General features: G+C 37.9%; 3 protein-coding genes and 1 long non-coding RNA gene across 4 annotated transcripts; 1 reads left to right on the top strand and 3 right to left on the bottom strand.

The window, feature by feature from the left end:
• Positions 1-18,744: 18,744 nt before the first annotated feature.
• LOC110944679 (interaptin-like) lies at positions 18,745-20,699 on the bottom strand. The gene is made up of 3 exons (XM_022186331.1): positions 20,462-20,699; positions 19,878-20,018; positions 18,745-19,787 (listed from the first exon to the last, which is right to left on the bottom strand). The coding sequence occupies exons 1-3, from the start codon at positions 20,697-20,699 to the stop codon at positions 18,745-18,747; spliced, it is 1,422 nt and encodes a 473-aa protein (XP_022042023.1).
• Positions 20,700-57,283: 36,584 nt separating this feature from the next.
• Positions 57,284-58,359, top strand: LOC110865344. Its single transcript, XR_002550568.2, has 2 exons — positions 57,284-57,870; positions 57,964-58,359. It is a non-coding gene; the product is annotated as an uncharacterized LOC110865344 (long non-coding RNA).
• Positions 58,360-58,500: 141 nt separating this feature from the next.
• On the bottom strand, positions 58,501-62,019 carry LOC110865343 (WD repeat-containing protein 44). Its single transcript, XM_022114584.2, has 7 exons — positions 60,309-62,019; positions 60,136-60,226; positions 59,882-60,039; positions 59,739-59,790; positions 59,579-59,658; positions 59,408-59,501; positions 58,501-59,310 (listed from the first exon to the last, which is right to left on the bottom strand). The coding sequence occupies exons 1-7, from the start codon at positions 61,842-61,844 to the stop codon at positions 58,670-58,672; spliced, it is 2,652 nt and encodes an 883-aa protein (XP_021970276.1). The 5' UTR covers positions 61,845-62,019; the 3' UTR covers positions 58,501-58,669.
• A 471-nt stretch (positions 62,020-62,490) lies between these two features.
• Positions 62,491-65,637, bottom strand: LOC110865345 (beta-glucuronosyltransferase GlcAT14C). Its single transcript, XM_022114585.2, has 4 exons — positions 65,072-65,637; positions 63,398-63,473; positions 63,190-63,305; positions 62,491-63,079 (listed from the first exon to the last, which is right to left on the bottom strand). The coding sequence occupies exons 1-4, from the start codon at positions 65,577-65,579 to the stop codon at positions 62,613-62,615; spliced, it is 1,167 nt and encodes a 388-aa protein (XP_021970277.1). The 5' UTR covers positions 65,580-65,637; the 3' UTR covers positions 62,491-62,612.
• Between the last annotated feature and the right edge of the window lie 6,452 nt (positions 65,638-72,089).

Below are 72,089 nucleotides of genomic sequence, written 5' to 3'. Positions count from 1 at the left end.
TATGTTTTGTATCTGAAGTTGCCGATCGTGGTGTCAGCTCAAGCTCCAACATTCTACGGTTCATATCCTTAAACTGTAGTTGATGTTACAGGAGCACTCATCAGGTGTGCGGCCTCCATAGTGAGAGGGATGGCAAGGGTCTAAAGTCAGTACAGGGTGTTTTAAGATCCATTAAAGTGGCTCGTCCGGCATTGTAGCGGAGAATGTAGCAAATGGTGCAACCTGTGCAGTTGGGAAAATGCTCTTGTATCGGATGAATCGTTATGCGGGTGCTGGCCTGAAGTATTTTCCCGGGGTGCGGTTATATTCTGAAAGAAAGCTATAGGCACCTTGACGCACTGGAAGTCGGTCTTCATAGGGGGAAAGGAGTAGTGTCGTCGGTTGCGGGTGCAAAAACAAACATTTCAACCAGTAGGGAAATCGTCAGGTGCTGGTGCTGGGTTAGATAGCAGGGTGCACTGTCTGGTCGGTCTAAAAGAAGCAGGATCGTGACCACGTAAAGGTGTAGGTTCGGCAGACGTAGCATCAGGCTGACCCAAAAGGTGTAGAAGTTAGCTCAAGAGCAGGCTCTGAGTTGTGTGACGGTGTGGTGTCTCGAGCAGGTGATAGAGCAGTAGCGATGTCATCGTCGTCTTAGTAGTAGTGTGCTGTATTCCGGCTGTTTGTAAGATTGCAGGTATCACAGTCACAAAGGAGTCTGAATGCATGCAAGAATCAGAGGATGGCTTGTTGCCAGGGGTCTTAAGAAGTGAAGTTGGTGACGGTGTTCTCGTCTGATTTTCTATCATTATGGGCGTCGGCAGAAGGACCATTGATAAGCATGCCAACGTAGTCATCATTATCATCTATCCACCCATTTCGGGTGTGCGCGTATCGAGGGTCAATATGGGTCGCAAAGAGTGCATGATCGGGCTCTATAGGCACAGGATCAGGAAGAGGGGCAACAACAACAGGATTAGCGGTTATATCAGCAACAACGTGATCATCCTCCAACAGTGGAGCAACAATAGGATGATCATCGACAGGTAAATCGGCAATCCAAGGATCAACAGGGTCAACAGGGTCCTCCATGGGCTGACCTAGGTGTATAAACTCAATGTCCTGGTCTGGATCGAAACCAGGTGGGGAGACGGGGCCTATATCATGCGAATAGGGCTGCGCGCCCTGCGCGTGTGATGGTGCAGATGCCTCAGACTCAAAGGAATCTGGGACAGGTGAATGGATGGGTGCCTCCTCCGCAAGAGCATCAGCAAGAAGTAAGAGATCACCGGCAGCAATGTGGGCCTCGCCCTCAAAATCGTCCTCTGGTGGGTCCTTATCAAGCAAGTCGGCGTCGTCGTCAGCGACTACGTCAAGGGGCATGTCAACAACAGGGTACGCGGCATGGGGTACAGGGGCAGGGATCACCGCGAGCGGCAAATCCCCAGCGATAGGGCCATCAGCAGGCTCCGCAACAACATCGGGCAGCGCAAATGACTGGAAATCATCGTCGTTCGTGCTGGTAATATCTGAAGTATGCACCTCGTGCTCTGATGACACTATGTCGTCCGATACTATGGGTACAGGGTCCGTGGCGTCCGACTCTCCGGTGCCGGATGAAGACATATCGTCCGTGACGCAAACACACGTATTCACAAATAATCAATCATATAGTCAAATAAGCACATTAGCCACCAAAAAGCAATCAAATAGTTCTCCTAGTCCCACTAGCCTCCCAGCCTCCCAGACAGATCTTCCTAGTCCCACTAGCCTCCCAGCCTCCCAGACTGCTCTTCCTAGTCCCACTAGCCTTCCAGCCTCCCAGACTGCTCTTCCTAGTCCCACTAGCCTTCCAGCCTCCCAGACTGCTCTTCCTAGTCCCACTAGCCTTCCAGCCTCCCAGACTGCTCTTCCTAGTCCCACTACCCAACTACCTCAGCCTCCCAGACCGAGCCTCAACCTCCCAGACCGAGCCTCAGCCTCCCAGACTGAGCCATAACTAATAAATAAAATGTGCTCAACTTTTGTTTGTAAAAATGTTTTGGATCTGGACTTAAGTGGTATGCAGTGTAAAAAATGTTTTCATGAGAGCCCTGATGATCATAGTCTAGAATCGAGAAAGAATCCTAGTTCGCTATGATCGAGGCTCTGATACCAAGCTGTCACACCCTGGCTTTTGCGGAAGCGTGGGTTAATTGGTATGACTTCTTATACCATAGCAACAATCATAAAAATGCTATATGATAAAAACATGTGATATTCATCCAATAATAAAGTTCAGAAAATCCCATTTTCAACAATCACAAAATAAGTTACAAACCTTGACTTGATTTAAATGAGTTCATAAAAACTTATCAAAAGACTTTAAAACAATACTAGGTTTAGGGATATGTAACCCGTCCAGGAAGGGGTCACACCTTCTAAACCCTGGATGACTTCTTTATTCGAACGCAGCTTGAAAATATGTGCATACCGTGCCAGATCCCTTAGTTTCCTAAAATACATGTAGTTTGAAAAGTCAACATAAAGTTGAGCGAGTTCATGTGTAGTGAGTGTGTGTAAAACCTTTGTAAGTATAAAAATCCTGGTATGTAGCAAATAAGAAAAAAGAGATCACCAATGGTTTGCAAGGCCATTGATATGTGTGAAATGCAAGTAGGAAGACTCAAACCTAGCAGATTTCGCGATGGGTACAAAGTCACCACCTGGTCCATTAGGCGGGCTCAGGGGTTGGGCTCGCTACACCCAGATAGATCTACCGCCACTGTCCCTCGGTCCTACCCTGAGGATTAATGGCCTCAAGTTTCCGCCTACCCACTCACATGATCTTAAGTAGTAAACCTCCTTATGCTAACCATACCATGTATAAAGTATTCGTAATCAAGTAACATGTATTTCACCCCCGCAGTTTAGAAAACTGAAAACAGTTAAGAGAAAAGGGGGACATGAACTCACTGAAGTGCGTCTCTAAAAGTATCTCTCTGTCAACCTGCGGTGCGACGACCTACACGTACTAACTTCTATTAGACGGACGGCCGTGCCTTAGTTTAAGGTTTAAGTTTTTGGGAAATAGTTAGACAACTATTTCATTTTTGCACTTGGTATTTATTTGGTAAATATATTCCTTCCCAATGATGGGGCTTTAATACATGCGTGTTCGTATATCTTCGAAATATATTATTAAGTCTCACTTAATAAAATACATTTTATTTCATTTGCCCAAAATACTTTATTTCCAAAATATAAATATTTTTCCCAAAAATATTATATTTTATTCCACATAATTTTCCAACATAATATCCTTGTCAAAATATACACTTATGAGTATTTCCTAAAAATACGTAAGTTACGTTGTAAGGTTCGGGTGGTATTAATAATACCGGTGTAACTTAAATATTCATTGTGAAGACGTTCGTATTATTTTGGAATCGTTAATATTCGGTATATTCCAGTAATATTATTTTTACTTAGAAATAATATTTGTATAGTTCACAAAATAATCATGGAAATCTCACAAGTGTTGTTATGAAAAATATATATATCCCAAATATTTATTTTAACAAATTTTATTTTGTGAAAATCCCACCTCTGACACTTGGAAGTTTTGTAATAAAAATCGTGGCGAAAGTTATTTGGGAAAACAAGTTAAAAAATATACTCATAACACTTGGGGTAAAAATATTTTCCAAGTGTTATATTTCTGTAAAAATTTCGCCAGAGTTTCCTCACGCTTTCTAGCGTATCATTTTCTTTTAAAAATCCAATCAACAATGTTCCCAACATCAACCAAGTTTCATCATCAAAATAGTCAAAATAGATATAAATCGCAAAACACATGAACTTGTGGTTTATGTAGTAACTTTCCATTATTATATATATATATTTTTTTAATAGATCTTTTTATAAATAACTTGGTTTCTTAAGGATCTAGTTTTTAAAGAAGATACATTTCTACAACTTCTTGTCAAAAATCACAAAAATAATTCTTTGTTAAAACTTGTTGTTACACAAGTGTCTACACACTTGTGTGTTCATAAAAATCACCTTTGTTTAGGAAAGATCCGGCTTTAAAAAAAAATATGATTTCTTTTGACACTTGGTTCTTTGAAAATACCACTTGTAGATCCGTAGATCTACTAGTTTAGAACTCCATTTTACAAGACAAATCACTTTTACACAAGTTCATGGTTATAAGTAGTAGAGTTCATCATCTAATCACTTTCACACTTTAACATACACTAGTTCATGTTCCATGAACACGACTTAGCCGGGTTAGATGACGATCCGAACTACTACTAGCATCAAACAACATAAAATAATCATCACAAAACAAGATCCAAAAGTTTTACACTAATATTTACTTATTAACCACCAAGTTCATCACTTTTAGTAAACTTTTAATTTTGTTCTTACATGTTCATGATTTTTATCCGACGAATCTCTTATTAACCACTTTAGACAAGATCAAGAAGGTGATTAGAAACACTTACAACTAGCTCAAGGCTAGGGAAGAAACTAGACGAAAAATGGGTGGTTAATAGCGTTGTGGTGAGGTCTTTGTGAATCCGTAAGCACCGGGTCTCCTTGTATGAACTCTAACACACTTGAGTGTATGTAGAATGACTTGATCAAGGTTGAAAGATGTTGGTGGATGTGTTGTGAAAGCTCTCGGCCGTAAGTAAGGCAAGAGAGAAAGAAATGCAAAATTTTTTTTGTTAAGTGTTAGAATGAATGTAGTGGACCCTTGTTCTTATTTATTAACCAATCCATCCTAAATAAACCACTAGGTAATATGCTTAGTGGATATTAGACACCCATCAATATAATAATCGAAAATGTGTGGTGTGTCCCTCATGGGGGAAACGTTCGTTGGAGGGGGGTGGGCACATGGTTGGATTTCAACTAGCTTAAGTAAGTTACATTTAGTTTAGTTAATTAGGAACTTTAAATAGTTTACTAGTGTGTAGTTTAATATAACGGGTGTTAGCGTATTCGGGGATCCTAACTGGCTCGGAAAAAGAAAAACAGTGTCAATGACAATATTTTTAGTTTCCGGGTAAAGTCCGGTTGTACGGTTGGATATTACTCCGTTAAAGTGCTAAATAAGTCTCTAAAGTGTCTTTATTATTATTTTTAGTGACACAAGGAATTCCCGACACTTGGAAAGTGTCTAGCATTGTTTTCCCATGTTTTTGCACTTTACTAGTTAGCTAGAATGCTGAATTTTGGGTTAGAGTGCAGAATTTTATGTTTAAATCATGTTTTAGGCACATCCGATCACTATAACCATTACCTAGTGACGCAGTTCTACAACCATTATTTCCCTACACTCTCTACTAGTGTAGTAAACTATTCATGGCTCATACAGGCCTTAGAGGCAGTGTCTGCCTGGTGCTGGCTATGTCAGCACGTTTACTGGGTTATCCGTTCATTGTGCTACTATGCTTTTATGCATCAAGTTTGTCACTAAAGTTCCTATGTAAGTAAATGGAGTGACAGTTAATAAAGTATGATGCAAGCATGTGTATTTATCAAAATTCAAGTAGCAGTTTAACCATAATGGCAAGTAAGTACAGTAATTAAGCAGTAATTAAATATTAATTAATTCGTACGGATACCTGGTTTGGTGAGGGTTGTCACAGTAGTAGCCATTAACTCCTCGATACAGGGTAAAGCATTTCAAATCACCCCACAATCAATCTCAGAGGTCTTCAAACTCAATGATCTGAAAGGTAAAACTTCTTTTGATAAACACGAGTTAAAAGCTGATTTTCTGAAAAGAGGGTATGCAGAACAATCAAAGGTAGATACCTTACAAAAAAGTTATTTTCCATCTGCACCCAGATTTTTATTCCACACACTTTTAAGTTGTGTTTCTAATAAAACAACAGCGTTTAATGAAATACCATTGAAGATTCAATGCCTGGGATATGCTATTCTAAACAATAAAGATTACAACTATTCCCAGGAGATCTTCAATGACATGGTAAAGAATGTTGACAGCAAATCATTTCTCCTTTTTCCAAGATTTCTGAGCTATTACTTTAAACAAAAATTTGAAAAAGAAGATAAAAATCTGCCCAAACAAGGTGTCCATTTTCAAATAAAAAGTTTAACGATTGAAACATTTTCAAGAATGATGGCACCAATAAAATTAAAAGCAAAGGTGCCTGAGCAGACTTTAGAAACTGTCACTGATCCTCAGGCAACTTCTGCTGAGCCCACTGCTCCAGGTGATCAGAGCAGCACAACCACTGCTCTGAAACCCACACCTGACATTACCAAAAAGACCAAAAGAAAAACATCCAGAAAACCCACCAAACCCAAAACAAAGGCAACTCTGGAAGATGAGATCCCAGAGCAACTGCCAGTGACAAAACAAATGTCACCACAAACCACTGCTGCTACTTCCTCACAGCATTTGGAAGAAAGATCTCAACCTATGCCTAGAACTCCTCCTGTATCCTCACAAAAGGATCAGGTTGTAATCACAGGGACACCAAATTATGAAGCTCTGGATCCACTCGGATCTATCTTCCACATTCCTGATCCCAAGGACATGTCTCTTTCAACACCCATACCCTCACCAATCATAATGCCACAATCAATAATACCTCTGTTGCATGCAGTTGTTATTGCAGAGACACAAACCAGTTCCTCTCTATCACCCATTACTGAGAGTATACCTACACAAGTAACTGGGTCTGATGCTTATACCTCTGCTATCCCAGCAACAACTGAGGAGGTTACACCCCCCGAGTTACAAGTAACTCTCGGTGGTAGTTCAAGTGGAGCAGCAACTACAACTGATGGATCAACAGATCTTCAGTTGGACAGTTGTTTCATTAATAAGACTCCCTTGAAGGCAATTTCTTCCATGGCAACATCGGTAACCACCAGTGAGTTGATTTTAACCACCGGTACCATCAAAGGTTTATCGAGTGCTGAAGAAATAAGTCCCCAGTACCAAGAACAAGGGGCATCAATGGATGATTTTTGGGACTCAGTTCCTAAGTCACACATTGATACAACCACTACTCAGATGATCCTACTAATGTAGGTGATGATTTAAAATATTAGGAATTGACGGAAAGAGTTGAAAAACTTGAAGATTCAGTTGCTGAAATTAAAGATATGGTGCAAGAGATTTTAAAAGCTCAAAAAGCACAAGCTACTGTTGTTCTTGCTCAAGCACCTGCACAACATGCATTTGCTGCAAATGAGCTTTGGAATATTTTTCAACCCATGCTTGAAAAACAACAACATATGGCTGATCAAAAGCATGCTATTCAAGTACAAATGCTGACCAACATGGTGGAATCAAGGTTTAAAGACACTCAAGCAGATATCAAGGCTATAAAGGCTAGCATACAAAAGACTGCCCATAATGGAAAAGTTCCATCTTCCATCCTCTTCATGGATACACCCCTTGCAGATAATGCCAAAAAGGGGGAGAAAATCAAGTTGAGAAAGAAAGGAATAGAAGATGGGCTGTATATTGAACCAGAAGAAGAAAAACGGTCATCTAAATCACCTCAAACCACAAAATCCAAAACTTCAATTCAAACAGCTGATACATCAGTAGTTACAAAAACTGCTGTCAGTAGCCAAACAGCTGCCATGTCATCAACACACACACCTCCAACACACACCACTCTATCACACACCATCACAACCACTGTTCCACCACTATCATCATCTACAATCATATCACCACTGCCTCCTGCCATAAAGTAGAAGACAGCAGATGTTACAACATCTGATGTAATGACAACAGTGATTGAAACACCAGTTGTTTCAACCACTGTCAGTCAATCACAATCACAAACCACTGCTATCCAATCTCAAACCACTGATCCACCCAAAACATCATTAGCCTCTTCTACATCAAAAAGGAGAAGGGTTTTCATTCTTGATGATGAGTCACATCTTCCATCCGCTGCTCAAAAGCAGAAGACATCTGCTGATATATCAGCAGTTGTAATGACAACAGCGGTTGAAACACCAGTTGTTTCAACCACTGTTAGTCAAACATCCACCACTGATCTCATCATTCCGACACCACAACCTCCAAAGCCTCACAAAAGAAAAAGAGAAACAACACAGGCTATTGATGAAAAGTATGATCCTGTTGCTGCTAAATATCCATTGGAATTAGAAGCTGTGAAAAATGAGATGAAACAGTTTTACACTGAAGATGATCCTACAAAAAGGAAATTTCCTTCTCTCATAGGTTTCATAATTCCAGAAAACATGGATGAATATCTCGAAATAAAAGCAAGACAAGCAAGGATAAGAGCCAAAGTTGAATGCAAGGATCAAGGTGATGAAGCCGTTTTGGAAAGAAGGGAATTCCTGCTCAACAAAGTCAAACAAATAGAAGAATATGCAAGTAATCTGAACAAAGAAATGTCAAGTTTATTCCCTGAAGAACAACGAAATGAATTGAGAAAAGAATATCTTGCATACATAATGAAAGAAAAGTTCTATCCTGCTGAAGAAACAGAATTCAAAGACTGGCCAATCGTTGCACTAAAGCATGAGGCTAACAGATTTGAAAAGATTAAACTTGATCCACGGAAGAAAAAGACAGCTCCAAATTGGAACAAATACAACAAATTCATAGCTAATCTTATTTCCGAGCATAAAAGAAAGAAGCAGGAGTTGGTGGATGGAAAGGCGGATACTGCGGATGCCATAGCAAAATGGTCAAAGCAGCAAACTGATGAAGCTTATGAAAGGCTTGAGAAGCAGAGGTTGAAAGTCTCTGACATTCCTAAAAAGTCTAACTACAAAAAGCTACAGGAGCAAGTCAAGACCTTTGAAACACAGATCCGCACAGCAGAAGCCTTTGTCACAAAATTGAGAAAAGAAAGGAAGGAAATGTTGTCTGCTGGAGAAGAAAAGAATAAAGAAGCTGATCAGATTGAAGAAGCTATCAAGAAAATAGCTTCAGATGAAGAAAGATTAGCAAAACTACAAGACCTTGCCAAAAGGGTCAAAGTAGTAAGCCAAAAGTCATCAGCAGATGTCACAAACAGTGAGCTGTCTGAGAAAGAAGTTGAAGTAGACATAGCTGCAGCTAATGAGATTATCGAAAAAGCATTCACACGAGTGTCTGAAGCTCATGATACTGCTCTATACTTCTTCTCTAGGCCAAACACTTTAAGTTCATCAGTCAATAAACCTCTCCCAAGAAACCCATTTGGTTTAAAAATACTAAAGTCGCTCTCTGATCAAAAGACCCACGTATTGACTCTGATCAGAACCAATGGAGAAGTGAGGCATATATCAAGGAATCAAGCACTAGGCCTAAGTGTTGAAGATCTACAAGATCTCCTTGAGCTTACACTGTGCAGGGATGAGGCTGATTTAAGTTCCAAAGAGTTTGAAGAAGAATTTAAAAGAAAAGCAAAGAAACTTCTGATGAAGAATAAAAATCCAGAATAATGACAGGTTTTGGCATTATCTGTTCCAGAGGGAGATTGTTGGGATTGAACCCTACCAGAGGAACAGATAATGTAAAGCCAAAACCTGATCACAACAGTGGATTCACAATAAGCAGATGTTTACACTAAGCTCTCCCCTTGACAGTGGTTACCTATTTGCTGATACACTCTAAACACTGCTCAGAAGAACAACTGATGAACCAAACACTGATAAACAACTAAAGACTGCTAAAAGGCAAACGCTGAGCTCTATCTACTGCTGTCTCTTAAGTACTGCTGAAGATCCAAGCACTGCTCTTTCAAAGACTGATCACCTTTTGAAGAAAGCACTGATGTTCAAGTAATCAGTGCTTAGGCTACAACAGTGGAACGTGAACAGTGTTAGACTTGTTTTGTATTGTATTATCAATCAGTTGTTAGACATCAGTAGTTTTGTATAGATCAGTGTTTATAGGTTGTTAGGCTGTTAGATGTCACTATCATGGTGACGTCAGCTGAGGTACATCAGTAGTTTGGTTTGCCTATAAATATGACAGTACTCTATACTGTTATATTCGATTTGTTTTGAGTGAGTTCTTCTCCTCAATTCAATCCTTTCATCTTGTGCAGCCAACCCTGGAGTATCAGGCTGAGGGGGAGTTTTAGTCTGTAAGCTTGCATTGTAACCTTTTGCTTTTAATGTAATCTTTCGACTCTATGAAAAAGCAATTGTTTATCAAACTATATTCTCCTTTGATTGTCTTTACAAAGTTTGTTATCCATTTCCGCTGAACTTAAAACTGCTCATATCTATTTGATTTGTTCAAACATCACAAACAAGCACAATCATGAGAGCCTCGGATCCTAACAGGTTACCTATATATCCAAGCAGTTTTGTTAACCCACAGAATAAGCAAGTTTGATTTTAGGTTTATATCTCGTTACAGCTTACTGAATGTGTGAAAAACTACTGACAAATCCACAGTAAGATTGTTTAACACATTTTAACTTTACAATTCTTTAGCATGTCGTGATAGTCCACTGATGTACTATCATTTCCTCTTATATGCAACAAAACTCATTTTCAGTTTTATCATGTTTTTGTCTTTTTCAAATTTTCTAATGTTTTTGGATTTTCTAAAATTTCTTACTCCCCCTAAAATTCAAATACATCTAAAGAAAATTGAAAATAAACTGTACAGAACATGACAACTGATATCGAATCACTTCAATTCTCCATCCGTTTGGCATAAACAATCAGAACTCCCCCTCACAACAAACTATTTTCCCATAATGATTTCAAAACACTCAAGTTTGTTTTAATCAGAATGGTTTTTTCGGAAAATAAGTTTTGTTGATTTTACCACTTGTAAGTTTGTTAATTAACAAATTCGGGGATGTGGTTCATCATATTGTCTTTCAACCACTTGTAGGAAAAATTCAAGTACAAATTAATGTCCTTGATTTACCATATGCAGATAAGCACAAACAACTCTTCAAACCTGTTTTTCAACCAATTACCATCTGTTGGTTGAATTCTCAAGATGTCGTTTCCTACTCCTCGCTTACAAACCTGGGAGTTCCGGCATGTCCTGCAAAACTTTCAAACACATTATACAAACATGATAAAGAATGATGCTGATTCATGATCCACTATTACCAACTTGGGATCTCCGGCAAGTCAGGTTTTTACTCTTTAAAAAATATATCCACCCAAGCCTGACCTTCCTTGGGTGTAACAACAACTTCTCCATCATTACTTTTAACGAAATTGTGAACACGTCTTTTAGAAGCATAAAAGTCTTTGACACTTTTGGCCTTACCATTGACCATTTGTCCAAAGATACGTTTCACATTTCCGTTGAAAATCTTTTCAACATCAAATTTCTTCTTGTCGGAATAAAATTGATTTGAAATTTCTACCTTTCCAACTTTCTTCATAAAATTTTCAGCACGCAACGGTGGAAAATTTTCATCGTTCATAGTTGGAACTTTTCTTTCAACCTTTTTCTCAACACGTGGCTCCTCTGATTTTGTGGAATCAGATTCATCACCAGAATTGTTACCTGAACCTTTCACAACCCATTTTTTATTTATTAAATTTTCTTTTCTTTTCGAAGCACTCTTTGAACATTCTCCTTTTTCAAAGGTTGAATTTTCAAAGCCAGTAAACTTTCGGGTTGACAGTTTAGTCTTCTCAACAACTTTTTCTTTCATTTTACCAGAGACTTCCTGTTTTGGCTTGAATGTCTTTGGACAATTCTTCGCAACATGACCAACAATTTTACACTGAAAACAGGTTCTCTTTTCAATCTTCTTTGAAACATCATTCTTCGTCAACTCTTCTTACTTCTTGGCAAGGAATTCTTGATTTGTCTGCTTTCTGAATGATTGTTCTTTTTCAGCCTCTGACGTTTTCCCTGAAACAAACATAGTTTTTGGTTTATACTTTTTTTTCATTTTTATAATTTTTCGGTGGAACAAAACCTAATCCTTTCTTTTTGAAATTACGATTATGGTTTGGTTTCTTTTGGAAACTATAACCACAATTGTAACCCATTTTCTTGTTGATTCTTTGTTGATCTCTTGAAGTGTATTGTTTAGGTTTTCCGATAAGATTTAAATCTTTTATTTCAGAAATATTAATTTCTGTTATTTGAAAACCTTTTGAATCATTTCAAATCTGACACTTCTTATTGGAAAAGCATCATCAGAATATAATTTGTCAGAATCTTTCAAAGTATATGCCACTTTGAATGATTCATCATTCAAATTAGATTTTGATAGCAAAAATTGTTTGTCACAAACCCGTTTGTCCTTTTTGATTGTTGACTTTGACGCATCACACTCAGACTTTGACTTGGGTTTGGACTCCATGTTTGACTCCTCACTGTCATCTTTATCTAACACCTGATCGACCACACTTTTTATCAACTTTGACTCATGATCAGTGTCGGATGACGTGTATGTGACATCAATATTTTCCGACAAGTTATCCGATGGCCCAGACTCCCATTCTAAGTTTATCGCTTATTCGACTCTCTCGGAATTTGGATTTCAAGGTGAATATCCATTTTCGACCGGGGGCGAACATCTATTGTAGACCGCACTTGATTTCTTACCAGAACTCTTCACCTTTTCTTCATCTTTTGTCACAAATTTCTTTTCTTCGGACGTCTTCTCTTCTTCAAACGTCTTCAAATTCTCCACAACCGGATAAATCCTGTCAACAACAAAAGTAGAACATGAGTAACTTTCTAATAACTTTTTAACTTTCTCAGTTTCTATCTTTTGTGTTGCTAATTTCAACTCCAGATCAGCACATTTCTTTATATGAAAATTGGCATCATCAAGCTGTCTCGGGTACGCTATCTTTAGTGTATTCATTGCCACAGCTTGTTCACCATTTGAATCAGTATACTTGTTGATTTCTCTGTTCATTGTATCATATGATTCTTTCAATCTGTTTATATTATGCAGCAATTCATTGTTCTGCTTGATTAAAGAATCACAATTCATGCACTTTTCATGAACTTTGATAGGTTCAGCATCAACTTTGACTTCAAATTCAGGAACCTCTTTGACTGTTCTGTTTGATCGTAAAAATTCAGCTCTTCTCTTTTTCTCAGCTTCAGCTTCAGCTTTTAATCTCTCTTCCTCTTCTTCCTCTTCTTCAAGCTTTCTCCGTCTTGCTTCAGCAGCTTCCATGACTTTCCTGCATTTTTCAGCACATTTCAAATCGTAAGCATTTGCAATGAAAGCATTAACATTTGAAGTGTTTTTGGACATCTCTTTGGCCATGAGTTCTTGATCTGGGCAAAAATTGTCCCAACTAAAACCTTCAGCCAATTTTTCATCATCTTGTTCTGCTAAACACACTTTGCTATTTGTTGGAAGATACTTATCCCAGGTAAAGTTATCATATTTTCCTAGACATGCTCTTTTTGACCCGTCAATCACATCTCTCCTGTGTGCAGTTTGTGCCTGATGCTGTGCTGGTGGTGTGACTTGATGATAAATCGCCTTTTTGTGATAATCGTTGTTTCCAAAAGGATTCTAGGCACCAGTAGCTTCACGATTTTTGCACTCCCTCTTGAAATGCCCCTTTTCCCTGCAACGAAAACACGTAACTTTAGATTTATCAAAGCCTAAAGTTGAAACATTTGCATCACGAAAATCATCTCGGCCTGTAATCTGTTTAAACTTCTCAGCTCGTCTCATCACACTAGCTATGCACCATTTAATGTCCATCAATTCCATTTCCTCAGCATCAATTTGATCGTAATCTTCTTTCGTGAGCATTGGATTACCGATCTTTCCGGCCACAAAACAACTATAAGATTCCAATATCATTCCCAACAAAGACATTTGATTTTTAGCAATCTCTTCAGTGTAATCTTGATCATTTTCAAGACTTAGAACAATTGCACTGAAGTTTTCTTCCATTCTTTGTTACAGAAATGTTTGGATCGAATGATGAAAATCTTGTGCTGCTTGATCCCTGGGATGATTTTTTTCAGACGAATCTTTAACACTGAAAGCAGTTTCAATTTTTGGAGAAATATTTGTCGTTCCAGTAACACCACTCTTGTAGTATAAGCTGATGTCCTGTTCTCCATCATAATTCTTCATCCTGGCGATTTTTCTCTGCTCCATCTCTTGAGCTTCCAAATGTTTGATGAAATCTCCCAGTGTCATATTTTTGTAATCTTTTCTGTTGGATCTCAGCATCATCAGAAACGTTCCCCATGTTTCATATGGTAGCGCATCTGCAAGTTTTTCAATCAATTCGTCAGTATCTTTCTTAATTCCAAGTTTTGTCATATTTCTCACTAAATTACAATATCTATCAATTATTTGCTTGGTGTTTTCCGATTTCAAACCACGGAATAAATAGAATTCTTTCTTCATGAGAGACATTTTGTTTTTGAGCATATCATCACTTCCAACAAATTTTGCTTCCAATTCTGTCCAGATTGAATAAGCAGTTCCATCATGTTGAAGCAGTATCAAAATATCTTCTTTTATCGCTTGCTGAAGCAGACTCACCATCAGTTTCTCATCCCTGTATTTCTTTTTATCCTCCGTACTCATTTCTCTAAGTGTTAACTGAGTATTATTTCTTGTGCGCCTAACATATGGTTCTTCAGTGTGTTCCCACGCGTCTAAGTGATAAGCCTCAACCCATTTTCCAAACCGTTCAGACCACGCATTATAATCATCAATATCCATAAGTTTAGGCGGTTTCTGAGACGTTCCGGTTTCGTTCTCAAGCAAAGCATTCTGAGTCATTGTGATCGGACTAGCAAAGGCGTTATAGAATTCGTTGTCCATTGTTCGATTGTCCAAAGTTCACAAATTTGTAAGTTTAGGCAAATTGTTCCTTTGAGCGAAACCTTATATGTCACAATAAGCGAAACACCAAAGTGACTCAATAAGCGAAACCTGCTTGTTGTCACTAGAAGCGAAGCCTTGGTTGGTTACAAAAGCGGAACTTCAAGGTTGTCAAATGAACGAAACCTTTAAGTGCCTCTGGAGCGAAACTACAAGTGTCACAATGAGCGGAACTACTCTTGATGATCACAAGAGCGAAACTAGCTTGATCCTTGGAGCGAAACCAACTGAAAACTAAGTCCACAAAAGCGAAACTACTGAGTTCACAGGAGCGAAACCACCTATGACGTCACTTTTTGCACGAATCCATAAAAGCGGAACCTCTAAAATCTTAAGTTCTAGATCGATTTTAGATTTGAAACTTTCAAGGGTTTATTAATACATGATTCCGAGTGCTGTGTGTGAATTTGAGCTGGTTTTACCGTGAAAAATTTTGAAATTTTGAAGAAAGTGTAGAAAATCAGAATGAATGCAGCTGAAATGGCAAGAACTCTCCCTCCTGAGCTCTGATACCACTTGTAGGATCGTTTTCGGCCCTGATTGAGTCGATCAGAAGAATTCCGATCCAAATCAAGAGGCGGAAACTAATGATTTGGTGCGATTTCTGCCGGATTCACTATTAATTGCTGTTCTATTGATCTTGATAACGTTTACAGACTCTGACAGCACTTCGGCAGCACTTCGTGGCTCACCGGAAGAAAACACATAAAACTTCTCTACCTAGTTTCGCTTGAATGACCACATATATATAGTTCAACAGGTTTCGCTCATACTGACATGACACAAGAGCGAAACCTCACATTTGACATATGAGCGAAACTAGGCTGGAACACATAAGCGAAACTATGACACTGACACATAAGCGAAACCTATACAATCACATATTTCTAGTATTTCGTGCCATGTTCTAACCTATACGACCCTAGACTCGATATAAGACGTAGTCGACAGACGTAGTGCACCAACATACTAGGATCGACACATGTTCTACAAGCTCTTTAAGTTCTTCCAGGATAGTAACCTGGCTCTTGATTGCACGCTTATCTTCAGACTCCCCCTTAAGTTCTGCTCTCGGGATCGTAGCCTAGCTCTAAATATATAACAATGAATAAGCTGGAGCATTTCAAATATGTGACAGTGAAAGCTTCTAGGTATTTCCAGGAATGATAACCAGGCTCTATGCATCAGATATAACAGAGAAAGTTCTTAATATTTCCCAAAACCGATAGCCTGGCCCTACTCCCCCTATCAAAAGATTTAATAAAATTTGACAATTTAAAGAATCTAAAACTTTTATCAAGTAATCATCCAAGTCCAAATTAATGACCTTGGAGATTTCACAAACTGTTTTTGATTTTTCGATTTAAAACTTCAAGTTTCAAATTAATGAACTTGTTTATTTTCAGAAACATGATCAGCATACTCAGATTTTGAAACTTAGCCTTCAGACATCGATTGTCGAAAATAAAGCAGAAACAAAATCCTTTTGTATTTTTCTGGAATATAAAGCAGTAAAGAAATATTTACAGACAATATTTTTGTTTTAGTTCGTGTCAGAGGATTATATCAGTTTATGACAAATCACTAGCACCGTTGAGCTATAAACACTTTAAGTTCTAAACTATTCACTTAGATTGTCAGTATACTGATCCACTTAAATTTTCACACAAAGTTCAACTGATTCGAGATACGAGATTTAGTGTTTTAAGCACTTAACTTATTCGCGTGTCCCACCTCAGATATACTACCTTATCAAGATTCCCTAGATTCAGTCTTACAGGTGAATATACCATATTGATATCTGTTCTCTAGGTTAGTGCGAGACCTTGAGAGCTCAGGTATGAACTACCGTTCAGTCAAAACGATGAAGGCTCCACTTTGAGGTGTGTCCCACTTAGGGATCTTCTTTACAACTGCAATTGATTTATATCTTTCGATATTTTCTCAATTTTTATGCAGGGGGTAAGCTTTAAGCGCATAAAGTATTATACCAGGTCTAGGCCATTGCTTCCGCAATATCAGAAGACCAGGTATAATACCCCAGATATCAAACAGTATAAAGACCTAGTATCTCAGAATCCGGCAATCTCTCAAACAAGATTTCGGGGGTTACCCATATATCCGAGAGATGTTCCCCACGAGATAAGTATTGATATTTAGGTTTATATCTCGAAATCAATCTACTAAATGTGTAAAAAACCTACTGGCATATCATCAGTGAGACCGTTTATCACATTTGACTTTCCATTTCTTTAGCGTACTGTGATCGTCTACTGATGTACTATCATTTCCTCTTTTTACACAAAAACTCATTTTGAATTTTCTATTGTTTTTGGCTTTTTCAAATTTTTTATATGTTTTTGTAATTTCTGAAATTTTTACTCCACCTAAAATTCAAAACATTTAAGAAAATTTGATAAACCGATGTAGATAACTTTGTCTCGCCATCAACTTTCTACGTCACATGCTCTGTTTCGCATAAAGTACCCCCATGATTTACAATACATTGATTTTTAACAATGTTAAAACCATTTTCAATTATGAAATAATCATGTTTGTTCCGCCGTGAGGGTTTCGGCATATTCAGTCAACATATTTTTGAAAATTTTTTATTTTTGACAAAATTTAAAAACAAACATATTTTTTTCATTTTTCAATTTTTGACAAAATAAAAACATATTTTTGGTTTTTAAATTTTTCAATTTTTAAGGTTTTTGAAATATAGTTTATTTATATTGAAATGAACAAACTCCCTGTATTCAGACGCAGGGACCAGCAGCCTTCTCTCGTGCCAGGATGCTCCTCTCCTCAATCTGACATTCACCCATCTTTAGGAGCAACTACACATTCACTCAATTCAACCACTTGAACAAATCAACCCAAGCCTACTTTGAATCAGGTAATTGAACATAAATCATTCCTGGTAGAACTGGATAGTTTTGTTCATTCTTCTCAAAAACATTTTTATTTTGATTATCACTCACAAAAGTTTGTTTCTTGACCACCCAAGTTGGTCCTTTTGAAACATTCCTTTTATAAAATCGTGATTCATTTTGAATGTTTTGATTTTGAACAACAACTTTTGATTTCCAAAACTGGTGTGGTTTTGTTGCATCAACCGTTGTTTTCCAACTTTGTGTTGTTCTAAATCTGGGTGTCACTGGTTTCCAAGATTGTTGTGATTCAGCCTTTGACATTTTCGGCTTCCAAGTTTGTTTTGATTCAAACTTGGTTGATTTATGATTCACAACATCAAACTTTCTTTTCTCAACATCAACAGGTTTAAGATTTAGACATTTTCGACTGAGATGTCCAATTTGATCACACTTAAAGCATGTTCTCTTGGAAACATCTTTAACATGTTGTTTTTGTTTCTTTTAAGCATAGAACTCTTTATTAGACTGTCGTCTAAATTAGAGTTCTTTCTCTTCTTCAGAACTTGTTCCGTGAACAAAATTCATCTTTTTATGAAGATTTGTCTTTTCAACTTGTTTCTTTTGATTTTGTTTCTTTTTATAACCCAACCCAGCCTTCATATTTTTCTTTTTGTAACTAGGTTTGTTATAAAAAGTTTTGTTATTCTTTCCAGCAAACTTTGCAATTTCTGGTTTTTCAATTTCTACCAATTTAAAAACTTTGTCAATCTTAGCCGAAATCACATTTTGAATCGGGAATTCAATATCTGAGAACAATTTGTCCGATCCAATCATGGTATAAGCCAATCCTTTTGAATCATCATTCGTAATTTTCTCAGATTTTGAATTTTTCATATAACCTTCATGAAACCTTCCCTCGTTTTCATCTTGTGATTCAGACTTATCTGTTTTGGTAGATTCCTCTGACAAGACACTTTCAGCAACCTTACCAACCACTTATGAATCACCGAGATCATCAGATTTGGTGTAAGTCACATTAATGTTGTCGGGTAATTGGTCAACCATGTTTATTGCTTTTCCACCTTTTCGCCATCATAGAATGTGTAATTATCCTCCAACGATGGTGGAACCTGATGGTATTCTGACCCAATTCCCTTTTTGTTCTTTTCAGAATCTTTCCCATCGGGTGTGATGTTGAAAATCCGTTCAAGAATATATGAAGACGCATGATAACTTTGAAGTTTATTAACCAACTTTTCTTTCTCAGCCAGTTCTTGTTTAAGTTTAGTAACTTCATCAATGTAGTTATTTACAACTAATTGCTTTCCTTTATATCTGGCTTCAAGAAAACTATTTGTTTCTTGACAAGCTGACAATCTATTATCCAAACTTGTAACTTTACTTTTCAAAACTTCATATGCTTCTTTTACCGTGTGATATGACAATTTCATTACATCATATTCTTTTTGCAAATCTTGAATAGTTTTATCTTTTGGAACACATTCATTGCAAACTTCTGAATATTGTTCTTTCAAAATGTTGTTTTCTTTTTCAAAATCATCACATTTTTGTTTCAGCTTTTCATTCTCTTGTTTCAAAAACTTCTCGTTTTCAATCATATCATTACATTTATCTTTGAAAATCTTTTCAATTTTAATAAATTCTATATTTCTGAATCTTAGACTGTTATCTTTTTCAGTACAAGCTTTGCACATTTCCATGCACTTCTTGTACTGTTCATCAGTTTTAAGTACCGATTTATCTAACATTTTAGATGATTCAGATTGAATGTTTACCTCAGCACTAGACACTGTGGTCTTTTCTGCCTTCTGGTCTTCCTCTACCTTTTCTTGTTTTTCTTCAACAACTTCTTCTGATTTCTCTTCACCAGCTTTCTCTTTCATGACTTCTTTTACTAAGTTCTCACTCTCAACCACAATCTCCTCAACTGTCTTCTTCTTCTTTTTCTCCAGGCTTGCATTCATAACTTTGTAAATTTCTTCTTTAACTTTTTCTCTGTAATTTCGAATTTCTCTAAGTCCTCGACACCAAACATCCACAGTTGGAATTATAGCTACTAAGGCTTCAAAATTAACCTCATCTGGATCCACTGTAGGATTACCTTTTGGGTCAACATAACATTCATATTCAGAATCCCATCTTTTAGCCCGCCTTGCTTCTTTGTGAGTATCTTACATACTGTCCAAATAACTTTGAGATTCGATTTCTTCTCGACTCTTCATAATCTTAGCAACCATTGCCTTGACTTCTCCATCTTCATTGTCATATGCACTCCAATCATATCCTTCATCATCACGAATTATACATCTGTTATCATCAACTTTAATATAATCATCCCAATTAAACTTTTTATCTTGAAGAATACTGGATTCACTACGATCACGAATCGTTAATACAGCATGTTTCTTTTCTTTAGAAGATCATTCATCAAGCTGCTTTCTTCTTGGTTGCTCGTTATTCTGATGATAGATAGCCTTTTGTAGTAATCCTCATGAAAAGGATTCACACTATCATCAGCTTTGTTATTCGAGCACTCCCTCTTGAAGTGCCCCTTTTGTTTACACTTGAAGCAAGTGACTTTGTTCTAATCAAAACCTATCTTCATGTCTGGGTCTTCCAAGCACTTTCTTCCAGTTATCTCCATGAACCTTTGAGCTCTTCGTATCACACTAGCCATGGACCATCGAATGTCCATGAGCTCCATCTCTTCTGGATCAACTTGATCGTAATCCTCCTTTGTCATGTTCGGATTCCCGATCTTACCTGCAATTAAACCTTCATAAGATACCAGAATAGAAGCTAAGAAACTCATGTGATGTTGAGCAAACTCATTGTTCAAATGTGGAGAATTTTTCCAGTCTTGACTTGAACCAGACTTCGATGATGTAGATGAAGAATGATATCCTGGATCATAGCTTGAAGACTTGTTGTTTGAAGAATCACCAGTCTTATCTGCACTAAAAGCCATTTTAATCTTTGCAGATTCGTTGTTTTGTGGCATTCCTCTGCGACAGTACAGATCAACATTCTATTTATAACTAGAGCTAGACATCTTGTTTTGTTTTTGCAATAATAGATCATGTCCTTCTAGTTTCTCAATCAAACTCTCTAACGTCATCTCATCGAATTTAGCATCATTTTTTCAACACAATCACATAGGTTTTCCAATCTTCCTCATGTGGCAATGCTTCGACGAGTTTATCAACCATCTCTTCTCTTTCTTTGTAGATTCCAAAACGCTCTAATTCAATTTTCAAATGACAAAACCTCTCAATCATTTGTCGAACACTTTCTCCTTTCATACAATCAAACAAATCAAACTCTTTTTTTAGTAACGCAATTTTGTTTTTCTTAATATCTTTCCCTGCTTCAGCTTTCAACTTTAACGCTTCACACATTGACTTGGACGTTTCACCATGCTGAAGCAGAGTAAAAATATCCGCTCTTACTGCCTGTTGTAACAATGTTACCATTCTTAGTTCTTCAAAATGTTTTTCTTTCTAAATTTTTGAATATTCTGGAACTGGGAGTAAAACATGTTGATCATTTTCCGATTTTTCATATCCATAAATCATTGAAACCCGACTTTCATAAGCATAACCCTTCACCCTGTTTTCAAATCTTCAACTCCACCAATGATAATCTTCAATGTTCATTAGTTTAGGTGGTCTTTGGTGATTTTCGTATAAATTGTCATGATTTATGTTATCGGTTATAGTTTTGGAAATGCTTTTAGGTGTGACATTTGTTTATTCAGATGTTTCGGACGTGAAAGCATTATAGAACGTGTTGTAAAACTCTTCAGCCATGATTCTGATCTTTGTATAACCTGCAAACAGACAAACACTTGATTAAATCTGAAAAACAACCACAATATATCTCCGTCCGTACGAAGCCAGACGACAAATAGATTAAACTCTGTTGTGGGTTCGAATGAAGATATGTTCGTACGAAGGCACTAAAATTTATTCTGAAAATGTGAGTTCGAACGAGGCTACAACAGTGGCTTCGCACAACTCTTGGATTTAACAGCTTTGAACAGAACTTTCTTCAAACAACAGTGTCTTCGTTTGAAGGTGTAGCTTCGAACCAAACATAATCAGCAAACATGTTCATTTTTTATCAGTTTTTCAATCAAATGAATGTATAAATCTTTGAATTTTGATTTGAAACTTTGTAGGATTAGTTAAAACTGTTTTTCACACGTTATGTCTAAAAATTTAGATGATTTTAACCATGAGAACATCGTAAATCTGTGTTTAAAGTTCAAAGAAAATGATATGAAGATGAGAAGAAGTAGAAGTGTAAAGAAAATGATCAAATTAACTTTGAATCTGATGTAGAAACATGATTCTCTGTGTCTTCAGTCCTAGCAATCAAGCACCCGCTCTGATACCACTTGTGAATTCAGGATCATGATGAATTCGTTGACCTTGAATGCGTACCAACACGTGTAATGTGCGGAATCCAAACACGTGTATGGAATGAACACAGAGATGTAAATACTAATGTTTTCTTTACTGATCTGACAAAGTTTATACCGTGAAAACAAACTGACAGAGCTTCGCATCAAAATACTCAAAATTCTATTTCGTTAGAACCCAAGACTCCTATATATAGAGATGTAGGTTCGAACCAATCAACATATGGGTGGCTTCGTATGAAGCTACCTTTGCTTCATTACTTGATTTCTTCAATGTTGCACCAGTCTTGTTTCACTCATTACAGCTACGTTCCGTGATTGAAGCAAGTGATAGACATACTGCATTCACACATCTCATTCTTTATATCTATCCCTTTTCAATTAAAGAAGACTTTTTTCTTTTATTTTTCTTCCACTCATCTACTAACAAAAAAATATAAGAAATACAGGGAATGGTTTGTGAATATGTATATCTGGTTATTTAATGCGTAAAATGTAATCATACGTAAATATTAAACCAGTAACTGTTAACAACATCATTTAATACATACATTTTATAAATTATTTATTATACAACAAACATAAATTTTGTATCCTCTACATGCTATAATGTAACCTTTAATTTGTTTAAATGAATATCCTTCAAAATGGTTAAGTAAAAAATATAATATAAAATTTTGATCTTAAATCCTCAAGAGGTCATTATGATGGTTACGGTGTATGTGACATTTGTGCCTTTACGACCATTATACAATTCCGAGCAATTTCAAATCTAATGAAATCTTGTGTTTCATATCCGGGATTGTATAATTACATGTGACAATTATACATATCAAATCGTGTACGATTTCGAACTCTCGAGAAGCTTTTCTGGAAGTTTTACGTAAACTGTTACGCAAACGTAATCAGTTTAATGCAACGTACACTCCGGAATAGTGACATAAGATAAACATACCCTAAATATCCTTTACATAACTTAGAAATAAGTTTTGAAGGGTTCGGTATGTCAAAAACAAGTTATTCGATCACAGGGACTATTTACGACAAACTACGAAAGTCTGCCAATTCTCATAGCGACGTACACTCCGGAACAAGAACATAAGTTAAACATACCCTAAATACCCTTAATATAACTTAGAAATAAGTTTCGGAGGGTTCGGTATGTCAAAATCATGTTTATTCGATCACAGGGACTAAAAGCGTCAAGACTGCAAAAGTATGCAAATTCGCGTATTTCTGCATACAGACCATATACGCACTTCAAAAAAATTTGTAATCATTAAAATATTATATTTTAGTGAAGCTAATGCAAAAATGTCCTTCGTTGCGTAATTTGAATCGTTTTCGCGTCCGTTCGAGCTTTTGTCGTAATTAACCGAAAAACGTAACCGTACAGCCGAACGAACTGACATCCATGATATTTCCAAGCGTATTTCAAGTCCCTTATGCTTTAACTTCCTTGTAAAGACTTAAAATTGGGTTAACGGGGGTTAAATGCGTCGAAAACAAGTTTAATAGGCTGCGGGGACCATTTCTACCAAAAACTGAAACTGCCTTATTCTGGCTCGCGGGGCGCGAGAGCCTGGACTCCCTGGGTTGCAGGGCGAGAGAGAGTGATCTGGGCATATTCATTGCTTGTTGCATCAGCAGCTATGTGGCAGCCCCATGTTTCATGTTTTGGAGCCCAAGTAAACGAAATTGCCACCATTTAACCTTCTATTAACAAGTATCCAAGCCACCCTAAGATCATGACAACAAATGGGACACTCGTGATGATCTTAAGGCTTCAAGAACACTATAAATAGCACCTCCATTTGCTTCAATCTTTGCTCATTTCTTTCTTTCTTCTTCATCTGCTCTAGAGGAGTTGCTACCATCTTATTGGAGGCCTCCCACCTGAGTCTTCTTCATCCTAGAACACAAGTAAGTGTTCTTCCTAGTCTTGTTCATTTATTTTAGCTATTTAAAGCTAAAAGTCAAACAGTTTGACTATCGTTTGACTTTCGGTTTTGACCATGAATTGGTCAAGTCAAAGTTCAATCGAACTTTGCAACGTGATCGTAATCACGATGGTTATAATCCCTTGCGATTATACCTACTGATTACCACATTTCCTAGTCGAAGTGACGAGTCAAAGTTTCGGTCAAAATGCACGTTTATGTGCATTTTACGACGGAACTATTTTCGTGGTATCAAAACACTTCGTTTTGATACCAAATCAGTTTTTCAACTTTGTTTTGACATGTTTAACTCGTCACTTCTAGTTTACTGCTTATTTAGGGTCGTAAGTCGAGCTGTTTGACCACCGCTTTGACTTTCGAATCTGACTCGTTTGGTCGATCTTAGGATCCGACCAAACTCATGTAGGTGACCATAGTTGTATAGAGAATAACCTCCTGAGGTTGTACCTTATGGTCAGTTCTTTTGGTTAGTTATATGATAAGTCGTTATTATGCCCTTAGAAAATGACCAAAATGCCCTTTTTGTGCATAAATTCATTTTAAGCATATGTGACCAAAATTTTGACACCTAAACTGATATTATAACATTTTCAAACATGTTTGGGCATTTAAGACTTATCATAGGACTTGTTTAACCATCCGAATGCGTAGTTACGCAAATGACAGTAGCGTAAACTACCTTAACGGGTCATAATGGGTCAAAAGCACTTAGGATTCATTTCAAATCAGAATATAGACTTTATTAAACCATTTCATATAAGTTCCAACACTCATTTGGTTTACAAGACCTCATTCTATCCGATTTCCCCGATTATGTGTCGTTACTTTAACATAGTTACCCGATGTTAGGACACATTAGGACACGTTCGAAGCTTTGTTATTTCACTTGATTCAAGGATACTTTGCAATCCCAAGTGAGTACATAGCTCCCCTCTTTTATGCTTTCAATTGTTTTGGGGTGACTCATATGTGCTAAATGGTTTTCAAGTTTTCAAAACAAAGACGATGTTTATATTAAACACGGCGATTTCAATAATGTGAACGAACTTGTTGGTGCGTTAGTTCATCACACGTATGACATTCATTATCTTTGATCAAGCCGACCAGTAGTATGTTATGGTGCCATAGGACTGACAATCCCGTTATCGGGTTATCCATTGGATTTGGTGGATAGTTTGGGGTAACGACACAATCTGTTATTTTAACAAATCATGTGTTGATTTGTTAGTCGAGTTAAAGAGGCCTTTCAGGGTCTATTAAAGATACCCCATGGGTGATATAGTCGAGTCACACAGGTTTGAATGTGTTCATTAAAGAACGACCAAAAGTTTTCACAAATAAAACAAGGACGATTGACGATGTGTTTATAACACGGATGAATGACGACTGGTTTATAACAAGGACGATTGACAATTTGTTTATAAGACGGACGAATGACAATTTGGTTTATAACATGGACAAATAATAATTTTGTTTATAACAAGGACGACTAAGACGATTGGTTTATGGTAAGTGATTAGATAACGAGACGGGTGTAATGTGATAAAAGCATGGTGGATACGCAGACAGTACTTCCTATATATAAGTGCTTTTATCACATTACATGTCGTAGCGTTATCTAGATCACTTGAACGAATGTTTTCAAAGGATATCACGCAACGATGTTTACTTAAAGATATAAACCATACAATGTTTACTTTCAAGACGATTTACTACTTGGTTTATAACAAAGACAAATGTTTTCAGTCAAGATTCATGGCTACAAGGTTTTGTTTTACTTATATCAACTTGTAAAGTTGATAAAATATATTGCAATATCAAACACTTTTCGATTTCAAGACTTATACTCGTCGACTCTCGAGGTCGGACGAGGTATTGCAATATAAATTCAAAGCCATGAATTTGACATACAAAACCTATGTACTCGCCAGCTTTCTGTGCTGACTGTTTTTCACATATGTTTCAGGTTCTATTACGTGATGATTGTTGATTGCTTACTTCACATAGGATGGATGCGGGCCTTAGTGACTTTAAAACTTGGAAGACAATTACTTGTATTTATTTGATTTGTATCAAAACAATAAGTCTATTAACGAAACAAAACAAAACTTCAAATACCATGTGTTGTGAAACAATGATTCTGTGACATGACTCCCCGACGTTTCCGCTGCGGTTTGTTGTATTACGCGGTCAGGGGGTTACGGTGTATGCCTTGCAACCAATAGACTATGGGTTCAGATCCTGGAAAATGCAGGTTGTGGTGTAATTATCATGGAAAATCTAGAAATTGTTCGTCATATAAAAGTTTGATCTTAAATATACTTATGAAAGTTATGGATGAAATTATAGATCATTAGTAAATACATGGTATAGCTCATGAACAATGAATACAAATAAAAGGCTCCGACCACACGAGTTTAGCATTTATATTTTACTTCTTAAAACAAGTATTCAACTTTAGTACACCTGAAAGTATGATACATTTAGTGATCCTAAGTGAGTACATAGGGGTTAAAACCCGAAAAACATTTGAAAACATTAAAAAACTTACTAAGATGACAACTATGTGACCCACTTACACATAGCAATGTGATTCTAATCAGCTAATGATTGGTTCTTACTTCTCGGCACACACACATATACCTTGATTGTCACACCCCAATAATATCAGAGTTGGCGTGACTGGACTAGTATCTTCATTGCACAACGGAAGCAGTTAAAGCTAAGACTTCTAGAAGGTGAACGCCCGCTAAGTACTCGAATCCACATGGTTCTCCTATTCTAACCGTGCCATAATTTTGAAAAGCAACCTGAGAAAGAAGCATGTGAAAAATCAACATAAAGTTGAGCGAGTTCATAGTTTGTTTGTAAAAGATTTGAAATAAATATTTTGAATAACCGGTTTTTAGAATAATGTTGAGAAAACGAAATAAAAATCATTTTCTTTAGCATGTTATACGAAAACTTTTATCTGGGAAACTTCGTATGTGTAATGCGTTATGTTCGTAAAACTTTGTATTAGTAAAATGGTGTGTCTGTAAAACTTATGTAATCGTCAATGTTCTCACCTGACAATGACCACATGCATGCATTAACTTATGAGTTGTATTCGTATGAAACATGGTATGTAATTGTAAATTGTATTTGTAAAATATAAGCTTGTGAGTTGTAAATGCAAGGAATTTGAGATCGCTAATGTTTAGCTACGACATTAACATGTGTGACGACATAGGAAGCATCCAAACCATAGGCATTTTTATGTCGATTCACGACTCGAGACACAAAAGCACTCTAGGTAAAATGAGGCCAAGAGTGAGGCTGCCTGAAACCCATTAGATCTAACCTTTCCCTCCCCAGACGAGGTATATAGTTGATTAATGGTGCTTAAGTTTCACCTTATTCGTGACATGATCTATGTACCATTCCATAGTTTTCTACATACCATTGTACGTGTATTTCCCGAAGTTTAGAAAACTAGAAAACGTTTGTATGCACGTTTCGAAAATACGCTTGTTTGAAAAACCGGTATAGTTAACATAAACTTTTCGTAAACCATTTGTGTTTATTGAAATTCACAACCATTTGTGATAGTTAAAACTTGTTTGTAACATGGTTTAGAAATACGTAATTTATGTTTATCGAAAACCTTGTATGCTTTGCAAAACTTGCATATCTTTCCACCCCGAAAACATTTATAAAAATGTAAAACTGTAAAAAGGTGGGGTTATGAACTCACCTTGATATCCTCGTGCAAAGCTAACTAAATGTGACTTCGTGATGTCGTTTCCAAGACGTGACTCGCTAGCGTGCATTCTATAATATCCCTAACACGGAATATCTTATAAGTTTCTAAACAAATGTGGTAACTAAACTACGTATCACTGAGCTCTACCGAAGCAGCTTGGCCCGAATAAAAAACACGCACCCGAACTAATCTGATGTAAGTTGACTTGAACCTGTAACTTGAACCAAGACCCGATTACTGATCCTGAAAACCTGAGACAAGACTTGACCCGAACTGAAATATGAGTTGAACCTGAACTGAGCATGTTGTCGTCGACGGCCGGGCTAGAGCTCCTGCGTCCACCACAGCTACCGCCACTCGAATCACCATTGTCAACATCATCTCTTCATCGTTAACAACATCTGCATCATCTCCGGAGTTTAACGTCGCCGGCCGGTGATCTTAAAAAAATCAAAAAGGGGAAAAGGGTACTGACAGGTTCACCTGAAACCGTGTTCGCCGGAAAACGATCAGAGCCGTTGCCGCAGACGGCGGTGTTGCTGCCGGATCTCCCTCTCTCCATCTTCGATCTCCGACGCTCGCCCTCTCCTTCTTTATCATCTCTCCGATTTAGACGCCTCCTACGTCACTGCCGCTAACCACCACTAAAACATCATCGTTCACTGCTACCAGAGCACCACCGAATCGCCCGGGGTGCCACCCTGTACCGCCGCCGGCTCCGCCGGTCGGCTGTGCTTGTCCGCATGAGCAGGTGTCGAGATGGAGAGAGTCCAGGAGAGAAAGGGAAAGTAATTATGTGCGGCTAGTAAGTTTGGGTGGGTATTAGGGTTTGAAAGCTTGATGAAGATGATGAGGTCTCAAAAGAATCAGTCATATAATCGAGTGGGAGAGAGAAGGCAGGTGAGGTTTCTGTGTTTTTGTTAAAGGATTAGGGTTTGCAGAGAATTTTGGGAGGGAAAGAAGAAAGAGCAGTGTTGTGTGCGTGTGTTGTTGGTCTGAGGTTTCAAATGAAGATAAGGTTATGGCTACTCATTTATATCTAGGGTTTTTAGGGAGTGGGTTAGGCCTCAGGCCCATTAGCGCATATCCAAAATCTCTATGGCCCAATAGCGTTTCTAAAGCCCGTATTCGCACCCGAGCTCCATGTAATGTCGTAAAATACAAATTTTAGGATCACAAATATGAAAAATAGTGTCGTACATCGTTATTAGACGCGTATTTTGTCGGTTGCCTTTTAACGCGTGAAAGGCGTCGTTTCTCATTTTAGTCTGTTTTTCGATCCGGTTCCGACTGCGTTTATTAAAATTTAATTACGAAGCTAAATATATCATAAAAAAATTATTTGTCGGCGTTCAGTATTTTGTTCGGTTTTAGTTCGTTATCGTTTAATGTTCAGCAGTTTTTCCGTAAACCACCTTTCGCGCACTATGAAGCCGAATAGACGTTCCTAGACTCTCCAAAGGCCTAATTAAGTTAATTTGCGTCTTAAACACTATTTATAATCATCCTAATGTTTGTTTTGCGCGTAACTAAAAGCTGTAAATTACCGGTTGTCACATTGATTTTATATGAGCGTGTCCTAATCAATGGTACATGACTTTAATCTTAAGTGTCTAGTAATTTGCATATGGTTTTGAGTTCACCACAATTGTCCTTTCAATTATATTTCAATATTTAAACTTTTAATCTCTAAATGAGTTTTAATTAACAATTAGCTTCTAAAATAAGTCAGTTGCAGTTAGAAACCATTGAGCATATTCGTTCGAGATAAGTATTAAATGCATTTGTTGATTCATTATGCTAGACATAAAGAATATATAACAAAGGCTCTAAACTTGAGAATGAGTGATACGAGCTGCCCAAAAATTATTTTAGAAAGCTGAAAGGATAAATCCCACGAGTTATTCCATTATATTCACTACTCCAGTCTTTTTTCATTAATAATAAAGCCTGAAGAGCCCGATGTTATCTCGAGTCTATCTTTAGCAGTATAAGTAATGCTCCAACTATTGTATTGTTAGTGCAATAACGTATGTAGCTTCCATCAACATATAGTCATATTTTGTATAGTTGTATATGTTTTGTATGTAAAGCAAGTCAGGATACGGCGATGTTTTTGTTAAGTGCTAAAACAGCCAGCCGATCGGCTAGCCCAGCCGATCGGACAGCCCAACCGATCGAGTAGGCTGTTCGATCGGCTAGCATTGTCAGCCGATCGGCTAGCCCAGCCGATCGGCCAGCACTCTCATATCCTGACCTTGCCTATAAATAGCTGTTCGATCAGCTTGTTTAGACCCTTTTGACACTTTCACTTTCTAGCAACCTTATGTCAGTCTGAGTTCTCTCTGGTTCTTGTACATTTTCATATCATATCAATAGAATATCAGACGGTGATTCAGAGTAGAATTTTGTCTTCGTATATCTGCTATGTGATTACATGAATTCCGCACATTGATCACTTACGATTCAACTACGTTTCCGAACAAGAAGATCCCATCCGAGGGACCAACAAGCGGTATCAGAGCTTTAGGAAGCTGAATCGAGATCTACAAAGACGAATTCACCATAATTCGAACCGTTCTTGTTGATTTAGAGACGAATTCACCGGAATTCAAGTCGTGTTTCCTGTTTCAGAGACAAATTTCGCCGAAAATTTGCTATTTCTACCGATTCAACTCAAATTTCACCGGAAATTTGACCGATTCTTCTACTCTCTTCTCAGATCTAGCTTTATTTTTCATTTTGTCACCATAAAATCGGTAAAAACTTAAAATTCAGAGTGATTTTACGGTTAAAATTTGACAAATTTACTATAGAACGATTCGCAATCATCAGAATTACAATCCTACAAGTTTTCATAATCAGATTCAACCTAAAACTTGTTCAAATTGATCAAAATCTATGGAAAACTGTTCATGTTTGCTGATGTCAGCCGGTCGAACGACCTAGCCATTTTCATATACTTGCTGACGTCATCAATCTGTTTGCATAACTGTTCATATATTTTCAGAGTGTTGCTGACATCATATTGTTAGCCGATCGAACGAGCAAATCGATTGGACAGGATTGTTGATATTTGATATCTTTGCTGACATCATATTGCTAGCCGATCGAGTACGCCATTCGATCGGACATGTAATTGAGTGCTGCTTACATAATTCTGCTTGTCATTCGATTGAACTAGCTGATCGATCGAACGAGCCAACCGATTGTGGGTGTGCTGATCGATCGAACGAGCCATTCGATCCAAGTGTCTTTGTGATTACATCTTTGAAATTCAAAAATCTTCTAAGTGTTTGATAAACATCTCAGGTACTTAACAATGGAAGAATTCATGAACCCGTTCAGTGAAATGTATGCGTTTGCTGGTAACAGTGGAGATGATTCAACAAACCGATCGAATGAGAATACTCCAAGTACGAGAAAGACGTTGTCTGATGCACTTAGTGTGGAAAGCGCTTGTGGAACCTATAATAAGCCACCAAAGCTGTTAGCAATTGAAGAATATAATCGGTGGGCAAAACGATTCGAGGAATGGTTGAAAGCCTTCGCGTACCCCAGTTGGAAAAGCTTAAAAAACGGCTTTAACAATGGAAGAGAAGACTTTGAAAACATGTCAGAAAATGAAGAGATCGAATACTTTGTGGCTGAACAGAAATGTATAGCTTTGATTAACCAGTCAGTGAGAGAAGATATAATCTCACTGATTGAGTATTCAAACGCAAAGAATCTTTGGGAAAAAATACAAAAGAAATGTGAGGGTACTGCAGAGATCATAAAAAACAAAAAGAAATTACTAAAGAAGGAATTTGATCTGTTCGGATGTCTTAAGAATGAGTCTGTTCCAAAAATGATTGAACATTTCGGACATCTGAAGCTGGAGTTGGCGAGACATGGGGTTGTATTTACTCAAGAAGAGCTAGTTGACAAGTTATTTGATTCTTTGCCAGACGAAATGGATTGGCAATACTTCGCATTAATGATCAAGAATACAATCCAGCCAAATGTACTGACAGTTGATTTGCTGATAGAGAAACTTGAGAGTCATGAGCTCGAAATAAAGAAAACACATAAAGTCAATCACTCGTTATATCAACAAAATCTGGAACTTTATTATCCAAAGAGCTTGATTCAAAAGACAGGATCTCCGAAAACAGCCTTCACTGCAGAAAATTCACAACTAAAGAATCAAGAAACCTCACACAGTGGTTTTCATGGAGGAATGTCTTCCAACACTACAAGTCAAGGACCGTCTTCAAGCACATCAAACCAACAGCAATCAACACCAAAAAATGTCTTTCAATGTAACATTGCAGTTGATTTGAAAAATGGTCAAAATTTCAGTGAGGAGTCAGCGAAACAACAGATGGTTTTCTTAGCATCTGTATTGGAGTCATATGAAGGGTTAGTAGCTGGAAAGATTGGTAATACCAACCTGACGAAGGAAGATTATGATCAGATAGATCCTGAAGAAATGGAGCTGATCGATATTCGTTGGCTATGGCCAGTGCTATTCGTCGAGCACAGCGTTTCATGGAAATCACCGGCAGGAAAATAATTGGTGGTCCATCTACCAAATTGGGTTTCGATAAGTTTAAAGTGACATGCTTCAAATGCAAACAAAAAGGTCACTTTAAACGTGAGTGCAGAAACGAGTATACTGACGAGTCTGCTAATCCGTTCTGAGAAGATTACTATAAGAAAGCCATTTACCATCAGAATAAATCGGAACCTCCTAGGCTGAAGCAGATTGAAGAAAAAGATAAGGAAAAGTCAAGAGCTCTAGCGGTCATTCATGACGATGAAGGATATGACTGGAGTGAGATATTGCCTGAGGAAGACGCAGTTGGTTACACGTTCGCAGCAGGAGAGATTGTTCCGTTTAAAGACACAAGAACAGAAGAAGAAAAGTTTGTGAACAGAAGAATGAAAGCCCAAACAAAAGTAAGCAGAATCTATACCATTTACAAAGAAGCAAAAGGGGCTAAAAGGTGGGATCCAGATAGAGAATGCTACCTTGATCCTCAAGGTAATATCGCAATCGATCCCAATTCACTCAGTGTTGATGCAATCATTCAGCAATATGCTGAAGAAGAGGAAGCTAGACAAAGAGAATGGTGGGGTGAAGGTGAAAAGAAAGTGGAAGAGAAAGAAGAAAAGGTGAAGTCGGCAGAAAAGAAGATCGATAGTGGGTTGATAGATACATCACAGGAGCTCACAGTCGAAAATCTGATGAAGATGGCGGACAAAGTTCTAGCTGTAAAAGAACTGGAGGTAGATTCTAGTTCTGGAACTAAGTCAAACGGCTAGGTCAGTCAGATTAACACAAATGAAGTGTCAGGTAAGAAAGATAAAAGCGAAAGTGACTGCAAGAATTGCAGGAAAAACTGCAAAGATTGTAGTACTATCACTTACCTCAATAACAAAAAGGTTGAAGATCTGACAAAAAGGGTCAGAGAGGTGGAAAACCAGATCTTAAACCCGGATAAATTGCTAAAAGCTTCAAACGATCGTGCAAAAGAGTTAAATGAAAAAATTGAAAGTGATAAAAGTGACATAGAAAGAACTAAGAAAGAAAATGAAAAACTCATTCTTGAAAATCATCACATCACTGAAAATTTTGAGAAGCTTAAGCGAACGGTTAAAGATTCGAATGATCGAAATGGCAAAACAACAAAAGAAAATGTTCAACTGACGGGTGTGTTAAGGGTGAAAGAGGAGTTAATAAATAAACAATAGGATGAAATTGCTAATCTGAAGCTTCAATTTCAAGAAGCAAAAATTGAAAACGAACGCATCCAATTAAAATTAACTAGCTACAACTCCGCAAGCTTTGTTTTGCAGCACATTGTTCCCAAACCCATCGGGAAAAACAAAGCTGGCGAAGATGTATTTTCGGACGGAACTGGGGTGGGATATCATCAAGTTCCACCACCTTGTTAAACAATTTCTCAAAAAAAAAGTCCGGGCTGGTTAATGATGAGGAAGAGTTAAAAGAAATAAAACTTCCAGAGTCAATTGATGTTACATTCTCATCATCATCATCTGATGATAGTGTTCAGACTGATATTGTCAAAAGTATGGCAGAAAGTGTTTTAGAGTCTGATTCAAATGAAGACGATGGATGTTTCTTGGATAAATACATTCCGAAACAAAAGTCCAAGAACAACTTAAATGAAGAACCAAATCTTGTCATGTACAAGATATTGGGTTCAGATAAGTTGTTTTCGGATTCTGAGTTTCCAATCGAGAATGTAAATGTGAACAAATTGAAAAATGTTTACAAATTGGTCGAAGTTGAGTTGTCAGAAGTGAACAATCTGAACCAAACAAAAAGACAAATGAACTTTGAGAAAGATAAAGCTTACTGCAAGAAACCTGTAGTTCCACCACGTTTTTCTAATAACAAACGAAACAACTGGTCGGGTGGATATCAGGGGGGTAAGTCTTATCAGAAGAAAAATGTTCAAAACAAGAAGCCTATTGAAAAGAAAGTGTTCGTGAACAGTTCGAGTTCATTTTCTAATGAAGAACCTAAAATCTTTTCAAAATCAAACAAAGAGTTCTTTGAGGAAAAGGCCTCACAACCTCAGTCTGAAGGCACAATTTGGGTAGCTGACAACCGAACATGCTTCAGATGTAATCAAGTTGGACATATTGCACGAAAGTGTACCAACTTGAAGCCTAAGACTGAAGTAGTTGAGAGTCAAAAGAAGAAAAATGATGTGAAAGGAAAAGCTCCATTGGTTGTTGAGAAAAAAAGTTTGAAAGATGACAACACCAAAGTCAAAACTGAACCCGTAAAGAAAGTGGTAACTAAAAATGACAAATTTTACAAACGGGTCGCAACAACTCAACAAACATGGAAGCCGAAAGTTGCTGTGATGAGAGCAAGTGGTTCAAAACCAAAGGTTTCTGAGATGGAAAAACAATCATCTTCTACCACATCGGTAAAGATGAGTGTTCCTTTGGATCTTTATGAAAAGCTTGAAAAAGAGAAATCAATTTCTGAAAAGAAATGGGTGGAAAAGAAAGACCAACCATCTAGTCAACCTAAAAAGGATGAGTTGTTCACACCTAAAGAGGTTGAGGTTGAGTCTAAAGAAAGCTTGAAATTAAATGATAAAAACTTTCCGCCACTCTATACAACAAAATCTCACATTAAACTTGAGTTACCTAAGTCCAAAGAGGCTTGGGTAGCAAAATCCATTTGATTGTGTATGATTTTCCGGAGCTTCCTTGATCGCGAAGCATGAATCGGCATCCTTATTGAAATGTTTTAATCATATTGGTTTATGTGCAGGATCTTCCACAACTTGTTTCAAGATGGATCATGGATAGTGGAGCTTCCAAACATATGACAGGGAAGACTGCATTGTTGTACGATGTAAGGAATATAAATGAAGGATATCTTGGATTCGCGGGTAATCAAGGTGGTCGGATCGTTGGTGAAGGAACGTTATCCAATGGGATTGTGACGTTTGAAAGAGTCAATTACATTGCTGAGCTGGAGAATAACCTACTAAGCATTTCTCAGATCTGTGACAGAAAGTATACCACTCACTTCACTGACAAAGAGTGTTTGATTCTAAAACCGGGATTTGTTGTTCCCGAAGAGTGGGTCATCATGAGGGCACCAAGAGTCAACGACCTGTATGTATTAGATATAAGCATAGCAACGACAACCACGGGTCAGGCTCATTGTTTTGTGTCAAGAGCAACTGAGAAAGAGTCAAGATTGTGGTACCGAAAGATGGGGCATATACATCTTAGAAAAATGAATCATTTGGTGCACAATGATCTGGTTACAGGAGTTCACATCAAAGGTTTTCATCTGGAAGGGGAGTGTATAAGTTGCATTAAAGCAGAAGAAAAAGTCGTACCCCAAAAAGCAAGTCAATTCAGTTTCACGACCTCTGGAAAGACTTCACATGGATTTATTTGGTCCTGTGAATGTCAAAAGCATTACGGGAGATTACTATTGTTAGGCTGTCACTGATGATTATTCCAGATTTTCGTGGGTTTCTTTCTTGAAGACAAAGGATGAAACGTTTGACACTCTGATGGCGTTATTCAAAAAGATTGAGAATTTGTACCAGAGGCGTATCCGAAGAATTAGAAGTGATAATGGTACTGAATTCAAAAACAACAAGATGGAAGAATTTTGTGAAGAAAGAGGTATACTGCATGAGTTTAGTGCTCCGTACACTCCGCAGCAGAATGGAATAGCAGAACGCAAAAACCGGACACTAATCGAGACAGCCAGAACAATGCTCGCAGATTCAAAACTTCCAATAAATTTTTGGGCTGAAGCTGTTTCCGCCGCATGCTATACTCTCAACAGAGTTCTCACTGTCAAGAAATTCAACAAAACATGCTTTGAATTGATCAATAATCGCAAGCCTAATTTGAAGTATCTTGAACCGTTCGGGTCACCCTGTACGGTGATAGAACCTTTTGGAAAGTTTGGTCCGCAGTGCATTGAGGGTATATTTGTTGGATATGCAAGTCCTTTGCATCGTGTCTTCGTGCCAAGAGAAAAGCGGATTATTGAAGCTGCAAATGTTGAATGTCAAGGTCATACGATGCTGCCTCAGAACCCAGGAGATTCATGGCATTATCACTACGACACTTTGTGGAATTCATTTGATGTGATGGAAGAACCTGAAGATGAAGAAGACTTCTTTGATGAGTTGGATATTCTTAGAGATTATGAGTCATCAGAAGAAAGATTTCCAACAAAGTATTCTAGGCAATCTCAGCAAACTTGTAGGATCGTTAAACGACCTAACGAGTCGATCAGAAGAGTGCTTAGACATAATCAGAGGTGGAATTCATTGATTCGGTCTTCGTATAGCTTGATTTCACTATTTAACGTCTCGTTTATTGATTATCTGACAAATATACAAGTTCCGGAGACAAACAGGCAGGGCTTCGCCGTTTCACACACAAAACACGCGCACAGAACCGCTCGAATGACATCCTATATATAGGCTACAGGGTTCGCTTATATGGACATGTCCATATAAGCGAACCTCATATGATCACATAAGCGAACCCACAAGCTTATGCTCATATGAGCGAACCTATGTATAAGACACATAAGCGAACCTATCTAATACATATATTCTCGATTTCCGTTCACTATACAATCAGCCCTAACCTAAGACTCGAACTAAGATGTAGTCGACAGACAACTGCACCAACAGACTCCCCCTTGAATGTTGACGGAATCTTCAGTGAGAGTCTTCAAACATTGACAGCTCTTCACTCTTAATCGGTCTTCTTCAGGAACTCTTCCTGGAATAAAGTACCTGGATCTTTCTCTGGCTCTAACTTTCATCAGACTCCCCCTATCATCATGCTTGGATCGCCGTCTGGAAATCGTTATCACCATTGAAATCAACTCCTGGCTTTATCAGTTTAAACTTCTTCTCAGGTTCTGATGTATCTCCTGGCTTTCCGTAGCAACAGGATCAGAAACCTGCACAACTCAAACAATCTATCACAAACAAACACAATTGTGATTCAACTTAATGAATCAACTAAACATTCAAGAATATTCAAGAATTTTTCACATTTAACAATTTATTAAACTTTCCAAAATCTGATTAACCATTTCAAATCACTTTAACCAAACCAACTATTCATCTTGTTTAGCCTTTGAGATTTTGAATTTCAGCTCTCCAACATCAGTTGTCGAAAATCTTTTTGAATTTTTCAAATATAAAACATAAATGCAGAAATGAAATATATACAAACATATTTTGGTGAGTTCGTGCAAGAGGATAATATCAGCTGTTGACAAGACACTAGCACCGTTAAGCTGTTATTTCATTTTAAGCTTTTAAACAATTCGCGTTGATTGTCGATATATTGATCCATTTAAATTCTCACAAAATGTTCAACCTGTTCGGGATACGGATTTAGTGTTTTAGAACTTAAACATCTACATGTGTCCCACCTCAGTATATACTCCCGTATCCAGACCCCAGTATTCAGTCTTACAGGTGAGTATACCACAGCTGATATCTGTTAAGGGGTAATATGCGAGGGCTGTGAGAGCTCAGGTCGATACTTCCGTATACGCAGAGAGATGACGGCTTCGACTTTAAGGTGTGTCCCCTTTAGAGGATCTTTTATTTACAACAGCAAAGATTATCAATTTTATTGTTTAAGCAAATTGCTGAGGGCGAGCTTGTATTTCAAAGCTTTTTGCAGAAAGTATTATCCGGGGACTAGGTCAGTACTTCCATACAGCAGAAGTCCCGGGATAATTCCCCAGATATCACTGAGCATAAAGACCTAGTATCTCAGAATATGGGACCCTTCAAACAGGATTTCAGGGGTTACCTATATATCCTGGAGGTGTTCCCCACGTAGATGCAAGTGAAATTTATGTTTATATCCCAAACTGATCTACTAATTCTGTGAAAACCTACCGGCACATCTTTAACGAGACTGCTTAATTGCATTTATACATTACAAATCTTTAGTGTACTGTGCCAGTCTAGCTAATGTACTATCATTTCCCCTATTCGCACCAAAACTCAATTTTAATTTTTCAATGTTTTTTACATTTTCAAATTTTCTAATTTTTTTAAAATTTTACTCCCCCTAAAATCAAAATATGTTTCAATTCTGATTTTCTAGGAAAATTTGAAACAGACTGTACAAATTTGACAACTTGATGAGAATCGCATCAATTCTCCATCCACATGACGTAAACAATCAGAACTCCCCCTCACAACAAACTATTTTCCCATTGTGATTTCAAAACACTTAAGTTTATTTTAATCAAAATGGTTTTTCCGGAAAATTAGTTTTGTGTGTCGCTTCACAAACATGGGGTTTTATCATCACATTGTTTTAAGAAATGTGCTGATTCATGTTCCACGCTTACCAACCTGGGAACTCCGGCAAGTCAGGTTTTTCATTTAAACAGATTCACCCAAGCCTGACGGTCCTTGGGTGATTTTGAATTCTTGTTCAACAATGGTGGAAAATTTGCATCATCCATTGTTAAACCTGAATTCTCCTTTTTTACCTCAACCACTGGCTCCTCTGGCTTTGACGAACCAGAATCATTGCCTGAGTGTGGCTTGTCTGACTTAGATGAGCCAGATTCATCGTCGACACTTTTCTTCTTCTTCTTTTCCTCTTTCGTCCTCAGATTTGTATCTGATGAATTCATCTTGCTTGACTTTGCATTTGCAGAAGTTGATTCATCAGAATTCTTATTCGATCTGTTCGGTGAACCCAAGGACAAAATCTTCTCGAGATACTCTCTCGCCTTCTTCCTCTTCTTCCTCAGTCTGTCTTTCTGCCCCTGTGAAAGTTTAACTTTCTTTTCTTGACTTGTATGATCTTGAACTTTAGGTTTAAGAACCTTCTATTCATGGGGCTTGACTTTGACTGGAATCTCTGCCAACTTCTGAGACTTAGCCCTCAATCTTTCATTCGATCTCCTTGAGCAATCTCTGGCAATGTGAACTTTAATTTGACAAGTAAAGCATCTCCTCGTCTCAAAATTCCTTCTTCGGCAGTTAACAGCAATGTGTCCTTGATAACCGCATCGGTAACACACTCTGTTATCGTACCATGTACCACCTTCACACCAAATGCTCAGATCATAGCATTGTTTGGCTTGGTGATATTCTTTCCTCAAGTTTGTTGGATTTGGCTTTTGAGCACTGTGGTCCAACCTGCACCACTTATTACCAACAATTTTTGAGTTTTCATTTTTTACTTTTTGTAATTTTTCATTACGATTGGATGATCGATCTGATGAACTTTTATTATCTTTTTGTTTTTGTTCCACTTTCTTCTTCAAAGGTTTTTGCTAAGAGCATTCTCCCTTTTCAGTCGATTGTAGAACAGTTTTCTGAAATTTTTCTTTCAATTTCAAAAACAATTTTTGTTTTTCTATTTTTTTCATTTACATCATCAGATTTCTCATCGCAATCTTCAACTTTGACATTGTCAAAGTTTGTGACATTATCACTTATTGGAACTGAATTGATTGGTTTTGGACAGGGAAAATTCACACTGTCTGATGCAGTCACAAAACCTATCAATTTCTTCTCAAGTTCATCAATCTTGTTTCTGGAATTCTCAGCTTCTTTTTCAAACTGAGATATTCTTTCAAGATGAGACTTGATTGAATTTTCATTCACATTCTTCAAGTTTTCAAGAACAGACTTTTCACTTTCCAAAACTTTTATCTGTTCTTGAAATTTTGTCTCATTAGCTTTCAGATTTTTGTTCTCTAGTTTTATCCAGAAATCTTCATTTTCTGACGATTTCTTTTTACTTTCAAAGTCCTTTTCTTTTTCTTTCAAAAACTTGTTTTCAGATTTCAAACTGTTCAAACCATCCAACAGTTTGTCATTTTCAGCTTTAATTTTCTCACAATTTTCTTGCAACATAAGAATCTGTTTAATATCAGCTTGCTTCTCGTCTTCCAACTTCTTAACTTTCAATGTCAAACTTTCCGCATCCTTCAAGAGTTTGTCATTATCAGTCTTGAAGCTGTCACATTTGAAGCACACTGATGCAGAACTTGACGTTTCATACTTCACAGATTCTTCAACCTTTGGTACTTGTTCTTTCTCTATCTTATATGTACCTGCACCAAAGATTGTAACAAAATCAATAGGATTTTCATTATCATCAATATAACAACCTCTTTTCATATCATATATCAAAATTCTTTTTGCTGTCCAACAAACATTGATTCTTTTGTTTATTTCTTTTATCACATCTAAACTCAAATCTTCCAAATTCATTTTTATCTTATCCAATATCTCTCTCTTCTTTTGATACTTCTCATAATCATGATTTTTAAGTTTTCTAATGAATTTATTCAGAGATAATTGTGAAAAATTATATTTTTCTCTCAAAGTTTTCAAGCAATCATCCCATTCAGCTGATAATCCATTAGCAAACTTTGATGTCTTATCAGCTTCTGTTATTACTATTTGATTATCCTTTAAATAGTTAATCAAGCGATCAAAACGTTTCTCCAAATCATCCAAGTTTTCATCTTTCTTACTCAGAAAACATTCGAAACGTTCACACCAAACCTCTTTAGGCAATTTCTGATAAGAACTACTAAGATATCCTCGATACCAATCATTCAACCTTTTAAGATTATTGTTTTCCTGCTCATCAAACCTCATTGTCGTTTTTCAAATAATCCCGACAAATCTTTGTTGTTCACAAAAGCGAGACACCAATGTGACAGAAAAGCGGATCTGACAAGGACCAAATAAGCGAACCACAATTAGTCCAATGAGAGGACCAGATCAACAACTATGAGCGAACCAGACCAATACCCAATAAGCGGACCAGTTCAACAACCCAAGAGCGAACCAGATGATAACCTCACGAGCGAACCTGATCACAATCCAATGAGCGAACCACTTAGATGTACTCTCAAGCGAACCTGAAGAGCAATTTGGAGCGGACCTAACCGCAATATGTATCTAAAAGCGGATCTATTGAGCGAACCTAGGTGCGATTTGGAGCGAACCTACTAAAATGTGTCTGGATAAGCGAACCTATCCACTGTCCGAATAAGCGGACCTAAGTTCGAAGCTATTTTGACCCATTTTTTGTCCGTAATTGAGTCTGAAACTTTCAAGGGTTTATCAATGTCCAATATCACATGGTCTGTGAAATTTTGATCCAATTTTATCCGGTAAAACTCCCTGAACTGATGAAAGAAGGTGTAGAAATCAGAATTTTGAGCGAAAAACAAGCTAAACGGTAAGAACTCTTCCTCCTGAGCTCTGATACCACTTGTAGGATCGTTAAACGACCTGACGAGTCGATAAGAAGAGTGCTTAGATACAATCAGAGGCGGAATTCAGTTGATTCGGTCTTCGTATAGCTTGATTTCACTATTTAACGTCTCGTTTATTGATTATCTGACAAATATACAAGTTCCGGAGACAAACAGGCAGGGCTTCGCCGTTTCACACACAAAACACGCGCACAGAACCGCTCGAATGACATCCTATATATAGGCTACAGGGTTCGCTTATATGGACATGTCCATATAAGCGAACCTAATATGATCACATAAGCGAACCCACAAGCTTATGCTCATATGAGCGAACCTATGTATAAGACACATAAGCGAACCTATCTAATACATATATTCTCGATTTCCGTTCACTATACAATCAGCCCTAACCTAAGACTCGAACTAAGATGTAGTCGACAGACAACTGCACCAACAAAACTTCAAATGACGATGAAGCAGGTCCTAGTAATGCTGGTGAACAAGATGATAATCCACATTCTCACGATAATCAGACGGCAACAAATGATGAAACAACATCTGATGTCGGTCCAACATTTGATCATGGTGATTCAGAATCTGAGGGGAAGCAAATCCAGATCTTAGATCAAGCAGATCCTATCAGTGAAGAAGGTGCAAATTAAAATGTCACTAATCTGGAAGGCAATGTAGATGTTCCAAGTGAAGTAATGCCCAGAACTCTTTCATATCATCCAGAGGAGCTGATCATCGGAGAGCTTCAATCAGGAGTTCGCACCAGACATCAAATTGACCAAGGGCTTACAAGTTTCTATTCCTCAGTAGCACATTTCCAAACTGAATTTTCATTATGTTGTTTTATCTCGCAGATCGAACCTCGAACTTACAAAGAGGCGCTTACTGAAGATTCTTGGGTCAATGCGATGCAAGAAGAGCTAAACCAGTTTGAAAAATTGGGTGTTTGGAAACTGGTGGATCTACTTGAAGGTCATAGAAAAATCAACACCAAATGGGTGTTCAAGTGTAAGAGAGACGACAGAGGAGTAGTTGTGATAAACAAAGCTCGACTCGTTGTTCAGGGCTTCAGTCAACAGGAGGGAATTGATTTTACTGAAGTATACGCTCCTGTGGCACGACTAGAAGCAATCAGAATTTTCCTGGCGTTTGCATCGTGGAAAAACTTTAAAGTGTACCAGCTTGATGTGAAGTCGGCCTTTCTCTATGGTAAAGTGAAGGAGGAAGTGTATGTGGGACAGCCGCCGGGCTTCGTCGATCCACACCATAAAGACAAAGTTTATCTCTTGGATAAAGCGTTATATGGCTTACACCAGGCCCCGAGAGCCTGGTATGAGACATTATCTCAGCATCTGTTAGCCAATCACTTCATCCGGGGAACAATTGACGCCACCCTCTTCACAAAAATAGTCGACGGTCACCTGCTGATAGTACAAACTTATGTGGATGACATAATTTTTGGGTCAACAAACGAGAACTTGTGCAAAGATTTTGAACAAGTGATGAAGCAAAAGTTCGAAATGTCATCAATAGGGGAAATGAAATTCTTTTTGGGACTCCAAGTTGATCAACTTCCTGAAGGAATTTTCATACACCAAACGAAGTACGTTCATGATATTCTAGAGAAATTTGGAATCTCAGGTTCTACTCCTGCGGCAACCCCATTAGCAACAAATCATGGGATTCACCCAGATCTCACCGGAGACAGGGCAGATGAAACACTTTATCGTTCCATGATCGGTTCATTGATGTATCTAACTGCTTCAAGGCCCGACATTATGTATCCGACGTGCCTCGCAGCAAGATTTCAATCTAACCCGAGAGCTTCGCACTTGATCATTGTGAAAAGGATATTACGCTACCTGAAGGGAACTCCATCGTTGGGGTTGGGGTATCCTAGAAAAGGCGACTTTACGCTCGAAGGGTATTCCGACTCGGATTTCGGATGCTGCAAAGTCAATGCTAAATCAACAACTGCAGGATGCCAGTTCTTTGGACCTCGCTTGGTTACCTGGCAATGTAAGAAACAAACGTCTGTGGCGCTATCCACATGTGAAGCAGAGTACATATCTGCCAGCAGTTGCTGCTCTCAGATCCTGTGGATACAGCAACAGATGCGCGACTACGGTTTGCAGTTTCTTAACACTCCTCTTTTTTTTGATAATGAGGCCGCAATAAATATAACAAAAAATCCGGTACATCATGCTAAAACCAAACATATAGAAATTCGTCATCACTTTATTCGCGATTGTTTCGAGAAAAAGTTGATATGAATTGAGAAAATCCACACTGACGAGCAAAAAGCTGATCTTCATACCAAAGCATTTGATAGAACACGTTTTAAATATCTTTTAAAACTGAATGGTATGATTCTCTTATCGGTGTCGGATGGAATCATTAGCGTTGATGAGGATACCACTGTAGATGATGTTGATAAACAATCTGCAATGGTTTGTCGAATTTTTACCTGTTTTGGTCTTTAGGGGGAGATAGGTATATTTGTATATATATATACTTTTTGAAAATCCAAAAACATTAAAAAAACAAAAAGCAAAAAACATGATAAAATTTCAAAATCCATAAACAATAAAAAATGAAAAAGAAGAGCTTGTGTATAAAGGGAAAATGATAGTACATCAGCTAGACTGTTACAGTATGCTAAAGATTTGTAAAGTCTTAATAGGATTAAACAGTCTCACTAATGATGTGTCGATAGGTTTTTACACAGTTAGTAGATTTGTTCGGGATATAAACTTAAAATTTCATAACGAAACTTATTTCGTGGGGAACACTACTTGGATATATAGGTAACCCCTGAAATCTCATTTGATAGGTCCCTTATTCTGAGATACTACGTCTTTATACTCAGTGATATCTGGGGTATTATTCTGGGACTTCTGCTGAATGGAAGTTCTGACCTAGTCCCCGAATAATACTTTCCGCAAAATGCTTGAGATATAGCATCGCCCTCAGCAATTTGATGAAACAATAAAATTGATAGTCATTGCTGTTGTAACAAAAGATCCTCTAAAGGGGACACACCAAAAAGTCGAAGCCGTCATCTCTTTGCGTATACGGAAGTATCGACCTGAGCTCTCACGGCCCTCGCATTTAACCCCTTACAGATATCATCTGTGGTATACTCACCTGTAAGACTGAATATTGGGAACTTGATACGGGAGTATATACAAGAGGTGGGACACACAAATGAGTTAAGTTCATAAGACATCTAAATCATATCCTGAATAAATTGAAATCTGTGAGAAAACTTAAAATGGATCAGTATATCGACAATCTAGGTGAATTGTTTAATTCTTAGTATGAATTAAGCTTAACGGTACTTGTAACATGTCATTAGCTGATATGATCCCCTAACACGCTCACCAAAAATATGTCTGTAAATAGATTACTTTCATTACATTCTGTATTTCAGTTATACTCTTCTAGTTTAGAATCTGCATTGAAAACTCAAAAAGATTTTGCATTTCTGCTTTATTTTTGACAAACCAAAGCGGAGAGTTGATCTTCAGATTCACAGTCTGATGCAGATGCAGGAAGTTGTTCTGAGCTGAAAAATGAGTAGGGAGCTAATCTTGATACAAACAGAGAAAATAAAAAGTCAAAATGCAAGTTCATTAATTTGAAACTTGTAAATTTTCAGAAAAATGATTGATCAAAACATCAGTATGTCTTTGCTTCGGGTCAACCAAGGTCATTAAGTTGAACTTGGTAGACAAATTGTACCTAGGGTCATTAACTTGGACCTATATGCTTAAGTGGATTTCTCGAACACTGATAATGTGAAAAAGGTCAAAAAGTCAAATCGGTTTGAAAGTCAAAAGTGACATGGATCGAACAGACTAGCCGATCGGCTAGACCAGCCGATCGAATAGCCTAGCCGTTCCAGTGCCACACTATAAATAGGAGTTCTTGTGTCATTCAATCGGTTACACACTTCGATCGAACAGAACTTTCTCTCAGCCGATTCATTAATTTCACCAAAATTCTTGATTCTCTTTGCATCATATCATTGATTTGTTGGTGTGCTCATCATTTTCAATAGCAAAGGTACGTATTTCACATTCAAATCTTTGAAATTCATCATGTTCATCATGTTCTTCATCTGTCGGTGCTTTAAACTTAGATCTAGGAAGATTTAGGGTGTTTTAATGATTTCTGTTCATATGGTTTTGATCGCATTGTCAAGATCTACATGTTTACCGTTTCAATTTTTGAAAAATCATGATTAAACTTGATAGATCTGAGATTATATTGTTACGGCAGTTGGAGGTTCTTTAGATAAATTAGACATTTTTTAGGATGTTTTAGATAAAGTTAAGCATAGGGTTTTGATCACGACATCATTAGGATTCTAGATCTGTGCTTAATTTGTGTTTTTGAGGATAAAATTTTTGAATCATCTGATAGTGTTGTTCCTAGCCGATTCTGTGACAAATGCTAGCCGATCGGCTAGACCAGCCGATCGAGCAGCAATAAAGATTATGTGTTTGTGTTGATGCATAGGGTAGTTTAATGTTGATGCCTTGAAATTTGTGCCAAATGAATGCTATGAAATCTGTGTGTGAGAATCTTTTGATGAATGATTAGTTGATCAGATAGCATTGCCAGCCGATCGGATAGACCAGCCGATCAAACAGCAATTGCTAGCCGATCGAACAGCAATTGCTAGCCGATCGAACAGTAACTGCTAGCAGATCGAACAGGAATTGCTAACCGATCGAAGAGCATAAGCTAGACGATTGAGCAGCATTTCTTGTTGATAGGATAGCATCCATTGTTCACCTAGATTTCTGTGCATAAGTTTGTCAACCGATCGAAGAGGATCTGCTAGCCGATCGAACACCATTTGTAAAAACTTCATTGTCACTTTATTCATTTCTAGCCGATCGAACAGCAATGCTCCTCGATCGAACAGGCCAGTTGATTCTCTAGTGTTATCACATAGAAACTCCAAATGTTAGAAAAAAAATTTCAAAATTTTCATCCTTATACCTCTATATTTGTTCAAATGATTTATACTGAATATTCTTGCAGGGACGAGGTAAAGAAGAAGACAAGGGTCATAATGTACCTTGTGCAATTGATGCTGAGTCGACAACTGGTTCTGTGGTAGAAAAGATGGCAACATTTTTTAGAGAGAGCAGAATTGCTAAAGCGATGTCAAATAGAACTGTAGTTTATGAATCACATGTTAGAGCATTCTGGGATACAGCAAGGTTTGATGAAACAGATAAGATGATTCATGCTGTATTAAGAAAGAAGGACAAAGATGGAAAAGATATAGATGTTGGGATTGAATTTAGTGTTGCAGATGTGAGAAGAGTTCTTGATTTGCAAGATTCTGATGATGATCCTACGATCATGTCAGAACGTTTTGTAAAAGGTTTATGGTGCAGAATGGGTTTCACTGGGTACATAAATGGAAAAATGTACAAAAGATGCTTCTCCAAAGCGTATCGGTACTTAATGCATTGTATGGTACATTCAGTGGGTCATAGAAAGGGTGCTTATGATGAGGTTGCTGATTATATCATGAACATCATAGCAGGCTTGGTGTTGAACAGAAAGTACAACATTTCTCAAGTAATATTTGAGTATATGAAGGAGAACTGCTAAGCTGAAGGAGACAAATACATCATGTATCCTAGATTCATCATGATGATATTAAATGACAAAATCAAAGATCTTTCGAAGGACAGTGAGGATGTGATAGAGATGAGCACTGTAAATAAGGTCACAATTGGTAGAATTACAAAAGATAAGGATGTGAAGACCAAGCAGATGATATGTAGAATAAAGGATAAAGAGTATGTTGCTCCTGAAAACGATAAGTGGAGGCATGACAATAGTGACTCAGACAATGAAGACACAAAGATGAATGAAATGGTTGAGAAAAAGACTAGGTGGTGGTGCGTCAGAGATGGAAAAAGAAAAAGGACACCTAAGTCATCCCCTGCGGTTGTTATTCCGAAAGATGGAGAAAAGGGGTCTTCTGGAGAGCCACAGTAGAAGCTAGTTGATAAGACAGTGTTAGAACCATCTGTGGTGATTGAACAAGGAGCTGAGCTGTTAAAGCAATCTTTGGAAAGTTATTTGAAAAAGAATGAAGAGGTTGCAGCACAACAAGCTCAAGGAACAAGTGCTCATGCTGAAAAAGCTTCAAGAGTTGAGTCAGAAACAGAAGCTCAGAATAGTTCCAGTGATGAAGATTCTGAAGCCACTCAATTTGATTCTGAATTGATTCCTGAAACTCTTGGAAGAGGAAAAGCTCAATTAAAGAAAAGACCTTCAAAGAAACAAAAGGGATCAGATAAAGAAGATTCTCCGTATGATCCTGAAAAATCAAAGAAGCAAAGAAAGAAGAGAAAAGCAGCTCCAGTTGGAATAAATCCAAGAAATGTTAGTGCGAAGAAATCAGGAGCTGAGTCTCAAAAAGACAAAGATGGAAAGAAAGTTCAACATGTTCAGAAAGAAAAGACTCTTATTGTTGATATTCCAAAACAGACAGAGGTGCAAACAAAAGAAGTTCCAGTTGTTGAAACAGAAAAGAAGACATGTGATGATGATTACGTCGAGATCACAGGATTCAAAGCAGCCAGTTCTAAACTTGTTCAACAAGATATTCCTGAGTCATCGCATCAGAAAGAAGATTTTAACTTTGATTTTGATAATCTTGGTCCTGCTACTGGTATTTCCTCAGAAGATCTTCCAGGTGAAAGTGATATGTTCAATGATAAAGCTGTCAAAGAACTAATTCAAAGGGTGAACAAGTTGGAAAAAGAAAAGGCAAAAGCAGAATTGGAACGCAATATTCTGAAGAACCAAGTTGATGATTTGATGAAAGCTCATGATAAAATCGTTGCAACATTGATAGAAAAAGAGAAAAGAATGAACAAAATGAAGGATGATGTCGATGATAGTTCTAAAATGTTTGAATTGTTGACACTTGAGATATCTACCTTGAATGCCAAGATAAAGGAACTGGAGAATGTGAACCAAACTTTAAATCAGCTTCTCAGTGAAATGAGTGAAGCTTCTTCAAACGAGATGAAGGCTATGAAGTTGGAAATGGAAGCTATGAAGGCTGACAAAGTGATGAAAGATCAACAACTTCAGATGCTAGTTGCTGTAGTTGAAAGTCATCTAAAAATGAACATTCATGCTGCATTCGAAGAAACTGATGTGATAAAAGCAAATGAAAGAAGAATGGAGCGTGAACGTCGTTTAGCCGAGGAAGCAACTCAAAAGAATAAAGGTGTGGTTGAAGAGGTTAGGTGGTTGATGGGTCTTCAAGTCAACTTGATGCTGGTGGTTCTTCTTCACAACCAGATGTTGATATGATTGAAGTTGTTGAAGTTCAAGAACAAGTTGAAGATGATCAGGAGATGGTTGAAAATGAAGAGCCTCATGAACCAGAATTCTTAGTTGTTGGTGAGCCTATCGAGCATCTTGATGTTAATAATGTTCTTCGGAGAATTGAAGTTATTCAAAGAAGAAGAAGAGCAAGAGAAGTATTACTGCTTGAGTGGAAGACAGACAAATTTGTGCTGGTTGGTGATGCTTACCCTGTGCCTTACAATTCAAAAGAAGTGGCCAAGTTGTTAAAATTTCTTGATCTGGAAAGGAAGGGAAGGATAGCTCATGGTGAGATTGTGGATGAAGAATCAGATATAGAGATGTTTGGAGATGAAGATGAGGAAGATGAAGATAAATCTGATGACAAAGCTGATGATAAGTCTGATAAAGATGATAAAGACGATGATGACAATGATCAAGGTGCTTCTGGATTGTTAATCAGGGATCCAGCTGTTCAAGAAAAGGTGGATGAGTTGATGAACAATGAAATGAATGAACAGGAGGATGAAGTTCAAAATGAAGCATCATCATCTGTAAAACAGCCTGTTGATCAGGTACTTCTTTCGAATCCTACTGTCATTTATTTAAATGCTCAACAAGGAAAGGTAGAGGTTAGAAGAACAAGGGCTGAAATGCTTGAGGAATTGGGGTTAGAAGATGGAAAGTTCAAGTTCGATATTGAAGATGAAATTCCTCAGTCCCCTGCAAAGGATTTTGAGCCTAGATACCCACATGAAGCAGATCATTATGACGAAGTAATTGTTGAAGATGCGTCTGATTCAGAGGAAGATGGGATAGATTTTCACTATGAAGGGGAAGATGCTACATTTCCATCGTTTGCAGAAATGTTTAAAGATAAAAATGAAGATGAGATCAGGAGAAAAATTGTTGAAAAGATTTCTACTGAAGATATTCCTGAACCAGTTCCTAGAGAAATTTCTGCAGAAGAAAGAAAGAGATGGTTCAAGAATATGCCGAAGGAAAGAAAAACTCTCAGGGCTCTTCAATTTTTCACTCATAGCAAAAACCTTTCTTGGGGAGACATCCTGTCTTGGGGTTATTTAGAAGATCTTAAAGTTTATGCTATCAGACGGGAGCAGGGAGTTCAATATTTTGAGTTCTTAGCTGATATTGCTACTTTACCTTGGTGGGACGTAGATGAATTGGTGGTAACGAAGAACATTAAACAGTTATACTACGGTCCAGAAGTACGTGAGCATGATCAAGATTTGTGGAACTACATCAAACTACAAGCATCGAATAATTATCCAGATTGGAAGCCACAGTTCCCAAAGCAAATTGTTACTTACCTGGAGAACGGAGAAAAAGATATTACTTTGGATGTAAAGCCTCCCAGGTGTTTGAAGAATATGCCACTCAGAGCCATTGAACAAGACTTTCATGATATATTTCTAGCATGGCTATACAATCCATCTACAGCTGAGGCAGTGATTTCTTTGTATGACAAGTCCACCAGAGAATCTCGAAAAATCTGTATCTTGGATCCTATGTGGCTGGTGAACTGTTCAAAGAAAGACATAGACTGTTTGTTTGTCAACAAGATAGTTTATGATAAGAAAGACAAAGAGATAGCTATGCAATATCAAGGAGTAGTAGATGTTTGCTTCGCCAAAGAAATCAATTCAGGAAGATACTGGAAGACGAAATGGAGAGATCTTGAAATTGATGAGTTCTTACAGATTTACAAGCGAAGTCAAAGATCTCAAGAGATAGCTAAAAGAGCTGCAGAGCTGGGAAGAAGAAAACTGGGTTATGTGCCGCCTACTGATCAGACGCCAATCGAATCTGAAGAGAACAAGATACCAAAATGGGATCGAAAGCGTGATGGCGACCCAGAATATCGAAAATGGTGGATAACTGAGGGCAGACACAAAAGAAGAAGAATGTTAGAAGAAAGAGCAGAACAAAGAAGGAAAAAAGCTAAAGAAAGAAGACGCAACAGGAGGAAGTAAAGACTATGTTGGAAGGAACTACAGCTACATCCGAGGGGGAGTCTGTTAGTGCAATAACGTCTGTAGCTTCCGTCAACATGTAGTCATATTTTGTATAGTTGTATATGTTTTGTATGTAAAGCAAGTCAGGATACGGCGATGTTTTTGTTAAGTGCTAAAGCTGCCAGCCGATCGGCTAGCCCAGCCGATCGGACAGCCCAACCGATCGAGCAGGCTGTTCGATCGGTTAGCATTGTCAGCCGATCGGCTAGCCCAGCCAATCGGCCAGCACTCTCATATCCTGACCTTGCCTATAAATAGCTGTTCGATCAGCTTATTTAGACCCTTTTGACACTTTCACTTTCTAGCAACCTTATGTCAGTCTGAGTTCTCTCTGGTTCTTGTACATTTTCATATCATATCAATAGAATATCAGACGGTGATTCAGAGTAGAATTTTGTCTTCGTATATCTGCTATGTGATTACATGAATTCCGCGCATTGATCACTTACGATTCAACTACGTTTCCGAACAAGAAGATCCCATCCGAGGGACCAACATGTATCTTGGGAGACATGTGTTTGCCTTAGAGGAGACACAAAATATTAAGGAACTCGTGCCAAACTCGAATACTAAGCCAGTCCTAAGATTTTAGTTTATTTGGTTCATCAAGCTGAAGGTATTAATGAAAATTCCGTTTTGAAATATATTGTCTTTGTTAATATGTATTTCATATTTGTTATAAGTTGTTTTGTAAATGGCATTGTACTATGTTACTCCTCCAAAACAAAGAGAGCATCTCTATTTATTCAATTCATTTTGAATATGACTTAATTTTTGTTGGTTCATTTGAGAAATGGTGATATGAGATAGAAATGAGGTTGTTACGAATGTAATAGTGAGGTGCAATTCCTAGAGCTCTCATAGAAGGAGGCAAGTGATCCAGGACCATAAAGGAAACAAAAATGATCGATGAGCTAGGTTAGGAAGAGTTTTATGTGAACATGTATTTTCCTCTACATTATACAACACTTAGTTAAAGGACATCACACCCATTAACAGTTTGGAAACCAAGTAAATTTATACAACAAAATGTTCTAAGTTAATAACTACCACTCCCATGCAACATTCAACTGCTAAGGTTTCATCAGAAATTCTTCGTGTTTTAATTGTTCACCATTCATGTGAGGGATTATTGACAAAAACTAATATGAATACAATAATACATTAACTTTAGACATTTTCAAAGTAGTGCGTACACATGGAACATGAAAGAAGGCATATCAAGTCTAGTCCATGTTTTAGAAGCACTTAGAGGTTTTGAGTTAAGAAACTCCTATAGGTTTATCAGATTTCCACTTAAGAAGCACTCAGAGGTTTCAGTCATAAACCAAATGTTATAAAACCACTCATTGATTTATAACTTTAGTAGCTATGGTTTTGTTGAACAGTTATAAGTTGTATATTTAGAATGATTGGTTCATTTGATCGTAACTAAGCTAATAAATTGTTGATTGCCCAAATAAATTGTTCAGTAGTTTCGTATGTAATAAATATAATGAACTAGTCAATGAAAGGCATTTGACTAAGGATAAAGTAGGTAGTAATTAACTGGTCATACGGATACATGGATATCCTTCCTCGTTTATTAAACCATGAAAACTGTTGAGTATGAAGCCACTTGATCAAGTGGACATCAGACAAGCTTCTCTGATTACAGGATAAGAAGATAAGGGGCAGGGGCCATTATTCACGGATCTTGTTTTATTTTACTTCTTTCTCTTTCTTCAATCTCTATATAAGAGATTCATATGTATTGTAATTCCTTGTACCTCTCCAAGTATTATAAACTCCTAGTTACCCGTGGACATAGGTAAGTTTAGATCGAACCACGTAAATCATTTGTGTTCTTGATTGTGGCAGATTGTGCGAGAGCGTTTGATCCTAACAACTGGTATCAGAGCTCAGGCTCGTGTTATTGAACCGAACAGAATGAACAGAAACGAAGGTGTAGAAGAAGAAGATACCTGAAGGTGCAGAAATCTGAACTAGGGTTCCGATTTGCATCAGTTTCTACCGGATTGTTCACGTCAGCCATTTTCTGTTCGAAGCCGCTGCCGCCCACACCGCCGGGTTCCGATCAGAACCGCGGCCACCGCCATCAGAACCACCTCCACCGCCATCAGAAACGCCTCCACCGCCATCAGAAACCGCCAGAACCATCGCCGCCTCCGTACTCTTCACCCTCGCGACTAGGGTTTGCTGACCCAGTAGACGCTGTTACTTAGGGTTTTCAATCTTTGCTTTTTCTGGGTGTTGATTGCATCCAGAAGAGATAAGAAGAGAAGAAAAGAAGGAGAGCAGAATTTTTGTTCTGAGGGGGAAGAAGAGGCACAGTCGTGCTTTATTCTTTTCTTTTTTTGGTGGAGAATTGAAGTTTTTCAGTTTGACCAAGGAGGCCCCTCAACTTTAAATAAAGAAGAAAATTGAGTTTAGTTCCTTTTTTATTTAATCCTTTGGTAGTAGTAGCCAAACTTTTATTTGTTAAAGAACTAAGTTTTTTTTTTGGGCATTAGGCAGAAGGTTTAAAATTTCAAGATCAGTTTTTTGACCGGTTAAACCAGCAAATTTTCAGAGTATCGTTTCGTTGAAGATCGAAGAAACATAACCGTAGACCAGTGCTTGTTTCGGTTGTTTCAGTTTGATTTTTGGTTTATTTTTCGATTTCAGTTTCGTTTAGCCGTGTTTGAGTTATCATGGCAGAAGACGGGAAGGTGCAAATCGACAAGTTTAACGGTACAGATTTTAGCTAGTGGAAGATGCAGATTAAGGCGTTATTGGTTCAGAAAGATCTTGATATTGTGTTATCAGGAGTTAGACCAGAAAGGGTGGAACCAGCAGATTGGGAATCAAAAAACAGGAAAGCCAGGGCAGATATTACATTGGCGTTATCAAAGACTGTGGCATTCAACATCATGAAGGAAACCACAACTAGTGGCATGATGTTAGCCCTATCTAACATGTACGAGAAGCCTTCGGCAGCTAATAAGGTCTTTCTGATTCGAGAGCTGGTGAATACTAGGATGAGGGAAGGCAGTTCAGTCACAGAGCACATCAACAAATTGAATTCGATTTTGGCCAGACTTGTGTCAGTGGGCATCAAATTCGAAGATGAAGTTCAAGCTTTGCTACTGTTATCTTCTTTGCCAGACAATTGGTCCGGAACTGTTACAGCGATTTCCAGTTCATCAGGTACTAGCAGATTTACTTTTGAATGAATTCGTGATCTTATTCTGAGCGAGGACGTCAGAAGGAGAAGTTCGAGTGGATCATCGAGTGAATTACTGAATGTTGGCAGAGGAAGGAAGAATAACAGAGATAGTCGGAGCAGGAATAGAAATATGAGTCAGTCTAGGGCTCGAGGTGATGTAACCTGTTGGAACTGCAAAGAGATAGGACATTTTAGGAATCAATATCCAAATGAGAAGAAAGAAGTTAACGTTGCAGTAGACCACTCAGATAATGATGTTTTGATCTGTAGTGTGGAGAGTAGTGTGGATTCCTGGGTTATGGATTCGGGTGCTTCATTTCACGCTACCCACAGCAGTGAAGCACTGCGAAATCTGAAAGAAAGTGATTTTGGTAAGGTAAGACTGGCGAACGATGAGGTTCTTGATGTGACGAGCATGGGTGACTTAGATCTGAAGACTCCAGTCGGTTCATGGACTTTGAAGGATGTCCGGGTAATTCCAAGTCTGAAGTAACAGTTGATTTCTGTTGGGCAGTTGGATGAACAGGGGCACGAGGTTAAGTTCAGGAACGGGTAGTGGAAGGTTCTAAAGGGAAATCTAGTCGTAGCTCGAGGAAAGAAACGGGGTTCGCTGTATATGGTCAGTGTACCGTCTGAGGGAGTAACCGTCCCAGTTCAGAAGAAGACCAAGATTCGGTTCACAGAATCTCGTGGGTAGAAGAAGGTTTGTTTTGCAGGAGACAAACCCAGAGCCACAGGTCAGATTCAAGTTGAACGTGCTAGGAAAGTGATGTGCGTGAAGTGTGTTATAATTTTGATATATATTTAAGCCCCTTTTTACACTTTTAGCCAAGTTTTAAATTTATAAAACACGATATTTACTAACACTAAACACACATATGGGCAAGTGCACCCATCGTGGACGTAGTATAGTGTTGGTAAGATACCGAGGTCGTCCAAGGACACAAGAGCTTTTAATACCGGTTTATCCTCAACGTCTAACCAAATCAAAAAGTGAGAAAAATGTTTTAAACTAAGAAAAATAAAAACTAACTAAATGCTGAAAAATAAAACAAAATAAAAACAGATAGACAAGATGAATCACTTGGATCCGACACGTGTGTTAGTATAACCTTTGATTATTTTCGCACTTTTGCACTTGTTTAAGAGATTATCTTAGTTATTGTAGTAGGCCCCTCTTTTGAAGGCGACGTTACCCTCAACCCAGTAGTTTGAGTCAGCAAGGATACAATCCTAAAGGGTCGGATTATTGAAAGATAATGAATTAAGTTATTAATGCAAATTGTGGTAGGCCCCGCTTTTGGCGGTGACGTTACCCTCGGCTAAGTAGTCTGAGTCAGCAGGGATACAGTCCTAAATAGCCGGGTTATAGTATTAATAGTAGTTAACTTATGAGGGGGTCAAAGAGTTTGGATCCCCGCCATCCAATACCTATGGGCATTGAAGGAGATCCTACTAAATTTGACCCAGGTCCCAAGCAGGACCTCTAAACGCTGAACAAGGGCAAGACCCTTACCAAACCGTTCCCTTAACCCCCGACCAGGTAGCCAACATACCTCCATATAGACCGTGGAGATATGAATGGTGAAAATCTTTTATTTTATATAGACAGTAAAATAACGCCAAGACACCACGGACAAACGATAAGGAAAGATCACCTTCAACATAAGTAACTAGTTATTAAAGTCATTAATACAAAACCAAATAAAAAGTGCAAAAGATTAAAAATAAAAAGTATTATCCTAAACACTTGTCTTCACCAAGTGATGTAAGAGACTTAGGCAAACATGGCCTTGATTGTCAAGAACTCATACGATCAATCTTGGATCCCGAGACGACTCACACACTCTACGATGGACAATGGATGATGGTGGTGGATGATGGTGTTATGGTGGTGGTGGGTGGTGGATGAAGTGTGAGAGAGGTGGTGTGCCAAGGGATGAAATGGAATGAAGCCAAGCACCCCTATTTATAGGCTGAACAGAAGGCTGGGCACGGCCCCGTGTCCGCTGGACACGCCCCCGTGCCCGTCTGACATTCTCTCTCTTCATTAATTGTAATTCGCAATTACAATTAATGCGCCTGCTGTACTTTCACCACGCTCCCGTGCCCGCTGGACACGGCCCCGTGGTGGGCAATGGAAGCTTCTACTGGTTTGTCTTTTCTGCTGCTTCCTGGGCACGCCCCCGTGTTCGCTGGACACGGGGCGTGTTCAGTCTCTGTTTTCTCTTCTTTGCCTTGGGAGGTGCCGTTGAGGGTCCGGGCAGTCTACTTTTGTTCCTTTTCTTGTATTTATGCTAGAATTAGTTGTCTTTTTGCTTCTTTTGTGATTTTGAGCTCATTTCATCCTGAAAATACAAAAGGAAGACAAAAACACTCTTTTTCCAACATTAGTACTTAAAAAGGGTTAGTTTTATGCCTTAATTGATGTGATTTATATGTTGCATTTTACACACATCAGAAAGGTTCAGAGAAACCAGTCAAGGGTTTTCGTGGCAGTGGAAGCACAGGTAGTGCTTCAGTCAGTACTCCCAGACGACAGTGGGTTAAGAGAACCTGTATTCCAGCGGTGAAAGTCTCTCCAGTGAATTACCTGCTTATGATGGAGAGTGTTAGTTCTCAGGTTTTCTCAGAATCCGGCAGTTCGTGTCAGTGGGAGCCGGTGGAGACAGAGAATGGGTCAGGGGCAGACTTAGCCATGACTGATGTGTTGAAGCTAATGAAAGCTTCAACGGGCCTTCAGGATAATTGAAGAAAAGGCCAGGTAACTAGGAAGGGGCTAAGATCAAAAGGTTTTTTTACAGAAATGCAGATGCACAGTTGAAGCACAGATGAAGATTATCCCGTGGCTTCAAGTGGGAGATTGTTGAGTATGAAGCCACTTGATCAAGTGGACATCAGACAAGCTTCTCTGATTACAGGATAAGAGGACAAGGGGCAGGGGCCATTATTCACGGATCTTGTTTTGTTTTACTTCTTTCTCTTTCTTCAATCTCTATATAAGAGATTCATATGTATTGTAATTCCTTGTACCTCTCCAAGTATTATAAACTCCTGGTTACCCGCCCGTGGACGTAGATCAGTTTAGACCAAACCACGTCAATCTTTTATATTCTTGATTGTGGTAGATTATGTGAGAGCGTTCGATCCTAACAGAAAACCTTATGCTAGGAGACAACTTCTATTTCATGTCTCAATTAACTGAGCCTACAAAGGAAGTGGTTCCATTCGTGAGAACACCACCGCCATTGTAGCATAATGCACAAACCGAATCAAATAGTCCTTCAACTTCATCATCATTGAGGTAATCTTCGTCATAAGAAGCAATGATTTCGGGCTTCTTTGTTGTTACATCAGCCTTCAATTCAAAACAAAAACATAAAAGTATGTTGTATGGATATAAAATCTAAATATAAATTAGTAAGTATTGTAAAAAAATTGCCATTCACATCATGAAGAACGTATAGTCACCGAATGGCGTTGATGACCTGACCTGGCCCGTCACCAATTCCAGAGGAAACCCACCGCATTGATGGTAAAACCCCTCCCCTAGAGAAAGTCGCCGCCGGGTACCACTAGAGCACTGTCCCTTTGGTTGTTTTGATCTGATTTATGTTTATATCTTAGATCTGTGCTTATTTGGTAAGAGTTTATATAGTCATTATGGATTCTGATATGTATTTTAATTGTGAGGGTTTTAGAGTTATGAAGAATTATGATTTTTTGTATTTTTAGGGGAGAATTTGATATGGGTAAAGTGGTACAGAAGAATTTTGTTTTGAGAACAAGGAACCGACGGCTGCATCGAGCTCGTCGTGGCATTGTTCTGCCTAAGTCGCCTCGGGTTTCTAGTCCTACTGCCACATTACCGCGTCATTGGTATGGTTATGTCTATCCGCTTGTGTCGTTGATATCGGGTGCTCATCTTGCAAATTATATGTTGATTTATTTAAGTGGATTGCATTTGTAAAGTGTAGTAAGTAATAACTTGTGTATCTTATGACAAACTTTTGATGGATTATGTAGCAAGTGAAGTGAGGTGTTGGAGAATTAGGGTTTGGATCTTTTAAATAGGATTGATCACTACAATGAATTTAATTCCATGTTGGTGCATGCAGGGTTTATGTGCTTGCAGTATTGTACATTCTCTTAATATCAGATTTAGGCTTAGCAAAGGTGCATCCGTTTGTTCACTTATGTTGAACCAAGTTCATGATGTTATTAATGTTGTACACGCAGAACAAACATCTTTCACTTGCGCAACATTTAACATTTCTCAATACAGAATCTAACATAGAATGTTCGAATCTGGGAGCTACTAATTTGTTAAAGTCCTCCCGACTAGCAAATTTCTTGGTTGACAATGAATCTTTTAACCGACTAGACAGGCCTCAGCATACAAAAGACCCGACAAAGAATCATTATATACAAGTAAAACCTATTACAAGCGGCCAACCTTAAACGGCAGACCCACATTTTGAAAAACAGTGATCTCACCACCCAAGCCTGCAGTCACGATCACGAACCCCCATGCTGTTGCTTGGATGGTCTTATGACCATGGCTACTACCATGGTTACTACCCCACCCTGGAGATGACATGGTGCTCGGTGAAGGTGATGCCATTTCATCAAGCCTGCCCGATGAACCGGTGGCTGCTGAGCTGAATGACTCACACGGCCCTACGCTAGAGTCAGCATGAGCTTGGTGGTCTGTGTCTTCAGCGTTATCCGTTGAGGGATTACTCTTTTTAGGAATCGGTGGCAGCGGCGATGCAGATCGTTTGCTTTGGCCACTGTCATCGGCGCCCAGTGGTGGGAGTGTGGTGAGGGACTTTTTTGCGTGTTTTTTGGAATGCATTGCGACAAATGGCTGTTCGAGTTTGCTGATTCCGGGCCATGGTGCTGTAACGGAAACTTCTTTACAAGGGAAGTGTTCGTAAGATTTAATGATTGGATGTTTGTGTTTCGCTTTGGGTTCTTCGTGCCTCCAAACGTATACTTGCGAATCTTCGCTAGCACTGATTATGTATTTCCCATCGGGACTAAAATCAGCTGAAAATTGGCTGTTAATGTTCTTGTAACCTGTGACAAATCAATAGTCAGTAGTACACGTTGACTTTTAAAGTCAAATTCATGTTAAAACTCATCTGGTTTGACCTGAAAGTCAAACCATGCATACCTTTGTATTTCTGAACGAGTTTTGTTCCGTCTAAGATCCTAACCCTCGAATCGGCTGATGTCACGAGTACTTCAGATGGGTTCGATGTGGAAAACTGCAAGTCAACATGATTTATTAGTTTGACGTTAACGAATCGATCAGGTAAAGTTAAGTGTAAGGGCATATCAGTACCTGAAAACCGGTTATCTTCTTAGGCTGTGGCTTCTTTTTAGTTTTCAATTCAACTTGATCCTTAGGCTCAAGCTTGCAATCTAAGATTGAAAATAAACTAAGAGGCGCATATACGATAATTTATTAAGTATCAGAAACAGTTATAGGGAACGGTATGCACCCGCAGTGTTGTAAAATCGACAGATCCCTTTATGAGAACCAACAACCGAAACCTGCATTTATACAAACATAAACCATTCAGTCATTCACTGACTTTCAATCTACAATTAGAGAAAACTAGTCGAGTTTTTCGATCAAAATTACCTTGCCGTCGCTAGAATAGCCAACAGCGGTTACCATTTCATGCAGATCAATCCAGTCCGTGACATGTCTGTCTGGAATGTTCCAGATTCTAACCTTGGCGTCTAGTGAACCGCTTATAAAGTAGTCATCATCAGCCGGATTGAACTGAATGCAAGTCACTGTCATTCATATAAGTTACATGGTTAAAAAACATTGTATTTTGCGATTAACAGGTTACAAAAAAACATGTTTTGACTTGTTTTGTATGCTCGTACCGTAATCGGTATGAGAAAACAGCTTCAAACAGTCCGTGGTCTTAATATCCCATAGCCTTACTGTCTTGTCCATTGAAGATGAAAGCAAGAGCTGCCATAAACATAAAATGTGAACTTTTGGTGGTAAAAAGCTAAGTTTATAAGAACTAAAAACTTTATAGATTTAAATTGACCTGAGATTTTGACCAGGATAGGTCCAGGACATCATCCAGATGACCATTCAAGGTGCAAAACGGCGTTTCCGACAACCCGAAAACAGTTTCGGGCACATGAACATAGTCCGGAATCGCTTTCTTTTTCTTCGCTTTCTTCTTCTTCTCTGTCGTTGAATCGGGCAACGGTGGCCTACAGTCAGGACTAGCCACCATAGCCATCGGGTGAGCTGGCGTACTACCAGCTGAACTCGAATCATCTCCACCTTGCATCGCCCTTACATCGAATTCTTGCACTTCCCATATATGAATCACTTTATCCTCACCGGCAGTCGCCAGATAATGCCCGTCGTGCGTGAACTTCATCGTCCAAATCGATCCTTCATGACCCTTAATCTCTTGACTCCTATGCAATGCTGTAAACTCCTTATACGGCTTCCCATGAACTCGTGCTTTCACCCATTGCGAAGACGGTTTTTGCTCACATGTCGATGCTGCATTACCATCTTTCATCGAAGGCGAAGCACTCATCATCGAACCCCTTTCCTTATCCGTCTTCGACCCACCTATCGACCCCAACTTCATGTTCTTAAACAATGCAGCCCCTTTCTTCTTACTTTTCTTGAAACTCTTCTGAAACGACGAATTCCCACGCCTCAACTTCCGATCATCGCTACCCCCCTTCGCCGACAACTCCTTCACCTTCGGCGATCGCCCTGCATTCTTCTCAAACTCCTCCGTCGTAATCTCCTTCCCCGTCTCCACATCACTCAACTTATTCCAATCCCCTTCCCCATCCACATTCGACTCCTTAACCATAAACTCCTTCCCCGTATCGAAATTCTTAATCACCAAAATCGACTCTTGTCTCCCCACCCCATTCGTGTCATCACTATCATCCGTATGCTCCTTCGCCACGAAAATCCTCCTCTGCTGTCCTCTTTTAAACGACGACAACGCAATGAGCGGGTTGGCAAACCACGATGACGTCCGCGTTAACCGTTGCTTCGACACTGAGCCAATAATCTCTTCTTTCCTCTTTTTAGCATCACCAACCGATGTGTTTATACTACCATCGGATCTCGACCGCATTAGTATCCCATCCGAAATAACCGAAATGACCGGATGGCACTCGCATTCGCCTTCGGCTTCTGTCGTCTCATCCTTGTCAGCATATTTTGGAGAGACAGAAACCGGGGACAAGGAGTCTTTCTCCTCCTGCGAACATACGTTCGCAGGAGGAGGAATATCCGTTTTACGCGATAATATTGGTGTGGCAGGAGGTCTGTTAAAAAGATCTTCTTCATTGGTGCCTAAGCCCATGCCTTGAAGGAGACGACGTCGTCTGTCGGAGATGGATTCAGGTGTGGTCATCCACATGTCGTATTTGCCCGAGTGGAACTCGGAGAAGATGGAGGAATCGGTGAATGACATGCTGGTGTCTTCGAATGATTCTTCTTCGTCGGACGATGAAGAAGCGTCGAAGAAAACGTCGTCATCGTCGTCGAGGTCTTCTATTCCGTCCCAGTTCATCGTCATGGTTCTTCGGCTTTCCATTGTTGTAACGTAACAGAATTGCAGCGGATTTGAAATTGTAAGAAGATATGGAATTGTTTTGAAATTATGAATTGGATTGAAAATGAAAGAGGGTTTGTTTTGAGGGGGAAATTGGTGATTGGAAGAGAGGAAATCATGGAGAATTTATGATTACGTTATTACTTCTTTAAGTTGTCACGTTGGGACATGCAAATTGTAAACTAGTGAGATTCTCTGAGCTATATATATGGCAGAGTTTTATTGCTTAATTCGTTACGGTATCAGTATAAACGTGAACTAAAATAAGATAATTCAAGAAACTAATTTAACAAAATCTTTATCAATATTTTAAAGTTTGTAAAATAGCTTTTTTTTAAAACAATGTCTGTCATAAAGCCTAAAAGAGAGCAGCTTTTTTCAAACGTTTATTATACATAGGGATATGAGCACGGTATCCGTTTGGTACCAGGTATTGGTACCGGTACAGTACCTGTATTTTACCCGTAAATACTGGTACCGGTACCAAAAAAAGAGGGAAAATAGGAACTGATACCGGTACCGAATATACCCTGTACAACACCGGTACCGAGTACCAAATGCTCATCTCTAATTATACTCTATATTGTTTTATTTTAATTAAAATGTATACTAATATTAAACAACAAAATTTCCGTAATCATATTTACTCCATTAATTTATAAAATTCAACAAAAAACAAAAAAAAATGTTAACACAATTACAGCAGTGAATCAATAATAAAGACAGTTACAATGCCTTTATAAACCATATTTACTTGCATTGTCTAGGCCTGAAATTTTGGGTACTTAAAAGATCAGCTATAAGTTTCTCAAGTCTCTTTGAACTCAAAGTTGGTCTAACAACATCTATCTTCCCAAAAATGACACTGCTTTGGTCTGATCTCCTTCCCAAAAGCTCTGTGTCGATTTTGTCAAGAACCGGATCATCTTTAGAAAAAGAATGGGCAAAGGGGGCCCCACTCTCGAGCATGTCAGGGAAGTGTTGTATCGTGAGATTTACAGGGTACTGCTTTGGCGGGTTGTCCCATTTAATGTAGTGCATATCGTGGTTGACGGTTGTGTTTTGGTAATCTTTATGGTTGCATATAACGGTGTGGAAGTAGCCCTCGGGTGATGACAAGAAGTTCGTGTAATACATTAGAAGCGTACGAGGAAGATTGTCCCATCCCCATACACAAAACTCTAAAAAGGGTCGGGTTAGCACAACCCACGCAGAACCTGTTGAACAAAATATAAAAAATAATCATAAATAATGTTATTACAATTAATATTAGCTTATTGATATATAGAGCCAACACAAACAGAATGAAGATAAGTTATCATAATACCCATGAACAGCTTGAATGAAGCGGGCATTGATCGTTTCTCTTTGGCCCAGAATACGCCAGATTTTTTTGAATGGTACAAACCGGGATCAATGATAATTGGTCTAGCCCTTTGAAACCTGCAAAAGTTAGAAGTTGGTAAATTGAAATTATCGTTGTTGTTTTATGCAGCGTATCAAAGTGATGGATCAAGTATCAACTGTAAACCCACTCTTTCCAGCCGATGTTGGTTGTGTGCTCAAGAAAGTTTAAATCACGTGGCAAGTAGGAGAAAATGTGGAGAATATCTGAAAAATAAGAGGGAAAAAAATACAAGAAGAATCAGCTTAATAATGTTACAAAACTTATATGGTCTTTATCACTTTATGCATATGGGTAAAAAAAGGCACAACCTATGGAGAACATATAAGGCTAACGCAATGTAGCATATGTTTTTGGGGAGGAATTTAGTTAGCAAATCAAAACCGATTATTTGATTTTTTTGTTGTTGTTTGGATATTCAACTTCATACACACCCAAAAGGCAACATAAAGTGGCTAATTACCCTTGTTTAAGGACCTAACTTGAAAACCTTTTACTCTCGTGTATCTCCACTTTTTACAAGCGTCACTTTTTGTCCAACCTTTCTTAGATGATACAAATTTGCCAAACACTCGAACAACATATCATTACAACTTCAAACAACAAAATCACATTCAATCACTATCTTCTACAGCCCATTTTCTTACAATCAATGATCTTAAACACACCGATTCTTCAAAATCGCATTATCACTCAAAACAGTTAAACTCGAATCCAAACACCTCCATATAGTCAAGTTTGACTAGAAATCACAATGGTTGTGAATCCATTCATGATAAAAAGAAAGGTTCAAGATATTAAACTATTAATAGAATTTACGGGAAATTAATCAATAAAGATACATAAATATCTATCTATATACGCGTGGGTAAAAGAAAAGGCCATTCAATAATCAATATACAACCAATTTTAAGAAGAGAACCATCTAAACCGCGTAAATACATGTAACTATTGTTTTATTTGTGACACATAAAACAGTTATGTAATCGCGCAACCGTCTAGCTTCCTATCTCCCAAATCCAGTGTACAAGTTGTTCTCACATTTTCCTTTACTTTAATTTAAATTAGTAGACACATTACAGTATTAGGGGCTCTTTGTTTAGCTCTTAATGATTCAGACCTCTTACTGGTTCAGCACTTAGGTAGCGTTCGTTTCATGGAATGGAATGGAATGGAATTAGGAAGTTTTTCTTTGTAAAATTGATCTTGGTTGGGGGAGGGAGGAATTTGAAATCCCATGAATTTCTTTAATCAATGAAATTTGTGACTATTTCAACATTCCATTCCATTCCTTCATTTGAGTGAAGGATTTCTAAGGAATGTTGAAATAGTCACAAATTTCATTGATTAAAGAAATTCATGGGATTTCAAATTCCTCCCTCCCCCAACCAAGATCAATTTTACAAAGAAAAACTTTCTAATTCCATTCCATTCCATTCCATGAAACGAACGCTACCTTAATGGTTCAGACTGTTTGTTTCGCAAGCAGATGTCTGAATGGTTCAGACATTTGCCTCTGAATGGTTAAGCATTATACTGAGTCTAAATGGTTAAAGCCTTGCCTCTGAACGGTTAAACATTATACTGGCTCTTAATGGTTCAGACATCTTTCTGGTTCGGCACTTAACCATTCAGAAGATGCCAAACAACCCCTTACACATATGGATAACTACTTAATAATGAACAATCATCTTACAAGGACATGTACAACATATAAAACTTTAATGATACACAACCTAACTTATAATATCCCAAAAAAACTGCAATGAAAACTAAAAACAAGTAACAAATAAAACTAACTAACCATCTTGAGGCATAAGCGGATAATCGGAAGCACTCAAATTAATAAACCAATCCCAATCCTTGCCTTGCTTCAACAAAACAGCAACAGCATGCAACAAACACGCGATCATTGTCGGCCCTTTGGAAGTTACCAAATTAGCCTTCCCAACAACCATCACATTCTCCAACTGCCCAACACTCTTAACCAGATCAACTCTCTCTGCATCAGAAGCTTCCAGATCCAGATGCAACAAGTAATAATTTCTCCGGTGGTACACCGCCCGCAGCAGCCGGTCCACGCGAGCACCGTCGCCTCTAGTGCCGGTGATGAAGTAGGCGAATTTGGGAATGGATGGGAGGTTGTGAGTTGTGGATATGGTGGTGTTTGGAAGGGGTTTGGGGGTGGAGTGGTGGGTGGGTTTTAGAGCGAGAAAGAGGATGAGAGAGAGTAGGGTGAAGAGGAAGAGGTATGAGTTGAGGCGATGATTGGAAGTGAGTCGGAATCGGAGGTGGGATCGTTTGGTAGACATGGGGAAGATGAAGATGAAGAGACAAAACACTTGTAACTTGTTATGTCTTTTTTGTGGTAAAAGGGAATATGAATATCCTTTTACTAGGAGCGGATTTAGAGCATTCACGTTTAATCCACCATATTTTCACCCTAAATTACACTAAAAAAACACTATATTTTCTCTCTTCTTTTGGATTAAATAATTTTTTTATATCTTTATCATTATCTTTTCTCTCTCCTACTCGCAACCACTTTCAAAATATATTAAAAAATTATAGACGGTGAACAGTGTTCTCCCAAATATACAGATGTACAGTAACATTTTCTCTCTCCTCCACTCACAACCACTTTTTATATTCTTTATATTTTAAAAACACCACTCACATAATTTAGTTATTTGGATGTGAATGCTCTTATGTTTTACATGGTTGGCAATTCCGACACGAACACGATAATATGACACGAACTTACACGAAGTTATCATGTTTCGAGTTTGGCCTTAACAGGTTTCGTGTCTAAAACAGGTCGACACGATAAGACCTTATCAGGTTTCGTGTCTAAACAGGTTAAAATCCGTTAACCTGTTAAGACCCGTTAAGTACATGTTAATAATTAAAAATTTAAAAACATTATATGTGGATGTGGACATGGGGTCATTAATCGTGGGACCTGGGATGAATTATACACATACACACGGTTCTTTTTCCGCAATCCAAATTCAATTTTTTAAATCTCTCTCAGAAACACCACCATTCCCAATTCGGTTCACAGCTTCCCCAATTCGGTAGTGTTCGTATCTTAAATAGGTCGTGTTCGTGTCTTAAACAGGTCATATGATAGTATGATACGTCCGTAATTTTTTCGTGTCTTAACATGTCATATCATGTAACTTGTTTATTAACAGGTTCGTGTTCGTGTTTCGAAAATCTGACACGACAAGATTTCGTGTCGTGTTCGTGTTTACGTGTTTTGGGTTCGTGTCTTATCGTGTTCGTGTCTTAACAGATCGGGTTGACACGTTATGTCGGCCCTAATATTTTATATGGAAATGAGAAAATGCTTTGTTTTGATTTTTTTCATTCTATTTTTATTGTTTCTTTTCTTACATAAGAAATTTTAAACTTATATTAAGAGTTAAATGTGATTTTAGTTTCTGTGGTTTGGGTTATTTTGTCAATTTAGTTCAAATGTTTGAAATATTGTCATTTTAGTTCAAATAGTTTCAAGCATTGTCATTTTAGTCCACTAGGTTAACTCCGTCTATTTTTTCTGTTAGCTAGAAGGGTAATTCGATCATTTTATATGGTTGACTTGACCTTCTAGTTAACAGAATAAAGGGATGAAGTTAAACCAGTGGACTAAAATGGTAACGTTTGAAACTATCTGGACTAAAATGACAATGTTTCAAATATTTGGACTAAACTGTCAAAATGGCCCCACATGAACTAAAATGACATTTAAGAGCATACGTAGTGGGGCGGTATGCCCACTCATGGCGCCGCCATGGCGCCATCCACACCGAAACGGTGGGCGCTATCAAACGAAAATGGGGGTGTGGCGCGATTAATATAGCGGCGTGATGTGTGTCTTTTTTTTTATTTTTATTTTTTTATTTTCTGGTTTCCCCCTCATATATTTAATGCTCTGTTTTTAGGGTTTTTAATTTTGTGTTGCAGGTATATATGGAAGAAGAAGGAAGACAAGGAAGAAGAGGGATTTTAGGGTTTTTAATTTATGGGCTTTGGGTTGGTTTTGGGCTGGTTTTGTGTTTTGTTTTTATGGGCTCTGGTTTTCCACCAAAATTTGAGTTAATTATTTTAATTTAGTGTAAGTTTTTTTATTTATTTTATTTTAACGTTTTTTTTTTATTTTATTGTAATCTTTTTTTTTATTTAATGAAATGGTTTTTAATTTTATAAATAGAAATTAATTTAAAAAACGAAAATTAATTAATTGAGTAATGATGAGGTAGGGGCTTTATGACTACGGGCTTTAGTGACATAACGCCTCATAAAGCCCCTGTGTGACGTGGCACGACACGTGTCGCATAACGCCCACAAAGGGGCTTTATGACTACACATGGCCTAACTGTAAGATTTATTTATATTTACAAGAGCATTGTTTTCGGGTGCTAAGAGACACGCACTCTTTGCTTTATATTGGCATTGTCCATTCTAATCTAGACGAACACCACCGTCCTTTCCCTTCCTTTCTCCTTTACACTGTGTTCCTGAGTTTGATTAAATGAGAGAAAAGAAAAGATTTGGAAGTAAAAAATTTTTAGTTGTGTTCCAGAGTTTCATTAAAGGAGAGAAGAGAAGGGAAAATGAGATGTTTTTTGCCTAAACTTAATCTTTCCAATTTGGAAAGAAATGGAGAGAAAAAAAAAGAAAATGAGAGAATCCATTCTTTTCTCCCCTTAACTTAACTCGGGAACACAGCGTTAGTTCGGACACACCCCCTTTCCCTCCCCTCCATAGGATGTCACGTGGGCTCATAAACGCTTCAGAAAATAGTAGTGCTTACAAGATTGTTACATTCTCCTTATACCTTGTCTTCTAAAAGACAATGGTCACCGATGGGTTTATATTCCTAAAACTTGAACTTATGTCTTTTGATATATTTTTATATACAGGATAGCTACCAATCGTTCTCCTTTATCGATAGTTGAGAACAACGACGATAAATTAAAAATATAGTTTTGCAATTTAAAAAAAAATTATATTATTACAATTATAATTAGTGCAATTATACACAATAGAAATATTTACTACTAAATCTGAATACTATTATTGTTAGTATTATTATCATAATTGCAATTAATTTGTTTGTTTACTTTCATATTTACAATATCAATATTATATTATAGGGTGGAATTTAGCTACAAAGTTAATTTTTCCTACAAAGTCTTAAAACACCACAATTTCAGCCATAAAACACACTCTAAACCCACAAATAACATAGTGAAGATCACTAAGGTGTTGTTTGTTTTTTCTGCAGGAAAAGGTCTGCAGTCTGCGGACCACATCTGCAGGCATCTGCAGGAGAAGAAATGGACCAAATGTCTGCAGTCTGCAAGGAGAAGAGGGTTTGTTTTTTTTTCCTTCTACAAAACCACTTTTCACACACACAACACACACACTTCTCTCTCTCTCTCTGCCTCAACCCTCTCTCTCTACTCTCTCTCTACAATCAGCAGCTGCAACCTTCTACACCTTCATTACATCAGATCATCATCAACAACATCGTCAAACACTATCCTCAACTTTATCAATCTTCAGAAACAAAGAGAAGAAAGCAAAATAAAGGAGACGGGGTTTTACCGGTGAGATTCGTCAGAGAATAAACCACCACCGTCATCATTCATCTTCACCATTCATGTCACCATCACCGGTCAAACGAGAGGGGAAGGGGCGCCGTTCAAATCCACCACCGCCGCCGCTAACGGCGGTGCTACCGTCGTCGATCTACACATCATCTTCATCATCGGCACCTCCCCGTCATCTTCATCTATCATTCTCGTCCCCACCGTCATTCTGTGTCATCATTAGAAAGAAGCAGGGTTTGTCGAAGCATGTCGACCGGAGTGGTCGTCGGAGAGGCTCGCCGGCCGCCGCCGGCTCCTCCCTGTGGTCCACCAGACTTGAAAACGAGAGGATAAGAGAGGGTGTCACCAGACTTGAAAACGAGAGGATAAGAGAGGGTGTCGGATGTGAGTATTTGGAGGATTCAAACATAAATTGTGTATTGTGTTTAGGGTTTCTTCAAGGAAGATGAAGAAGATAAGGTCCTGCGTTTCATTTGAGTGTGTGTTTGGTGAGATAAAGTTGCAGAGAAAGTTTATGGCAAAGAGAAGAGGTTTGAAGACTTGGGTTCATGTCTGCTTGGGGAAGAGGTGGGGAAGAGGTTTTGGGTGAGAAGCTCTTCAAGAAAACAAACAAGCTGCAGGATCCAAAGCTCTGCGCGACGCAGACATAAGTGGCAAGAAGCACTTTTCTTCAAAAAACAAACAACACCTAAAACACAATATCCAAACCCTAACCATTCTTAAAAACGTCAAACACACCATCGTACAACTATGAGTATAAAACCCAATATGATAATCAACATAAAACACACTAATGTTAGTCATTCAATAATCATAGCCTTATCATTCAAAACACAACACAAAACCCACAAATATGGTGTTTTAGTAACCCCCACTATGTTATATGTGGGTTTTGAGTGTGTTTTATGGTTTACATTATGGTGTTTTATGACTTTGTACACTTTGTAGGAAAAATGGACTTTGTAGCCAACTCCCACCCTATATATTATATTCATAATCATGATTATTAGTTATATTATGGCTGTTATTCCATTCTATATTACCACACTATAAATAAGCAACATATTGTTGCTTTATGTGGTTGTACCCTATGCATAGGGTGTTTCCCAAAAAAAAACTTAATTTTTCACTTTCAATCTACAAGTTTTTTATCTTTTACATTTTAAACTTTATGAATTTTTTTACTTTTAACCTTAAAACTTTTAATCTTTTACAATTTAACACAAATACTTTTTTCTGTTCAACTTTAGTGCCTCATACTTTTATCTTTCACGAGTTTTTCGTTTTATTGCGAGTCCACACGTCGCAACGTGCATGGGGGTTCAATGTTTTTCGTCTATTTTTTTTAGTTTGACAGGCCCCGTCGCAACGCGTCTATTTTTCTCCGTTTGACAAGTTTATCGCAACGCGGAGGTCCCAGATCGACTTAGTTATTCCTTTCTACATTTTACATTACGTCTAACTTTTGTATTAACATGACGCAATGGGTGTGCGTGGTTCAACAATTTTACGTCTGTTTTTCGTTGGATGTTATTTATTCCTTTTTTATTTATTTTATTTTTACGAGCTTTTCTGATGTTGGTGGTTGCTGACAATGGTGCGACATTAGTGCTACTTGGCATGATTTTACGAACGTATTTAACCTATTAAGCTTTTTATTAATAATTTGTTTCGAGTTTACCCCTGTACCTCCTTTACTTAAAAGAAAATATTTTTTATGTATGTGTTGGTATGAATTCAATTTGCTCTACGTTTCGACGTAAACTTTTTTTGAAAACGAGCTAGGTCAAATATAATACGTTTTCCTATAAGAAAACCATTTTTAGGTACATATTTTTATGTACGTTTCGGTATAAATTCAAGTTGGTGTATCTTTTAACGTAAACTATTTTGGGAAACGAGTCAGGTCAAATATAATATGTTTTCGTGCTTATTTTATGAATGTTTTGTAAAATTTGTTTCGAATCGAGTGGAGTCAAATCAAAGTTTCTTTTTTTCCGTTTTTTTTTTTCAAAAGCTCCAATTAATCTCTTTTAATTATACGTGTCAACTTTTCCGTTACATGTGTTACGTTTTCTATGTATGAGTCGGGTCACATATAATATCTTTTGATTGTACGGTATAAATTTGATTTACTTTATGTTTTGATCCAATCACAATGCTTATATAGGTTACATTGAGTTCAATCGGAAATGTCGAAGCACGCGTTTTCATATGATTAACGCATCACATGACGTTTGGACTAATCCATTCGATGTTTGCGACGTAAGCGCGGCAACGCGCGCGGGTCTTATTCCTAGTTAATTATTATATAGTATATAAACCAAGGGAAAAAGATCAAATAGGAAGTTAATTTTCGCTAGGAAGGATAAGAAGCCATAGGATTATGACATGTGGCAAATTTTAAAATAAAGAGAAAGGGTATTTTAGTCAATTCAACTCCTTCTTCTTCCTTTTTCAAAACCCAGTAAATTCAAAAACCCACCATTTTCAAAACCCACCATCTTCAACTATTTCTTCACTTTCTATCTCAATAATCACTACATTATAGTGCGATTTTCATCACCAATCAATGATTCAGAACCCGATCAACGTGTTCTTCAGCTTTTTTTGAAGAAAAAATCTCGTTTTTTCCAGTGATTTTGGAGATAATCACTCGATTCGTTCGATTCGAGCGTTGATAAGTGTTTCTATCATTCAAATTTTGTCAATTGATGAAGAAATCAGCTTTCGATCCATGTAAGAAATTCTTTAATTTCATTTTCATAATCTGGGTTTTTGATTTAGTTATTGCGTTTTACGATCTTTGCGAGGGTCCGGGGGCGGCAGCCCCCGGTAGCGGGGTCCCAGGGGCGGCAGCCCCTGGTGGGTCCAAGGGGCAAAGCCCCTGGCTGGGGTAAAAAAAAATTTCAACTAAATTGTTGTACTAAAAACGCATCAGAAAAATTAATTTTACATAAATTGGCTCATTTAGGTAAAACACATTTTTAGGTGTTTTCAGTCCATTGTGTTTTAGAATGAGTCATTTTTAAGTGTTTTCTGGCTATTGCGTTTTACATATAAGACATTTCTTTGTGTTTTTGGTGCATTGCGTTTTAGGTAAAACACTTTTTTATGTGTTTTCAGTCCATTGCGTTTTAGAAAACAGACATTTTAAGTGTATTATGGCCATTGCGTTTTACAAATAAGTCATTTCTTTGT

This window comes from Helianthus annuus, chromosome 6 (assembly GCF_002127325.2).
Source record: "Helianthus annuus cultivar XRQ/B chromosome 6, HanXRQr2.0-SUNRISE, whole genome shotgun sequence".
Classification (NCBI taxonomy): Eukaryota; Viridiplantae; Streptophyta; class Magnoliopsida; order Asterales; family Asteraceae; genus Helianthus; species Helianthus annuus.
The sequence above is the reverse complement of the archived record's forward strand: the minus strand, read 5'-3'. Positions and strand labels throughout refer to the sequence as shown.

Excerpts from the sequence above, each read along its gene's own strand:
- LOC110944679 (XM_022186331.1), bottom strand. The coding sequence starts at position 20,699 with ATGCCACAAAACAACGAATCTGCAAAGATTAAAATGGCTTTTAGTGCA. Across the intron at positions 20,019-20,461 it reads TTATGAAGGTTTAATTGCAG|TTGATGATAACAGATGTATA; the intron begins GTAAGATCGGGA and ends ATTATATTAAAG. Across the intron at positions 19,788-19,877 it reads ATCTCAAAGTTATTTGGACA|TGGATCCAGATGAGGTTAAT; the intron begins GTATGTAAGATA and ends GTAATCCTACAG.
- LOC110865343 (XM_022114584.2), bottom strand. The coding sequence starts at position 61,844 with ATGGAAAGCCGAAGAACCATGACGATGAACTGGGACGGAATAGAAGAC. Across the intron at positions 59,791-59,881 it reads GCTATTCTAGCGACGGCAAG|GTTTCGGTTGTTGGTTCTCA; the intron begins GTAATTTTGATC and ends GTATAAATGCAG. Across the intron at positions 59,502-59,578 it reads AGAAGATAACCGGTTTTCAG|TTTTCCACATCGAACCCATC; the intron begins GTACTGATATGC and ends GTTGACTTGCAG.
- LOC110865345 (XM_022114585.2), bottom strand. The coding sequence starts at position 65,579 with ATGTCTACCAAACGATCCCACCTCCGATTCCGACTCACTTCCAATCAT. Across the intron at positions 63,474-65,071 it reads TCCGCTTATGCCTCAAGATG|ATATTCTCCACATTTTCTCC; the intron begins GTTAGTTAGTTT and ends CTTATTTTTCAG. Across the intron at positions 63,306-63,397 it reads ACCAACATCGGCTGGAAAGA|GTTTCAAAGGGCTAGACCAA; the intron begins GTGGGTTTACAG and ends TAACTTTTGCAG.